The sequence below is a fragment of the Bombina bombina genome, chromosome 2, assembly GCF_027579735.1.
Source record: "Bombina bombina isolate aBomBom1 chromosome 2, aBomBom1.pri, whole genome shotgun sequence".
NCBI classification, from domain to species: domain Eukaryota; kingdom Metazoa; phylum Chordata; class Amphibia; order Anura; family Bombinatoridae; genus Bombina; species Bombina bombina.
The window spans coordinates 636,219,870-636,291,958 of NC_069500.1; positions in this window are offsets into that span (position 1 = coordinate 636,219,870).

Here is a 72,089-nt window from a genome sequence, read left to right on the forward strand (position 1 = left end):
TTTAACAAAAGTATTAATTTATTAAATTAGAACAAATAAAATAAACTATATTGCAATGCCAACAGTTCATATAGGGATCAATTACAATCCTTTATCAAAGTTTATCTGATACATTTTCTAAAAAATTCCCCATTAAAATCTATGGAGATTTTTGTACTTAAATGGACATGAAACCAGTTTTTTTTTTCATGATTCTTCCAGATCACACAATTTTAACGACCTTTTCAATTTACTTTTGTTAACTAATTTGCTTTATTGTCTTGTTAGTCTTTGATGAAGGAGCAGCAAAGCATTACTGGGAGTTAGCTGAAAGCCAATGAAAAGATGCATATATGTGCAACCGCCAATCATCAGCTTCTGAGCCTACCTAGTTATACTTTTCAACAAAGTATACAAATTGGAAATTTATTTAAAATTACATGTTCTATCTGAATCTTGAAATATTTACCTTTTTGGACCTCCTGACTTTGTGATTAGCAGTTAACCAGTTTTAGTCAAAGTGACTTGAAAATGGCAGAGTTTCCCCTAGTGTCCTACCTCACTTGCGGCTAGATTTAGAGTTTGGCGGTAGCTGTCAAAACCAGCGTTAGGGGGTCCTAACGCTGGTTTTTACCGCCCGCTGGTATTTGGAGTCAGTCATTAAAGGGACTAACGCTCACTTTGCAGCCGCGACTTTTCCATACCGCAGTTCCCCCTACGCCATTTGCGTATCCTATCTTTTCAATGGGATCTTTCTAACGCCGGTATTTAGAGTCGTGGCTGAAGTGAGCGTTAGAAATCTAACGACAAAACTCAAGCAGCAGAAAAAAAACCAGGAGTTAAGAGCTTTTAGGGCTAACGCCGGTTCATAGAGCTCTTAACTACTGTGCTCTAAAGTACACTAACACCCATAAACTACCTATATACCCCTAAACCGAGGCCCCCCCACATCGCCGCCACTCGATTAAATTTTTTTAACCCCTAATCTGACGACCGCACACCGCCGCCACCTACGTTATACTTATGTACCCCTAATCTGCTGCCCCTAACACCACTGACCCCTATATTATATTTATTAACCCCTAATCTGCCCCCTCAACGTCGCCGACACCTACCTACACTTATTAACCCCTAATCTGCCGACCGGACCACACCGCTACTATAATAAATGTATTAACCCCTAAAGCTAACTCTAACCCTAACACTAACACCCCCCTAAGTTAAATATAATTTAAATCTAACGAAATAAATTAACTCTTATTAAATAAATTATTCCTATTTAAAGCTAAATACTTACCTGTAAAATAAACCCTAATATAGCTACAATATAAATTATAATTATATTGTAGCTATTTTAGGATTAATATTTATTTTACAGGCAACTTTGTAATTATTTTAACCAGGTACAATAGCTATTAAATAGTTAATAACTATTTAATAGCTACCTATTTAAAATAATTACAAAATTACCTGGAAAATAAATCCTAACCTAAGTTACAATTAAACCTAACACTACACTATCAATAAATTACTTAAATAAAATACCTACAATTATCTACAATTAAACCTAACACTACACTATCAATAAATTAATTAAATACAATACCTACAAATAAATACAATTAAATAAACTAACTAAAGTACAAAAAATAAAAAAGAACTAAGTTACAAAAAATAAAAAAAATATTTACAAACATTAGCAAAATATTACAACAATTTTAAACTAATTACACCTACTCTAAGCCCCCTAATAAAATAACAAAGCCGCCCAAAATAAAAAAATGCCCTCCCCTATTCTAAAATTAAAATAGAAAAGCTCTTTTACCTTACCAGCCCTTAAAAGGGCCCTTTGCGGGGCATGCCCCAAAGAATTCAGCTCTTTTGCCTGGAAAAAAAACCATACAATACCCCCCCCCAACATTACAACCCACCACCCACATACCCCTAATCTAACCCAAACCCCCCTTAAATAAACCTAACACTAAGCCCCTGAAGATCTTCCTACCTTGTCTTCACCATGCCAGGTATCACCGATCGCTCCAGGCTCCGAATTCTTCATCCAAGCCCAAGCGGGGGCTGGAGATCCATCATCCGGCTTGAAGTCTTCTATCAAGCGGTGGCTGAAGAGGTCCAGAAGAGGCTCCAAAGTCTTCATCCTATCCGGGCAGAAGAGTAGATCCGGACCGGCAACCATCTTCTTCCAAGCGGTGACAAGCGGCTCCATCTTGAAGACCTCCAGCGCGGATCCATCCTCTTCTTGCGACGTCCTAAGTCCGAATGAAGGTTCCTTTAAATGACGTCATCCAAGATGGCATCCCTCGAATTCCGATTGGCTGATAGGATTCTATCAGCCAATCGGAATTAAGGTAGGAAAATTCTGATTGGCTGATGGAATCAGCCAATCAGAATCAAGTTCAATCCGATTGGCTGATCCGATCAGCCAATCAGATTGAGCTTGCATTCTATTGGCTGATCGGAAAAGCCAATCGGATTGAACTTGAATCTGATTGGCTGATTCCATCAGCCAATCAGAATTTTCCTTCCTTAATTCCGATTGGCTGATAGAATCCTATCAGCCAATCGGAATTCGAGGGACGCCATCTTGGATGACGTCCCTTAAAGGAACCGTCATTCGTCGGGAAGTCGTCGGTGAAGATGGATGTTCCGCGTCGGCGGGATGACCATGGATCCGGAAGAAAGAAGATTGAAGATGCCGCTTGATAGAAGACTTCAGCCCGATCATGGACCTCTTCAGCTCCCGCTTGGATGAAGACTTCAGTCGGATCATGGACATCTTCAGCCCCCTGCTTGGGCTTGGATCAAGACATCGGAGGCTCTTCTGGATCGATCGGTGAACCAGGCATGGTGAAGACAAGGTAGGGAGATCTTCAGGGGCTTAGTGTTAGGTTTATTTAAGGGGGGTTTGGGTTAGATTAGGGGTATGTGGGTGGTGGGTTGTAATGTTGGGGGGGGGTATTGTATGTTTTTTTTTTACAGGCAAAAGAGCTGAATTCTTTGGGGCATGCCCCGCAAAGGGTCCTTTTCAGGGCTGGTAAGGTAAAAGAGCTTTTCTATTTTAATTTTAGAATAGGGTAGGGCATTTTTTTATTTTGGGGGTCTTTGTTATTTTATTAGGGGGCTTAGAGTAGGTGTAATTAGTTTAAAATTGTTGTAATATTTTTCTAATGTTTGTAAATATTTTTTTATTTTTTGTAACAGTTCTTTTTTATTTTTTGTACTTTAGTTAGTTTATTTCATTGTATTTATTTGTAGGTATTGTATTTAATTAATTTATTGATAGTGTAGTGTTAGGTTTAATTGTAGGTAATTGTAGGTATTGTATTTAATTTATTTATTGATAGTGTAGTGTTAGGTTTAATTGTAACTTAGGTTAGGATTTATTTTACAGGTAATTTTGTAATTATTTTAACTAGGTAACTATTAAATAGTTATTAACTATTTAATAGCTATTGTACCTGGTTAAAATAATTACAAAGTTGCCTGTAAAATAAATATTAATCCTAAAATAGCTACAATATAATTATAATTTATATTGTAGCTATATAAGGGTTTATTTTACAGGTAAGTATTTAGCTTTAAATACTTAAATATAAAGGAATAATTTATTTAATAAGAGTTAATTTATTTCGTTAGATTTAAATTATATTTAACTTAGGGGGTGTTAGGGTTCGGGTTAGACTTAGCTTTAGGGGTTAATAACTTTATTATAGTAGCGGTGAGGTCCGGTCGTCAGATTAGGGGTTAATTATTGTAGGTAGGTGGAGGCGACGTAGGGGGCAGCATATTAGGGGTTAATAAATATAATATAGGGGTCGGCGGTGTTAGGGGCAGCAGATTAGGGGTACATAGGTATAATGTAGGTTGCGGCGGTGTACGGAGCGGCAGATTAGTGGTTAAAAAAAAATATGCAGGTGTCAGCGATAGCGGGGGCGGCAGATTAGGGGTTAATAAGTGTAAGGTTAGGGGTGTTTAGACTTGGGGTTCATGTTAGGGTGTTAGGTGCAGACTTAGGAAGTGTTTCCCCATAGGAAACAATGGGGCTGCGTTAGGAGCTGAACGCTGCTTTTTTGCAGGTGTTAGGTTTTTTTCAGCTCAAACTGCCCCATTGTTTCCTATGGGGATATCGTGCACGAGCACGTTTTTGAAGCTGGCCGCGTCCGTAAGCCTAACGCAGCCATTCTGTGAACTCTAAATACCAGCGGTATTTAAAAGGTGCGGGAGAAAAAAAGCATGCGTAGCTAACGCACCCCTTTGGCCGCAGAACTCTAAATCTAGACGTATGATAGGTTAAGGCTTTATTGGCCTAAACATCCATTAGTAATACTATGGCAAGTTTGGAAAGGGGACATGGACACGTGAATGGACAGAACCAATGTATATCATTAAAAATTAAGGAGCTGGCTAACTTGTATAGCTCCTATAATACTTTCTTCCCCCTTTCTAAACTTTTTTGTGCCAAACAGCTGGAACGAACAAACAAATTGATTTATACAAGCAATCAATCATTCTTCATCTGTTTTGTCCTATAATGTATTTGTTTGCTCATATAAGAGTTGCTGAATTGGAATAAAATGTGGATAACAATCGGACAGATTATGAGTTTTGCGTTATGAGCGGCTCGGTAATAACTTGCAAGTTATTTCCACCGCTCACCTTTAATAGCGCTGCTGTTACAGGTTTGCAAAACCCGGCGTTAGCGGGCAATATGGCAGTGTTGCACTCCATACCGCACACAAATGAGCTGCTTTGAGCTGGTTTTATGTGCTCGTGCACAATTTCCCCATAGACATCAATGGAGAAAGCTGGCTAAAAAAAAGCCTAACACCTGCAATAAAGGAGCGTAAAGCTCCATAACACAGCCCCATTGATTCCTATGGGGAAAGAAAATTTATGTTTAAACCTAACACCCTAACATAAACCCCGATTCTAAACACACCTAATCTGCCACCCCCGACATCGCCGACACCTACATTACACTTATTAACCCCTAATATGCCGCCCCGACATCGCCAACACCTACATTACAGTTATTAACCCCTAATCTGCCGCCTGACATCGCCGACACCTACATTACACTTATTAACCCCTAATCTGCCGCCTGACATCGCCGACACCTACATTACACTTATTAACCCCTAATCTGCCACCCCGACATCGCCGACACCTACATTACACTTATTAACCCCGAATCTGCCGCCCCGACATTGCTGACACCTACATTACACTTATTAACCCCTAATCTGCCACCCCGACATCGCCGACATCTACATTACACTTATTAACCCCATAATCTGCCCACATCACTAACACTAAATAAATATATTAACCCCTAAACCTAACCTTAAATCTAACCCTAACTTTAATATAATTAAAATATATCTAAATAAAACTTACTATCATTACCTAACTAATTCGTATTTAAAACTATATTGGATCAGCCAATAGGATTGAAGCTCAATCCTATTGGCTGATTGCATCAGTCAATAGGATTTTTTCACCTTTAATTCCGATTGGCTGATAGAATTCTATCAGCCAATCGGAAATTCAATGGACGCCATCTTGGATGACATCATTTAAAGGGACAGTTAAGTCCAAAAAAAACTTTCATGTTTCAAATAGGGCATGTAATTTTAAACAACTTTCCAATTTACTTTTATCACCAATTTTGTTTTGTTCTTTTGGTATTCTTAGTTGAAAGCTAGACCTAGGAAGGCTCATATGATAATTTCTAAGCCCTTGAAGGCTGCCTCTAGTCACATGCTTTTGTATTTGCTTTCACAGCAGGGGAGAGCTAGTTCAGGTAAACCCTATAGATAACATTGTGAGCATGCCCGTGGATTGTGGCAGACACTGCACTAATTGGCTAAAATGAAAGTCAATAGATAATGAATAAAATGTCATGTGATCAGGGGGCTGTCAGAAGATGCTTAGATACCAGTTAATCACAGAGGTAAAAAGTATATTTAATATAACAATGTTGGTTATGCAAAACTAGGAATGGGTAATAAAGGGATTATCTACATTTTAAAACAACAAAAATTCTGGTGTTGACTGTCCCTTTAAAGGAACCTTCAGTGTACGGCTGGGACCGTATGAAGAGGATGCTCCGCGCCCGATGCCTTGATGATGGAGCCGCTCCGTGTCGGAAGGATGAAAATAGAAGATGCCGTCTGGATGAAGACTTCTCCCAGCTTCGTTGAGGACTTCTGCCCACTTGGATGAAGACTTCTCCAGGCTTGATGAGGATGGATGTCTGGACTTCAAAAACTGTAAGTGGATCTTCGGGGGTTAGAGTTAGGGTTTTTTAAGGGTTTATTGGGTGGGTTTTAGTTTTAGATTAGGGTTTGGGCAATAGAAAAAGAGCTAAATGCCCTTTTAAGGGCAATGCCCATCCAAATGCCCTTTTCAGGGCAATAGGGATCTTAGGTTTTTTTAGTTAGGATTTTATTTGGGGATTTGGTTGTGTGGGTGGTGGGTTTTACTGTTGAGGGGGGTGTTTGTATTTTTTTTACAGGTAAAATAGCTGATTTATTTGGGGCAATGCCCTGCAAAAGGCCCTTTTAAGGGCTATTGGTAGTTTATTGTAGGCTAGGTTTTTTTTATTTTGGGGGGGGGCTTTTTTATTTTGATATGGCTATTAGATTAGGTGTAATTAGTTTAAATATCTGATAATTTCTTTTTTATTTTGTGTAATTTAGTGTTTGTTTTTTTGTAATTTAGGTAATTGTACAGTATTTAATTTAGGTAATGTATTTAATTGTAGTGTAAAGTTAGGTGTTAGTGTAACTCAGGTTAGGTTTTATTTTACAGGTAAATTTGTATTTATTTTAGCTAGGTAGTTAGTAAATAGTTAATAACTATTTAGTAACTATTCTACCTAGTTAAAATAAATACAAACTTGCCTGTAAAATAAAAATAAACCCTAAGCTAGCTACAATATAACTATTAGTTATATTGTAGCTAGTTTAGGGTTTATTTTACAGGTAAGTATTTCGTTTTAAACAGGAATTATTTAGGTAATGATAGGAATTTTTATTAAGATTTATTTTAATTATATTTAAGCTAGGGGATGTTAGGGTTAGGGTTAGACTTAGGTTTAGGGGATAATAACATTAGTATAGTGGCGGCGACGTTGGGGGCTGCAGATTAGGGGTTAATAAATGTAGGTAGGTGGAGGCGATGTTAGGGGCGGCAGATAAGGGGTTAATAATATTTAACTAGTGTTTGTGATGCGGGAGTGCAGCGGTTTAGTGGTTAATATGTTTATTATAGTGGTGACAATGTCCGGAGCGGCAGATTAGGGGTTAATAAGTGTAAGATTAGGGGTTAATATGTTTATTATAGTGGTGGCGATGTCCGGAGCGGCAGATTAGGGGTTAATAATTTAATTTTAGTGTTTGCAATGCGGGAGGACCTCGGTTTAGGGGTTAATAGGTAGTTTATGGGTGTAAGTGTACTTTTTAACACTTTAGATATGAGTTTTATGCTACAGCTTTGTAGCGTAAAACTCATAACTACTAACTTTAGAGTGCATTACGAATCTTGCGGGATAGGCTGTACCGCTCACTTTTTGGCCTCCCAGAAAAAGCTTGTAATACCGGCGCTATTTAAGTCCCATTGAAAAAAGACTTTTGATTGCGTAAGTTAATTTGCGGTACGGCCAAAAAAGTGTGCGGTGCCCCTAAACCTGCAAGGCTCTTAATGCCAGCGGGAGTGAAAAAGCAGCGTTATTAGCCTTAACGCTGCATTTTTACTCATACCGCAAAACTCGTAATCTAGCCGATCATTAGGAGAAAAAATTATGGCCGCGATCCGATATACGGCGCAGGTTTCGGTGCAAGCGTGGAAACCTGCACCGCCCGTAGTTTCAGCTCACAACTCGAGCTATCACATATACGGCGCCGTCAGATGCTAATGTGCCATAAGTCTAACAAACCAGCTATGTCCAGAAATCTGCGTAAGTACAAATTTCTGGAGTCGCCAGTGATTTACGGCACTTTAGAAACTGCCGCCGCATAAAAAACCTGACTAAGTTATTAAATCACCCGTACTGTCTAACACACCTCCCAAACATAGCCCGACACGTATACCCCTCTATCCTCAATCCCCCCTCTCACTCCTAACAATAAATGTATTAACCCCTAAACCGCTGCTCCCGGATCCCGCCGCCAGCTACATTATCTATATTACCCCCTAATCTGAGCCACCTACACCGCCGCTAGCTACATTAAATGTTTTACCCCCTAATGTGAGCCCCCTACCCCGCCGCCACCTACATTAACTATGTTACCCCCTAATATGATCCCCCTACACCGCCGCCACCTATTTAAACTATATTACCCCCTAATATGATCCCCCTACACCGCCGCCACCTATTTAAACTATATTAACCCTTAATATGATCCCCCTACACCGCCGCCACCTATTTAAACTATATTAACCCCTAATGTGAGCCCCCTACACCGCCGCCACCTATATTAAAATTATTAACCCCTAATCTAATCCCCCTATACCGCCGCCACCTATATTAAATTAATTAACCCCTAATCTAATCCCCCTATACCGCCGCCATCTAAATTAAATTAATTAACCCCTAAAATACTAAAATTTCCCTACCACTAAACCTAAGTCTAACCCTACAAATAACCCTGAAAAGGACTTTTTGCGTGGCATTGCCCCAAAGTAATCAGCTCTTTTACCAGCCCTTAAAAGGGCTTTTTGCGGGGCATTGCCCCAAAGTAATCAGCTCTATTACCAGCCCTTAAAAGGGCCTTTTGCGGGGCATTGCCCCAAAGTAATCAGCTCTTTTACCAGCCCTTAAAAGGGCTTTTTGGGGGTTATTGTTAAAAAGTAATCAGCTCTTTTGCCTGTAATCTAAATCCCCCTACAACGCCGCCACCTATAATAAATGTATTACCCCCTAATCTAATCCCCCTACACCGCCGCCACCTATATTAAAATTATTACCCCCTAATCTAATCCCCTACACCGCCGCCACCTATATTAAAATTATTAACCCCTAATCTAATCCCCCTATACCGCCGCCACCTATATTAACTATATTAACCCTAATTATATTAGGGTTAATATAGTTAATATAGTTATTATATTATATATATTAACTATATTAACCCTATCTAACTCTAACACCCCTAACTTAATTATTATTTCAATAAATCTAAATAATATTAATAATATTAACTAAATTATTCCTATTTAAATCTAAATACTTACCTATAAAATAAACCCTAAGATAGCTACAATATAATTAATAATTACATTGTAGCTATTTTAGGGTTTATATTTATTTTACAGGTAACTTGGTATTTATTTTAACTAGGTACAATAGCTATTAAATAGTTAATAACTATTTAATAGCTACCTAGTTGAAATAATTACCAATTTACCTGTAAAATAAATACTAGCCTAAGTTACAAATACACCTACACTATCAATAAATTAAATAAACTACAAATATCTAAACTAAAATACAATTAAATACACTAAACTAAATTACAAAAAAACAAACACTAAATTACAAAAAAATAAAAAAGATTACAAGAATTTAAAGCTAAATACACCTATTCTAAGCCCCCTAATAAAATAACAAAGCCCCCCAAAATAAAAAAATTTCCCTACCCTAATCTAAATTACAAAAGTAAACAGCTCTATTACCAGCCCTTAAAAGGGCCTTTTGTGGGGCATTGCCCCAAAGTAATCAGCTCTTTTACCTGTAAAAAAAACAACAACCCCCCCCATTACAACCCACCACCCACATACCCCTATTCTAACCCACCCAATCCCCCCTTAAAAAAACCTAAGTCTAACCCCCAAGTGCTCCTTACCTGTCCTGAAGACCGGCGGAGAAGGTCCTGTTCCAGGTGGAGAAGTCTTCTTCCAGGCAGCGACCTCTTCTTCTTCCAGGATCCAGCCGGCGTGGAGCGGAGGAGTTGAAGACCGATGACCGCGGAGCTGAAGACCGTCCATGTGGAACTGAAGACCAGCGATGCTGGAACTGAAGATTGGCAACGCTGGAACTGAAGACCGCTGGAACTGAAGACCGGAGCCAGAGCGTGGAGGATCCTCTTCATATGATCGCCGCCGTACACTGAATAGGAATTCAAGGTACGCGATTAAAAATGGCGTCCCTTGAATTCCTATTGGCTGATTTGAGCATTCAAATTCAAATTAGCCAATCGGATGTGAGATACTTTAATTCTATTGGCTGATTTGAATAGCGAATAGAATAAGAGCTACTGTAATTCTATTGGCTATTCTAATCAGCCAATAGAAATACAGTAGCTCTTATTCTATTGGCTATTCAAATCAGCCAATAGAATTAAAGTAGCTCGCATCTGATTGGCTGATTTGAATTTGAAGGCTCAAATCAGCCAATAGGAATTCAAGGGACGCCATTTTTAATCGCGTACCTTAAATTCCTATTCAGTGTACGGCGGCGATTGTATGAAGAGGATCCTCCATGCTCCGGCTCCGGTCTTCAGTTCCAGCGGTCTTCAGTTCCAGCATCGCCAATCTTCAGTTCCAGCATCGCCGGTCTTTAGTTCCACATGGACGGTCTTCAGCTCCGCGGTCATTGGTCTTCAACTCCTCTGCTCCACTCCGGCTGGATCCTGGAAGAAGAAGAGGTCGCCGACTGGAAGAAGACTTCTCCGCCTGGAACAGGACCTTCTCCGCCGGTCTTCAGGACAGGTAAGGAGCACTTGGAGGTTAGACTTAGGTTTTTTTAAGGGGGGATTGGGTGGGTTAGAATAGGGGTATGTGGGTGGTGGGTTGTAATGGGGGGGTTATTGTTTTTTTTTACAGGTAAAAGAGCTGATTACTTTGGGGCAATGCCCCACAAAAGGCCCTTTTAAGGGCTGGTAATAGAGCTGTTTACTTTTGTAATTTAGATTAGGGTAGGGAATTTTTTTTATTTTGGGGGGCTTTGTTATTTTATTAGGGGGCTTAGAATAGGTGTAATTAGCTTAAAATTCTTGTAATCTTTTTTATTTTTTGTAATTTAGTGTTTGTTTGTTTTTTGCAATTTAGTTTAGTGTATTTAATTGTATTTTAGTTTAGATATTTGTCGTTTATTTAATTTATTGATAGTGTAGGTGTATTTATAACTTAGGTTAGGATTGATTTTACAGGAAAATTGGTAATTATTTTAAATAGGTAGCTATTAAATAGTTATTAACTATTTAATAGCTATTGTACCTAGTTAAAATAAATACCAAGTTACCTGTAAAATAAATATAAACCCTAAAATAGCTACAATGTAATTATTAATTATATTGTAGCTATCTTAGGGTTTATTTTATAGGTAAGTATTTAGTTTTAAATAGGAATAATTTAGTTAATATTATTAATATTATTTAGATTTATTGAAATAATAATTAAATTAGGGGTGTTAGAGTTAGATAGGGTTAATATAGTTAATATATATAATATAATAACTATATTAACCCTAATATAATTAGGGTTAATATAGTTAATATAGGTGGCGGCGGTATAGGGGGATTAGATTAGGGGTTAATAATTTTAATATAGGTGGCGGCGGTGTAGGGGGATTAGATTAGGGGGTAATAATTTTAATATAGGTGGCGGCGGTGTAACGGGATTTAGATTACAGACAAAAGAGCTGATTACTTTGTGGCAATGCCCCGCAAAAAGCCCTTTTAAGGGCTGGTAAAAGAGCCGATTACTTTGGGGCAATGCCCCGCAAAAGGCCCTTTCAAGGGCTGGCAATAGAGCTGGTTACTTTGAGGCAATGCCACTCAAAAAGCCCTTTTCAGGGCTATTTGTAGGGTTAGACTTAGGTTTAGAGGTAGGGAAATTTTAGTATTTTAGGGGTTAATTAATTTAATATAGGTGGTGGCGGTATAGGGGGATTAGATTAGGGGTTAATTAATTTAATATAGGTGGTGGCGGTATAGGGGATTAGATTAGGGGTTAATTAATTTAATATAGGTGGCGGCGGTATAGGGGGATTAGATTAGGGGTTAATAATTTTAATATAGGTGGCGGCGGTGTAGGGGGCTCACATTAGGGGTTAATATAGTTTAAATAGGTGGCGGCGGTGTAGGGGGATCAGATTAAGGGGTAATATAGTTAAAATAGGTGGCGGCGGTGTAGGGGGCTCACATTAGGGGGTAATAATTTTAATATAGATGGTGGCGGTGTAGGGGGATTACATTAGGGGTTAATAATTTTAATGTAGGTGGCAACGGTGTAGGGGGCTCACATTAGGGGGTTAGACATTTAATGTAGGTGGCGGCGGGGTCCGAGAGTGGCGGTTTAGGGGTTAAACACTTTATTAGGGATTGCGGCAGGGGATCGCGGTTGACAGGTAGATAGACATTGCGCATGCGTTAAGTGTTAGGTTTTATTTTGCAGCTAGTTTAGGGAGTTAAGGGGCTCCAATACACAGCGTAAGGCTTACTACGCCTGCAATTTGTGGCGAGGTGAAAATGCAGTAAGATTTCTCCATTTTCGCCACGTTAAGTCCTTACGCTGTATATTGGATACCAAACTGCGCTGGTTTGGTATACCTGTCTATGGGCTAAAAAACTACGGCCGAAAGCAGAAATATACGAGCTTAACTTCTATGTTACGCCGTATATGTGATACCAAACCAGCGCAAAATTTGGCGTCGCCGGCTTTTGCGGGCGACGCTGCATATCGGATCGCGGCCCATGTGTATAAGAACCAGCCAAGCTGTACACACACATACGTTTAAAATGACTTAAACTCGGGGTTTAGTAAAAAAAATAGCTACAAATGATGCTAATATATATCAATTTAGCTATATCAGTTAAATGTCCAAAGTTAGATTAGCAATATCAATTATAAGAAAAATAAGCCCACTTATAAGGTACTGTCTCTTAAAATAATATATATATTGATAGATGCAGGAATATGTGAAAATAAATTACTAATGCTAATCTAAGAATAAGTTCCTTCTATAGCAGAAGCTACAATTACCTTTACTCTGACTGATACAATGTATTGGTATTAGAAAAAAAGAGATATTTGTTTCATAGAGAACACCTAAGTAAGCAACATTAAAAAGAGGTACGATGTCAGATCAGCCAATAGGATGTAATCAGCTCTCATCCTATTGCCTGAATTGAGATTTCAATAGGAATGCAAGGATACCCCTATCTAAAAGGGGTACCTTGCATTCAAGCTTCAGCATGCAGCACACGATCGCACGAAGAGGACCACAGTGTAAGATGGATAACCGCTCCGTACCGCCTCCCCTCTGCCAGGATGAAGATTGAAGATGGTTCCGCGCTGGATGAAGATTGAGCGCCATTCTTCAGGAATGATGATCTGATTTTGAGGTTAGTAAAAGGATTTTTTTTTTTAATTCTGGGGTGGCTTTTTTTTAAAGATTAGGGTCTTTTATTTTAATGGGCTGTAAAAGAGCTGATTACCCTTTTATGGGCAATGCCCATACAAATGCACTTTTCGGGCAATGGGTAGATTAGTTTTTTTTTAGTTTGGATTTTTTTGTTTTGGGGTGTTCGGGGGTGGGGGGTTGTAATGTTAGGGGGACTTAGTAGTTTGTTGGGTTAAAGAGCTGATATCTTTAGGGCAATGCCCTACAAAGGGGCCTTTTAAGAGCTATTGGTAGTTTATTTATAGATTAGGGGGGTTTGTTATTTTGGGGTGTCTTTTTTTTTTAAACGGATTAGATTAGGAATATCTTTTTTTGTTTTGGATAATTTTGTTTGTTATTTTCTGTAATGTTAGATTTTGTTATTTTATGTAATTTCAGTGTGAGGATTTTTAAATTTTGTAATTCAGTTATTTTATTTTATTTTTTATTCTAACAAAAGACGCGTTATTTCACTCTCCATATCGCTGCTATTACGAGTTTCTGAAAATACTCCTTGTGCATGTGATATGGTGGCTTTAAGCTCCATACCACACAAAAGCCAAGGGCTGCTTTGACGTGCTCGTGCACGCTTTCCCCCCATAGACATCAACGGGGAGAGAGTGTTAGAAAACTAACCTGAAGTGTGGAATGGCGATCGCCGTAATGCAACCCCATTGATGTCTATGGGGAAAAGAAAGTTTCATTTAAACCTAACACCCTAACATAAACCCCAAGTCTAAACACCCCTAATCTGCTGCCCCCGACATTGCCGCCAACGAAATAAAGTTATTAACCCCTTATCTGCTGCCCCTAACATCACCAACATTACTAAATGTTATTAACTCCCTAATCCGCCGCTCCCCATCATCGCCGACGCTATAATAAAGTTATTAACCCCTAATCTGCCACCCCGACATCACTGACACTAATAAAAGCTATTAATCTCTATTTTGCCGCTCCCGACATCGCCGCCACTATAATAAAGTTATTAACCCCTATTCCGCCACACCCCAACATCACTGCCATTATAATAAAGTCATTAACCCTTAATCTGCCGCACCCGACATCGCCACCACTAATAAAAGCTATTAACCCCTATTCAGCTGCTCCCCTACATTGCCGCCACTAAATAAAGTTATTAACCCCTAAACCTCCAGCCTCCCAAATCTCCTCTACTAAATAAACCTATTAACCCCTAAACCGCCGGCCCCCACATCGCAAAACACTAAATTAAACTATTTACCCCTAAACCTAACACCCCCTAACTTTAAATTAAAATTACAATATAACTATCTTTAAATAAACAAAAACTTACCTGTGAAATAAATATAAACCTAACATTAAACTATAAATTAACCTAACATAACTAATCTAATAAAATAAAAATACTACCAATTAAAATATCTAAATTACAAATTAAAAAAAACCTAACACTTTGAAAAAATAAAAAAATCTAAATTACAACTAAAAAAAAAAAACAAATCCTATAAAAAATTTAAATAATCTAAGTTTACCAAAAATAATTAACACTAAAATCATGAAAAATAAAAAACATTGAAATCCTTTTGGTTGTTTAAATCAGCCAATAGGATTTCAGTAGCTCTCAGTAGCAATGGGTAGGGGCAATGGGTAGCTTAGTTTTTTTTATAGAGTTATTTTTTTATTCTTTTGGGGGGTTGGTTGGGTGGTGGGTTTTACTGTTGGGGGACTTTGTATTTTTTTACAGGTAAAAGAGCTGATTAATTTAGGGCAATGCCCTACAAAAGGCCCTTTTAATGGCTATTGGTAGCTTATTGTAGGCTAGGGGGTGTTTTTATTTTGGGGGGGCTTTTTTATTTTATAGGGCTATTAGATTAGGTGTAATTGTTTTTATTTTTGATAATTTCATTTATTTTTTTATAATCTTAGTGGTTTTTATTTGTAAATTGTGGTTTTTATTTTTCGTGATTTTAGTGTTAATTATTTTTGTTAAACTTAGATTATTTAAATTTTTCATAGGATTTGTTTTTTTAGTTGTAATTTAGATTTTTTAATTTTTTCAAAGTGTTAGGTTTTTTTTAATTTGTAATTTAGATATTTTAATTGGTAGTATTTTTTATTTTATTAGATTAGTTATGTTAGGTTAATTTACAGTTTAATGTTAAGTTTATATTTATTTCACATGTAAGTTTTTATTTATTTAAATACAGTTATACTTTAATTTTAATTTAAAGTTAGGGGGTTGTTAGGTTTAGGGGTTAATAGTTTAATTTAGTGTTTTGCAATGCGGGGGGCGGCGGTTTAGGGTTTAATAAGTTTATTTAGCGTTGGAGATGTGGGAGGCCAGAGGTTTAGGGCTTAATAGCTTTATTTAGTGTCGGCAATGTCGGGGAGCGGCGGAATAGGGGTTAATAACTTTATTATAGTGGCGGAGATGTTGGGTGCAGGGGAATAGGGGTTTATATATTTAAATAGTGTTGGCGATGTGGGTGGTTAATAACTTTATTGAATAGTCACGATGTAGGTGAGTGGCAGATTAGGGGTTGATAGGTTTCATTTAGTGTTTGCGATGCGGGAGGTTTGCAGTTTAGAGGTTAATAGGTAGTTTATCAGTGTTAGTGTACTTTGTAACACTTTAGTTATGAGTTTTATGAAACATTTTTGTTACACAAAATCAATAACTACTGCTCTCAGATGGCGGTATGGATCGTGTCGGTATAGGCTGTAGCGCAAGCATTTTAGCCTCACCGCACAACCTGTAATACCGCCTCTGTGGAAATAATTTTTTTGAGTGCAGGATCGATGTTGCGTTACAGGCTAAAATGCTTGCGGTATAGCTCTACCAACAAGACTCCCAAAAGTGCGTTCCTGCTTTTATGCTGAAATTGCCATTTTTTCAGCGTTAAAAGCCGCAACACAAAACTCGTAATCGAGGTGAATGTTAGGTTTGGTTATAGTTTCAGTTTTTTATTTCACAGGTAAGTTTTTATTTTTTTAAGGTAGTTATATTGTAACTTAAATTTAAAGTTAGGGGGTATTAGGTTTAAGGGTTAATAGTTTAATTTAGTTTGTCGCAATGTGGGGGGATGGAAGTTTAGGGGTTATTAGGTTTATTTAGTGAGTCCCAATGTGGGGGGATGGCGGTTTAGGGGTTAATAGCTTTATTTAGTGAGTTGCAATGTAGGGGGATGGCGGTTTGGAGGTTAATAGCTTTATTTAGTGTTGGTGATGTGGAGGACGGCGGTTTAGTGGTTATTAGACTAGGGGCTTATGTTAGGGTGTTAGGTTTTTACAAAACTTTCTTTCTCCATAGACTTCAATAGGGAATGCGCTAATGTGATCGGCATTTTGCAATCTCCATTGATCTCTAAGGGGGAATACATGCATGAGCACGCCAAGTCAGAACTTTGTTTTTGTGTGGTATGTGGCTTACCGTAAAATACTGCACAACAAAAGAAAGTTTTATGGTGACTTGTAATAACGGCGGTATGGAAATAGCGGTACGGCCCCATTTTGCGCGGTGTGTTTGCTACGCCCATACTGCACAACTTGTAATCTCGGTTATTGTAACATGGCCATGATAGTTGAATTACAGGAAGTTTTATTAGCATTTATATTAAATAAGACAAACCATGATGAGTGATGGAAAAGGATTTATGTTGTGCCTTGATTGAATAAAAGGAACATTCTTTAGATATGAATTAGGTGAGAGCAAAAATATTTAGAGAGTAAATGAAAATTAGGAATGATGAACTCAACTTGTTTTCGCTCCAAAATTGATTAAATTTATTGACATATAACCGAACATTTGTGATATGTAGACTGTCATGTGCTTATCCAAAAGGACCACTTATCACCCTTTATATGTAGTATATTGCAATACAATGTAATTACATCATATATTGTACTGAACTAAGCAGAATCAGCAATAAAATGTTTGGTTGATGTCCAATTTAAGATTTCAATAGCTTTGCATGAACAAGAATACACTTTTCATGTTAACCAAATATTAAGTCATTTGTAATACCAGCAATTCATCTTTCTGTGAGTAAATTTATATCTAAAAACCATAAAGTAAATTTGCAATCAATATTTTAATGACATGGGATAAAGTTATACATATGTTTAACTGTTAATTTGAAGGCATGTTAGTTCAATTATTATATTTTAATTTGTGTTTACTGATTTTGTATTCCACAAATAGCTACCTTTTATCTTCTCCAGGAAGTAATAAATCAATTATTGCTGTCTCCTCTCCAAATATATTTTATTAGTCCCCTTTTATAAAAAAGTTATGGGGGGCAAGAAAGGCAATTTACCAACTGCAACAAAAGTATACAATCATTATCCTGTTCGTGAAACAAACAAAACCACATACCCTGGACACCGTTCAATCTGTATAAACATGTAACTCAATCACACTGAGAAAAGACATCTATTGTTGTAATTCTGTATTTCACCATCCTTTTCATTTCCCTAAAATTAGTTTTTACCCCTTTTTTATTATTTAACTTTTTATTCAGTTCAGTGATCTATTATTCAGCTTTCTATAAAGGCTCACTTGTAATATCATTGTAATATTGTAATTTAGTCAACCCCACATTGGTAACAAATATTTTCCTACATCATTCACATTGAGTTCTTTACTTTAGCCAAAACTCAAACCATGGCCAGGAATACAATCTATCAGGATTCCTACATGAAAACATTTTATTACCCTTTGATGACAGGGTTAATTTATCTACATTGGATTGAAATCCTGCGATCGTCCACGCGATCGGGAGATTTAAAAGATTTGATTGGGTAAGGGGGCGTTCCTATGACGCCAGACACGCCCTCCAGACTGCGATCACATCCTAGAAGCGCCGTTGGCTTCAGGACAGCCAAACGACTAGAAAGTTTCTGTTCCATCTTAACGGCGCTAAAGCCCGGCGTGGTTAAGATGGAATAGAACGCCATAACGGCATTAAATGGTTAATTCAAAAATATGAGGCCAAAGCAGAAAGTAAAACATGCTGATTATTAAATGTAATATTGATGATGATTGCCTGAATATCTCAATGTAGATAAACCACTTAACATTCAATAGGAATAAGCAAAATGTGTGTAAATAAAAATATCATGTTATTGTTCTTAATTGTATAGGCACATGTTTAAACTTGTTTAATACTTAATTGTAATCATAAATTAACATGTTGATCATCATATTGTGTTTAAGATTCATAATTTAACAATGTTATTTGAGTTATATGCAGTCGTAATCAAAATTATTCAACCCCCACTGCAAATTTATTGTCAAAATGGATAGACTTTCAGCTGTTTGCAATGAACAAATCAAACAAAAACAATTGAAATAGTTCAACACAATGAATGCTTCAAGTGGTTTGCCCAAATTCAACTGAACATGCAACTTTTAATATTCTGCAATCTCAAAATGATTCAAACCCTTCATGGCAAGCATCTTTAGTACTTAGCAGAGCGCCCTTTTGCTGTTTTGACCTGCTGCAAATGAGATGCATAGCCAGACACCAGCTTCTGGCAGTGTTCCTAAAGAATCTTAGTACATTTCTCATGAGCACAGACCTCCAGTTCAGTAATATTCTTTGGTTTGCGTCCTGTAACTGCCTTCTTCAAATCCCGCTAGAGATTTTCTATGGAGTTCAAGTCAGGTGACTGTGATGGTCACTGTAGAATCCTCCAGGACTTCTTCTGCAACTGAGCCTTGGTTGAATTTGTTGTGTTGAGCTATTTCAATTGCTTTTGTTTGATTTGTCCATTGCAAACAGCTGAAAGTCTGTAAATTTTGACAATAAACCTGATTTGTAATGGTGGTTGAATAATTTTGATTACAACTGTATTTATTTTTTTATTACATAGGTGATAACATATATTAATATGTAAACCGAGCATGTGCACGAGCTTTAAAGGAACAGTAAAGTCTAAATTATACGTTTGTGGTTCACATAGAGCATGAACATTTAAACAACTTTCCAAATTAACGTCTATTTTATATTAATGTTCTTAGTTTTCTTGGTATCCTTTGATGAAGAATGAATGTAGGTAGAGTCATAGGAGCTCAAGAGTGTGCATGTGTCTCTAGTATGCAGTGGCATCAGTGTTTGCAACAATGTTTATAGCAATGTTATATATTGTTGTGAAAAGTGCTAGGCATGTCTGTGCAGTAAAAGTTCATCTCAATAGTAAAATGCCTAACCTGAAAGAACAGAATAGAGTTTCAGATATTATAAAGCAGTAGTAATAAATGTCATAAGTGGTCCAGTGATGTTTTCAAAACTAGTCTGGGCGCATCCAGACCTAAGGTTGCTTGAACCAACATTAAATAAACTGCCTAGCGAAGCACTGTCCAGACTCTAGACAGCTGTTCTTGAAATGTAGTAAAGGAAGCCTAAGGCAGAATGGGTGAAAAATCTAGATTTGTGAAACTCTGTTTAGATCTGGAAACTGATCTTCTACAGCAGTGCTTTCCAAACTGTGTGTCGTGACACTATAGTGTGTCGCAGCAGTGTGTAGGTGTGTCCCTACTTCAGCACAATTTTTTTTTAATTATTTTTATTATTTTTTTATTTTTTTTTGTTTCCGACTTTCCACCTGCCTGCTGCGCATATCACGTGGTTGTCACAGATCATCTTAACCTATTGGCGCAGCTCAGTGGGAACTGAAACTATTCCCATTGGTGGCTTTGGCAGCACATTGGCTCCTGACTGCACGTGTAGTCTCCTCAATCGGCTCGTGAGTGGGACGGCAGTGTGTTTGCAGCCCGGAAGTAGTCAGTCAGACTAGGGCGGAAGCTTAAACTCTGAGCTGAAGTCAGTGTTGTTTATTTTTTGCAGCTAGCTCTTAGTAGTGCATTGCTGCTCCTGCTCTTGAAATATGGATAGGAAGTGGAAGCCTAAAAATGCTTGATGATGAAATGCGAGTGTCTTTATCTAATATTCCACTAAATATTCAGAAACTGTGTTCATACCATCAACCTTATACATCCCATTAAAACAGTAAGTAGCTATTGGTGTTATTAAACTTGTGTTTAATTCTTGCACACACATACTGTTACTTGTAAATACATTTCATTATTATATAATTTATGTATGTGTCCGTATCTTTTAAAACAAGTTAGTTTAACCTCCTGTTTGCTAGTACACCTGAATTACTGTGTCGCGGAATGATGTAGGTCTAAAAAGTGTGTCCCCAACATGAAAAGTTTGGAAAACTCTGTTCTACAGAAATATATCGTCCAAACAGATCAGCTATTCTGCTACATTAGGAATATATTGCATATAAAATAATTTTTTTTTTTTTTTGTAGTGTGACAATATTGTGATTCCCCAAAAAGCATGTAGATAATTATATTAGCTTCTCTGAGGTTACAGAAAAAAGAATACAGTTAAAACAGTCTAATCAAAATTAAACTTTCATGATTCAGATAGGGCATGCAATTTAAAACAACTTTTCTTTTTCCTTTTATCATCAAATTTGCTTTGTTCTCTTGGTATTCTCTGTTGAAAGCTAAACTTAGCAAAAATAGCAGTTGGCGCTGTTCCAGTTGATGGTTTTGAACTTAGGTAGGCTCATACGCTAATTTCTAAGACCTTAAAGTCTGCCTCTATCTCAGTGCATTTGACAGTTTTTCACAGCTAGATAGCGCTAGTTCATGTGGGCCATATAGATAACATTGTGCTCACTCCCATAGAGTTACTTATGAGAGAGTATATTAATGTAACAGTATTCTTTATGCAAAACTGAGGAATGGGCCATAAAGGGATTATCTATTATTTTAAACTAAAAAAAGACTGTCCCTTTTATAGACCTCTAAGCTCAGAAAACTAATAGAAGATGGTACCAATAAAATCTAACTTTTATTAAATTCTAATTGTACAACATATTTTGTAGTAGTTATTAACTAGAGAAAATACTGATGCAAGCATCTGAATCACTAGAAATACTTATTTGCATATGTTTACTTATTTATTCACTATTATTTGAATGGGACAAATGCCCTGAGATATATTAAAATAGAATTCTCAATATACGTAAAAGTTGCTTACAGAGAATTCCACCCAACTTAGAAAATATATGTATGAAAACAAAAATACATTTTTTAGATACTCTGTGGTTTACCAAGCAGTGGAGACTTCTTTGGACCCCATAAGTTAAGCATTAGCGGTCAAATGTCTACTGCTTCTTAAACTCATTTATTTTGGGTGACTGACAGGCCTTGCTCCTGCATGATAGGTCAGAAGAGTGCAGGGGGTTGTGCAATTCCAAATGCAGGCAACAAACGAACAGCATCCATTCATGCAGACTTGCTGCAAAGATGGAAGACAGGTTCCCACCTGTCAAATTATAAATGGCATTCTATATATCTCGGTATGCGGTTGCAATATATGTGAGAATCTAATTCAAGTGATAATGAAATGTCCTGGAAATTTGAAAGTAGAATATTCTACATATAGGTACATAAAGTTGTTTAATGAGAAAAATACACACTCTGGTTCATGAATTAAACTAGCACATAAACAGGGAATTTCAAACACTTTAAAAACTATTGTTTTATGGTAAGTCCATCATGTAATGGATATATTAAATCTCGTTATTCAGCTGTATTATTGCACCATTATAAGTTATCAATATGTTAATTCATAACATAGTGTAATGTGTTTATATATAAAACCAATTTTCTTTTTATACATGTATTTTTCTCAAATGCAGTTAATGTATGGGTATGTTTGATTGCTTAAAATGATGTTTTATACATGTATTTATTATTTAATTGTATATCATGAAGTATTTAATAGAGTGCAAACTTGCAGTGCCTGTTCTTTTTACATGACTGCACTTTCCTTCTATGCATTGTTGTGAATTGATTTTACATGTGGAAATAAAATGTTGATATGTCTGTATAGGAAGGTGCTTTTTGGGAATCAAATTTTGTTTATTATATCTATGTTTGCGTGGACTCACTAACATTCTCTAGCTTCAGGATCAAGTACAAAGTTTGGCATAGCTCTGTGAGAAGAATGCTGAGGTTGGGTGGAGTTGGTCAGCGAGTGTTCTGGGATCTTGTGAGTAATTAAGTGTTTGTGTATATGTGGGAAAATGTCATAATAAAAAGTGAAAAAATAAAAAATAAAATAAAAGATTTGCATTTATGAAAACACCATTGTAATAAAAACAAAGGTAAATTGTCCATTTGGTTTAATATTTGAACTAAGCTTGTGTGAAACATGTTGTTTGCAATAAGATAAATCGTGTTTTCTAAAGGTCAAGGTAGTTGAAATAGAAAAGAAAAGATCCTTCAAAATCTTTTTGAAAATATTTCCAAATAGATTGAAATACTGCTGTAGAACTGTCCACATGAGGAGCACTGAAAGATTTAACAAGGTATAAAACTTCTTGAAAAACCCATGTAATAGCTTCTTTTTTAAATGAAGTGAAATGACTTTTCACATGGCTTTTCGAATAGATTGGATGAAATGGCACATACAATGTTAGAATAAGTATGTCCAAAGCTTTATTAATTATCTTTAAAACATATGATTATTTATGTGGAAAAATGCATTCATTGTTTTCTGTTATATAGTCTCATACCTGCTAAAGCACATGAATCAAATCCAACCAACAACTATATCAATAGAAAGTTGAAATCCAGTTGTAACAAAATAATTTATATTGTTAAATAAATTCAAGCTAAAATATTACAAATATAATAGGCCCATTTGATGAAGAAAGGATCTGAACTTTGAAGTTCATGTTTGTGAGTGATTAGAATGATCATAACCTGTATGCTTCTGTATGCAAATGAGTTTACATTGGGTTTTCTAATTAGTGATCTTTCTAGTACATCTGAGAAGAGAACCAGGTTTCCTATGGTTTAGAACACTGGTTTTCAAGCCTCTCCTCAAGCCTCTCTAACAGGCCACATTTTAAGGATGTCTGACCTGGAGAACAGGTGAAATAATCAGCTGATTAGTAAACATGGTTATTTTACCTGCTCTCACTCAAGGTAATTCTGAAAACCTGGCCTGCTTGGTAGGCTTGAGGACTGGTTTGAAAACCAGTGGTTTAGAACCAGGTTTTCTAATGGTTCCTGATGACTCTGACTTTTTTACTACATTTTACTTTTAACTTGTAATACGCATGGTATCCGACATGCACAAAAATCCAATGTCAAGTGGGAGCAATAAATAGCACTCCGCTTGTAATCTGGCCCTTTGCCTTTTGGAATTTATAAGGAGTGTGGGACATATCACATTTTCTACAAAAATCAAGAGGTGTTTAATGTCCTTTAAATCTTATAATTTAATAAATATGAGTATTCCCTTAATTTTGTTAGGATAAAATCACTTTTTAACTGAAACATCCACAAATAAATATAATCATCTAATTGTTCAAGATTGCAATTTACTATTTGGATATTGTTAAAATAATATAATTATTTAATCACACAAAATGCTGTAGACATGTTAATCCCACAAATAACCAGGACTGGACTGGGAACAAAAATAGGCTTGGGTATTTAAAGGCGGGGCAGCCCAGTTAGACTTCTGTCAGCTAGGTAGCCATAATAGGCCAGAACTCTTTATTCTGCTGCACCTCTGCTTAACAGCAAGACAGAAAATTTACTTTCTTTCATGTAATTGGCAAGAGTCCATGAGCTAGTGAGATATGGGATATACAATCCTACCAGGAGGAGCAAAGTTTCCCAAACCTCAAAATGCCTATAAATACACCCCTCACCACACCCACAATTCAGTTTTAAAAACTTTGCCTCCTATGGAGGTGGTGAAGTAAGTTTGTGCTAAGATTTCTACGTTGATATGCGCTTCTCAGCATTGTTGAAGCCCGATTCCTCTCAGAGTACAGCGAATGTCAGAGGGACGTGAAGGGAGTATCACCTATTGAATACGATGATTTCTCTAACGGGGGTCATTTTCATGGGTTCTCTGTTATCGGTCGTAGAGATTCATCTCCTACCTCCCTTTTCAGATCGACGATATACTCTCAAATTTACCATTACCTCTACTAAAAACTGTTTTAGTACTGGTTTGGCTATCTGCTATATGTGGATGGGTGTCTTTTGGTAAGTATGTTTTCATTTACTTAAGACACTCTCAGCTATGGTTTGGCACTTTATGCAAATTATATAAAGTTCTAAATATATGTGTTGTACTTATATTTGCCATGAGTCAGGTTCATGTATTTCCTTCTGCAGACTGTCAGTTTCATATTTGGGAATATAAACACTTTAAGAAATGTATTTCTTACCTGGGGTTTAGTCTTTTTCAATTTGACTACTTTTTGCATTTGCGGGTATTAGGCCCGCGGGTGCGTCAAATGTTAGACTTTATTACGTCATTTTTGGCGCAAACTTTTTTGGCGCGGGAAATTACGTTTTTGACGCAACTTCGTCATTTCTGGCGTCATACGTGACGTCGAGACCTTTCACACGGCAGAGTCATTAGTGACGCAAGTGTGTCATTTCCGGTCATTTTTGGCACCAAAAAAGTTTACGTTACGTTGTGCGTCATACTTGGCTCCAATTTTTTCTTCATTATTTCAATACCCCATTGTTGTTTGCCTCCTGCTTTCCTTTCTATCAAGAGGCCTATGCTTTTGCATTTTTTCCCATTCCTGAAACTGTCATTTAAGGAAATAGATAATTTTGCTTTATATGTTGTTTTTCTCTTACATTGAGCAAGATGTCCCAATCTGATCCTGCCTCTGAAGTTTCTGCTGGAACATTGCTGCCTGACATGGGTTCTACAAAAGCTAAGTGCATTTGTTGTAAAATTGTAGAAATTATTCCATCAAATGTCATTTGTAATAGTTGTCATGATAAACTTTTACATGCAGATAGTGTTTCTATCAGTAATAGTACATTGCCAGTTGCAGTTCCTTCAACTTCTAATGTGCATGATATACCTGTAAATTTTAAAGAATTTGTTTCTGAATCTATTATGAAGGCTTTGTCTGCATTTCCACCTTCTAATAAACGTAAAAGGTCTTTTAAAACTTCTCATTTAGCTGATGAAATTTCAAATGACCAACAACATAATAATTCATCCTCTTCTGATGAGGATCTATCTGAAACAGAAGATCCTTCCTCAGATATTGACACTGACAAATCTACTTATTTATTTAAAATAGAGTACATGCGTTCTTTATTAAAAGAAGTGTTAATTACTTTGGATATTGAGGTAACCAGTCCTATTGACGTTCAGTCTAATAAATGTTTAAATGCTGTTTTTAAACCTCCTGTGGTTTCCCCAGGTGTTTTTCCCATTCCTGAAGCTATTTCTGATATGATTTCTAGGGAATGGAATAAGCCAGGTACTTCCTTTATTCTTTCTTCAAGGTTTAAGAGATTGTATCCTTTACCAGCAAAATATATAGAGTTTTGGGAAAAGATCCCCAAAGTTGATGGGGCTATTTCTACTCTTGCTAAACGTACCACTATTCCTATGGAAGATAGCACTTCCTTTAAGGATCCTTTAGATAGGAAGCTTGAATCTTATCTAAGGAAAGCTTATTTATATTCAGGTCATCTTCTCAGACCTGCTATTTCTTTGGGTGATGTTGCGGCTGCATCAACTTTCTGGTTGGAAAATTTAGCGCAACATGAATTGGATTCTGACATTTCTAGCATTGTTCGCTTACTGCAACATGCTAATCATTTTATTTGTGATGCCATTTTTGATATTATCAAAATTGATGTTAGATCCATGTCTTTAGCTGTTTTAGCTAGAAGAGCTTTGTGGCTTAAATCTTGGAATTCTGATATGACATCTAAGGGCTCCATGTACTAAGAGGCGGGCGGACAGCTTCTTAACTCGCGAAGCTGTCCACCCGCCTCCGCTACACACGGGCAGCGGATCTATTGATCCGCTTGCCCGTATGTATCATTACACACTCAGCGGAGTGTGTAATGCCCGCCCCTTCAGTCGCGCGACCAATCACGCAACTGAAGGGGCTGTCAATCACCGAGAGCGAGCGAGCTCTCGTTGATTTTGCTTCGCCACCTAAGAGGTGGTGTAGGGTGTAGGAAGCAGCGGTCTAATGACCGCAGCTTCTTACATTGCGGGAAGCAGGCTCGCATATGCGAACCTGCCCTGCAAAGGCTCCGGAGCAGCTTTCGCTGCTTCGTACATGGAGCCCTAAATCTAGATTACTATCTCTTTCTTTCCAAGGTAATAATTTATTTGGTTCTCAGTTGGATTCTATTATTTCAACTATCACTTGAGGAAAAGGAGTTTTTTTGCCCTAGGATAAAAAACCTAAGGGTAAATCTAAGGCTTCTAACCGTTTCCGTTCTTTTCATCAGAATAAGGAACAAAAACTCAATCCTCCTCCCAAGGAATCTTCCAGTTGGAAGCCTTCCTCAAAATGGAATAAATCCAAGCCATTTAGGAAACCAAAGTCTGCCCCTAAGTCCGCATGAAGATGCGGCCCTCATTCCAGCTCTGCTGGTAGGGGGCAGATTAAGGTTTTTCAAGGATTTTTGGATAAAATCTGTCCAAAATCATTGGATTCAGAGCATTGTCTCTCAAGGGTATCGAATAGGATTCAAAGTAAGACCTCCTGTGAGAAGATTTTTTTCTCTCACGCATCCCTGTAAATCCAGTAAAAGCTCAGGCTTTTCTGAAGTGTGTTTCAGACCTGGAGTCTTCAGGGGTAATCATGCCAGTTCCTCCTCAGGAACAAGGTTTGGGGTTTTATTCAAACATATTCATTGTACCAAAGAAAGAAAATTTGTTCAGACCAGTTCTGGATCTGAAAATTTTGAATCGTTATGTAAGAGTACCAACTTTCAAGATGGTGACTATAAGGACTATTCTGCCTTTTGTTCAGCAAGGACATTATATGTCCACAATAGACTTGCAGGATGCATACCTTCATATTCCGATTCATCCAGAACACTTTCAGTTTCTGAGATTCTCTTTTCTAGACAAGCATTACCAATTTGTTGCTCTTCCATTTGGCCTAGCAACAGCTCCAAGAATCTTTTCAAAGGTTCTGGGTGCCCTACTATCTGTAATAAGAGAACAGGGTATTGTGGTGTTTCCTTATTTGGACGATATCTTGGTACTAGCTCAGTCTTAACATACTGCAGAATCTCACACGAATCAACTAGTGTTGTTTCTTCGGAAACATGGTTGGAGGATCAATTTACCAAAAAGTTTCTTGATTCCTCAGACAAGGGTTACCTTATTAGGCTTCCAGATAGATTCAGTGTCCATGACTCTGTCTCTAACAGACAAGAGACGTTTAAAACTGGTTGCAGCATGTCAGCTCCTTCAGTCTCAGTCATTCCCTTCAGTGGCTATGTGCATGGAAGTTTTAGGTCTCATGACTGCAGCATCGGACGTGATCCCCTTTGCTTGTTTTCACATGAGACCTCTACAGCTTTGTATGCTGAATCAATGGTGCAGGGATTATACAAAGATATCACAATTAATATCCTTGAATCCCAATGTACGACACTCTCTGACATGGTGGATAGATCACCATCGTTTGGTTCAATGGGCTTCTTTTGTTCGCCCAACCTGGACTGTGATCACAACAGATGCGAGCCTTTCAGGTTGGGGAGCTGTTTGGGGGTCTCTGACAGCACAAGGGGTTGGAAATCTCAAGAGGCGAGATTACCAATAAATATTTTAGAACTCCGTGCAATTCTCAGGGCTCTTCAGTTCTGGCCTCTACTAAAGAGAGAACCATTCATTTGTTTTCAGACAGACAATATCACAACTGTGGCTTATGTCAATCATCAGGGTGGGACTCACAGTCCCCAAGCTATGAAAGAAGTATCTCGGATACTTGCTTGGGTGGAATCCAGCTCCTGTCTAATCTCTGCGGTGCATATCCCAGGTGTAGACAATTGGGAGGCGAATTATCTCAGCCGCCAGACTTTACATCCAGGGGAGTGGTCTCTCCATTCAGATGTGTTTTCTCAGATTGTTCAGATGTGGGGGCTTCCAGAGATAGATCTCATGGCCTTTCATCTAAGCAAGAAACTTCCCAGATACCTGTCCAGGTCCAGGGATGTTCAGGCAGAAGCAGTCGATGCACTGACACCTCCTTGGTGTTATCAACCTGCTTACATCTTCCCGCCTCTAGTTCTCCTTCCAAGAGTGATTTCCAAAATCATCATGGAACAGTCTTTTGTGTTGCTGGTGGCTCCAGCATGGCCACACAGGTTTTGGTATGCGGATCTGGTTCGGATGTCCAGTTGCCCGCCTTGGCCACTTCCGTTACGGCCGGACCTACTATCTCAAGGTCCGTTTTTCCATCAGGATCTCAAATCATTAAATTTGAAGGTATGGAAATTGAACGCTTAGTTCTAAGTCATAGAGGTTTCTCTGATTCAGTGATTAATACTATGTTACAAGCTCGTAAATCTGTCTCTAGAAAGATTTATTATAGAGTTTGGAAGACTTACATTTCATGGTGTTCTTCTCATAAATTCTCCTGGCATTCTTTTAGAATTCCAAGAATTTTGCAGTTTCTTCAGGATGGTTTGGATAAGGGTTTGTCTGCAAGTTCCTTGAAAGGACAAATCTCCGCTCTTTCTGTTTTATTTCACAGAAAGATTGCTATACTTCCTGATATAAACTGTTTTGTACAGGCTTTAGTTCGTATTAAGCCTGTCATTAAGTCAATTTCTCCTCCTTGGAGTCTTAATTTGGTTCTGAGGGCTTTACAGGCTCCTCCATTTGAACCTATGCATTCTTTGGACATTAAACTACTTTCTTGGAAAGTGTTGTTCCTTTTGGCTATCTCTTCTGCTAGAAGAGTTTCTGAGCTATCTGCTCTTTCTTGTGAATCTCCTTTTCTGATTTTTCATCAGGATAAGGCAGTTTTGCGGACTTCTTTTCAATTTTTTCCTAAGGTTATGAATTCTAACAACATTAGTAGAGAAATTGTTGTCCCTTCTTTATGTCCTAATCCTAAGAATTCTTTGGAGAGATCCTTACATTCTTTGGATGTGGTAAGAGCTTTGAAATATTATGTGGAAGCTACTAAAAATTTCAGGAAGACTTCTAGTCTATTTGTTTTATTTTCTGGTCCTAGGAAAGGTCAGAAAGCTTCTGCTATTTCCTTGGCTTCTTGGTTGAAACTTTTGATTCATCAAGCTTATTTGGAGTCGGGTCAAACCCCGCCTCAGAGAATTACAGCTCATTCTACTAGATCAGTCTCCACTTCGTGGGCTTTTAAGAATGAAGCTTCAGTTGATCAGATTTGCAAAGCAGCCACTTGGTCCTCTTTGCATACATTTACTAAATTCTACCATTTTGATGTATTTGCTTCTTCCGAAGCAGTTTTTGGTAGAAAAGTTCTTCAGGCAGCTGTTTCAGTTTGATTCTTCTGCTTTTTGATTTAAGTTTTTTTCTTTCAAAAGTGAAAATAAACTTATTTTTGGGTTGTGGATTATTTTCTCAGCGGAATATGGCTCTTTTTGTTTTATTCCCTCCCTCTCTAGTGACTCTTGAGTGGAAGACTCCACATCTTGGGTATTGATATCCCATATGTCACTAGCTCATGGACTCTTGCCAATTACATGAAAGAAAACATAATTTATGTAAGAATTTACCTGATAAATTCATTTCTTTCATATTGGCAAGAGTCCATGAGGCCCACCCTTTTTATGGTGGTTATAATTTTTTTGTATAAAGCACAATTATTTCCAAATGTCCTTTGTTGATGCTTTCTACTCCTTTCTTTATCACCCCACTGCTTGGCTATTCGTTAAACTGAATTGTGGGTATGGTGAGGGGTGTATTTATAGGCATTTTGAGGTTTGGGAAACTTTGCCCCTCCTGGTAGGATTGTATATCCCATATGTCACTAGCTCATGGACTCTTGCCAATATGAAAGAAATGAATTTATCACGTAAATTCTTACATAAATTATGTTTTCTCAATTACAAAATAGGCAGACTGTAACAGCTTTCCTATTTTTTACCCATATTAAGAGAGGTTTTTTATATAGCAGCAAGGCCCACATAAGAGCCCGGCCCACTACGCATTTGCCCTGTATTCCCTATAGCTAGTACGGCCTGGAAATAACATTATTATTAGCAGAAAAACATGTATTGAGACAAACAACACTAATACTGAATTAATTCATTTCAATATTTTAACTTCCAATTTACTGCAAGTTCTGAAAAAACAAAACATTAACAAACACCTACAAAAACATGTTTTTAAAATATATATATTTTTTGTATGATGTATATGTATATGTTCTGTATATGTATATGTTCTGTATTATGACATATGAAACGCATTGAAATATCAGCACTTCTAAATACTGAGAATGGCATGGAAACGAAAGCAAAAAATGTTTACCTGATTTTGAAATTTCTATGGCTATACATAATGGAATGGAGTGCAAAAGTAAACTTAATCAAGGTAAAATTAAAAAAAGTTAAACCAAGGAATAAACCTCTCACATTTTGTCATTGCTATTTGTTAGTTTTGCTATAGACCCCAAAAAAGTGTATTGAATTAAAGTGTTGCAAAACACACATAAAGCCTCATAAAGCCAATCTAATTATAAAAAATCATTACATCATACTACTTAGGCGTACTTAATAAGCATCATTCTCCATAACATCTTGTGCACATGAATAAAACTGCAGCATGCAAAAAGCGGATATATTACCTCAGATTTTTATCAGCACACAATTGTAAGTGCTCTGTGAACAGTTATTCTTCAGCTACTGACAGCTGCATTTGGGGGTGGGGGAAGCAGCTAATCAGCTTCATCAGTGCTGATGTCTCACTTTGCCTTACTTAGGTAACACAAGAATCATGACCACATTTGAAACATCCCTTCCTAATCAGCCAACATCTATAGTATAATTGCGTTTGTAATGTCTGTCGCCGTCCACAGTTGCGCACACATCCTCAAAGGAATGTTACCATCAAAGCTGCATTCAGGTGGATTCCGAAAAAGGCAGGGTGGTGAAAGAATCCACAGATGGCAAGGTGGTGCCACCCTGCCATTTTCAGAATCAACCGGGATGCAGTGAAGGCAAACGTAGCATTACGGAAAAAAAAAACACCGCCCGCAGGAAGTATAAAAAAAACAAAAAAACTAACCTCCCACACGAAGTATTAGCACCTAAACCGCAAACCTATACATCGCAAAATAATAATGTAATTAACCCCTAATCCGCAAATAACCTAACATATTAATCCCTTAACCGTCAACCACCCACATGGCAATAAACCTAATTACCCTATTAACCCAAAAAAAACCACATCGCAATAAACTTAATTAACCTATTAACCCCTAAACCCCCACATTGCAATAAACCTAATTACCTTATTAACCCCTAAACTGCAAAAACCCCAAATCGCAATAAACCTAATTACCCTATTAATCCCTTGAACCGCCAAAACCCACAATGCAAATAACTAATTAAATAACTAAGCCTCCTAACCTAACACCCCCTAAATTAAACCCAATTACCTAAATTAAAAATACAAAATTACAATTGAAATAAAAAAACCTAACATTACTTTAAAAGTAAAAAAACTAAGTTTAAATTAAACTAAAATTTAAAAAAAATTAAAAAGTCTAACATTACAGAAAATAATAAATAAATTAACAAAAATAAAAAAATAAACCGAATCCCTATGAAAATAAAAAGCCGCCCCAAAATAAACCCCCCCCCTAATCTAATGCTAAACTACCAATAGCCCTTAAAAGGTTTTTTTTGCAGGTCATTACCCTAAGTTAAACAGCTCTTTTACAGTTAAAAAAATTCTAAGTCCCCCCTAACAGTAAAACCAAACCCCACCCACCAAACCCCTTAAAATAAATAAACCTAACACTAAAAAACCTACCCATTGCCCTAAAAAGGGGCATTTAGCTCTTTTAAGAATTGCCCATCCTTAATATAAATAAAACAAACCCCCCAAAATTTAAAATAAAAACCTAAGTCTAACCCCCAGTTTGGTACTCATGGTTCCTGAAGTCCGGCGGAGAAGGTCCTGTTCCAGGCGGTGAAGTCTTCCAACCGGCGACCTCTTCTTTCTTCTTCCAGGAACAAGCCAGAGCAGAGGGCGGAGCTGAAGACCAATCACCGCGGACCCTGGAACTGAAGATCGGCGATTGTGGAGCCATGGAGTGTGGGGGATCCTCTTTGTATGATTTTGGCTGTACTCTGAATAGTGAATTCAAGGTACGCAATTAAAGATGACGTCCCTTGAATTCCTATTGGCTTATTTGATTCTTCAAATTCAAATCAGCCAATAGGATGAGAGCTACTGAAATTCTATTGGCTAATTTGAACAGTCAATAGGATTTCAGTAGCTCTCATCCTATTGGCTGATTTGAATTTGAAGAATCAAATCAGCCAATAGGAATTCAAGGGACGCCATCTTTAATTGCGTACCTTGAATTCACTATTCAGTGTACGGTGGCGATTGGAAGAAGAGGATCCTCCACACTCCATGGCACCGCAGTAGCCGGTCTTCAGTTCCGCGGTCACCAGTCTTCAGTTCCACGGTCGCCGGTCTTCAGTTCAGCTGTCATGGATGAAGGAAGGAGAGGTCCCCGCTTGGAAGAAGATGTCGGCCGCTTGGAAGAAGACTTCAACGCCTAGAAGAGGACCTTCTACGCCGGACTTCAGCAACCGTGAGTACCAACCTGGGGGTTAGACTACAAATGTCCTTTTCAGTGCAATGGATAGTTTAGGTTTTTTAGTGTTAGGTTCTTTTTTTTGGGGGGGGGGGTTGGTGGGAGGTGGGTTTTACTGTTAGGAGGAACTTTGTTTATTTTTATAGTAAAATAGCTTATTTCTTTAGGGCAATGCAGTACAAAAATCACTTTTAAGGGCTATTGGTAGTTTATTCTTAGATTAGGGGGTGTTTTTATTTTGGGGGGCATTTTTATTTTCTTAGGGATTAGGTTTAATTTTTTAAAGTTTGATCATTTTCAGATAGATTACGAGTTTTGAGTGTTACAGGGAAATTAATGACTGCCACAAAAGCGACGTTATTTCACCTCCCAATAGCGCTGCTATTACAAGTTTACAAAAAGCAGGCATGTGCGGCGATATGGTTGCGTTGAGCTCCATACCTAAATAATTCCTATTTAAAACTAAATACATACTTACCAGTAAAATAAAACCTAAGCTAGCTACAATATAACTAATAGTTATATTGTAGCTATCTTATGTTTTATTTTTATTTCACAGGTAAGTTTGTATTTATTTTAACTAGGTAGACTAGTTAGTAAATAGTTATTAACTTTTTAATAACTTCATAGTTAAAATAAATACAAAGTTACCTGTAAAATAAAACCTAACATCCCTTACACTAAAAGTTAACATTACAATAAAATAAAATAAAATAAATTATTAAAATACAATTTTCTAAATTACAAAAAAAATAAACACTAAATTACAAAAAATAAAAAACAAAATTATCAAAAATAAAAACAAAATACTCCTAATCTAATAGCCCTATCAAAATAAAATAGCCCCCCAAAATAAAAAAAAAACCCAAGCCTACACTAAACTGCCAATGGCCCTTAAAAGTGCCTTTTGTAGGGCATTGCCCATAGAAATCTTTCAGCCAATAGGAATGTAAGGGACGCCATCTTGGATGACGTCACTAAAAGGGAACCTTCAGTTGACACCGACGATCGTAAGAAAAGGATAGTTTAGGTTTTTAGTGTTAGGTTTTTTATTTTGGGGGGTTTGGTGGGTGGTGGGTTTTACTGTTAGGAGGAACTTTGTAAAACTTTGTAACTTTGTAAAAAAAATATAGTAAAATAGCTGATTTATTTAGGGCAATACCCTACAAAAAGCCCTTTTAAGGGCTATTGGTAGTTTATTCTTAGATTAGGGGTGTTTTTATTTCTTATATTTAACCATATTTGAACAAACAATATACACTCATAGAAAAGGAAATGTGTATAAAAGGAATGTTTGTTAATTACGCTAAGACCCTCCCATATTTATAATAGATTTAAACAAGTCAATGGCTAATATGAATCTATATGATTGTCTCCACACTATATACTTATAATAGATTCTTTTGCATTTGGTTTTAATTTACAGAATAGGATGTTTATTGTAAATGAAATAACAAAAATAGTAACTTCCGGTTTTCAACTTCTGGTTTATTTAACAAGCTGCCTAAGAAAAGGGTATATATAGCTGCCAGTTACTCACATAACCAGTCTTGATAAAGGCCAATATTTGGCCGAGACGCCTTGACAAGCAGCTGGTAAGCATAATTCTAATTTATCTAATTGTGGTTTAGACGCTCTGCACTATTTGTTTGTAATTTTACAGGTCATCATATTATCCCCTAAGATGGATACTTAGGATTCACTCAAGTTTAAAGGGGACCAATGAATTCTCATCACCAGGAAAGAACCTCCCACACTTCACTCTTCTAGGATCACCATCACTAGGTTCTTCACCATCAGGAAACAAGTTGGTTTCTAACATTTCATTATCCTTGGTTAAACAACATTGGGATATATTTCTATTTGGATTGTGACATTGACTGTTATACAAACCTTCATTTAATACTTTATTCAAGAGTCTGATATTCATACTTTTTCATTTTGCATTTGTGACACTCACAAGACATCACATTTGTTTTTTAATTTTTTTATTTTTTAATTTTTTTATTTTTTAATTTTTCAATTTGTCATCTATATATTTTTTCATTTTTCACATCTTTCACAGTTCTCACATTTTTTTTATTTTTTTTTTATTTTATTATTTTTTTTTTTTAATTTATTTTTTTATTGAGGTAAAAATAGCAGGTATACAGCAGTCTCTTCAACAGGTTACACTCCACAATACGCATTGAACTGACATGACATGACAATTTAAGCACCTCAGTTTTGAAATTTTGTAGGTTCGCAGTGTCCTCAGACAAACCGGTCCAATCAAGGGACCAAAAAACAGTTAACTAAGCAATTGAGGGCATATTAATGGAGATAATAGTAGGCAAATGCAGTTTCAGCATTCACAGAGTTAATACAAATTCTGGAGTGAACACACAAAATCAAAATAGAGGGATAAAAACCTAGTTAGCTATCAACACTGAACAGTTATGTAAGAGTATACATAAATAATACTATTATCGTGGATACATTACAGGGGAACAGGAAAACATAAACAAGTTTAAATTTCCTGTAGTGAAACCCCGAGAGCCATTTTACATAAATACATAGGGAAGACTGAGTCATGGCTCTGCGGGTTGGACAGAGACTACTACACTCTGTCAAAAAAGTATGCGGAGGAGAGAGGACTCAACCCTAACCGCACAAGATTGGTGGGGGGGGAGGGGGGGGGCGGACAGAGGGCATTCCAGCAATGTCATATTTGTCTGTTGTTAGTTAGTATGTCTAACACGTTAAATAACCCTAGATTCACCCAGGAGGAAAAATAGAGTAGTATCATGGAGAATTAACATCAATTCACACAGAAGAATTAACTAGTTTAACACACTTCCAGTCAAAGTTACTTAGCCTGGTTTTAAGATGTATAGGCAATACCATATGTCCGCAGGAAACCCGCACTGCAAACTGCACAGAGCGAAACTCCTGCGTTTATAATACAATTAAATAGCCATGAGGTCACGTTAGCAGTAAAACAACTGTAAAAGAGATATCCTACATATGCAAAAATAGGTGGTTACCTAAAAAAATCTATCCAACACTAGTTCATAAAAACAACAAAGTGACAATACAATCTTATCTCTTGAAATAAGGCACTGCAGTATGGGTAATGATCAATCCGAAATGATAATACAAATACAGACATTGGTACACAGAAATTTCTAACAGGCTTATAGTTAGGATATTCAGCTAAATGGCAAAGCTTATTTAGGAATGTAATAAGTGTGGGGTCTGCATAGTTTCAGGACAGACTTTATTATGGATGCAGGATCACCACCTCTACCGGATCCAACAGTATATCTAATAGAACAAACATTTTGCTAGCTCATTTATATGTGGGGCCTTACTAAGCATTATTCAGGCTATATAGATGTTGGGGAAACATGTTGCATATAATGGGTATTTTTAAACCTTAAACACGTAATAAACAGCCAACAAGAACCTAAACTTTAGAAAAACAGTTGAATATTTTGATAAGTAGCCAGTCCTCATCTGAGTATCAGACACCAGGTCTTCATGGATACGGTGGTATATTTACCCACAGTAAAGAAGAGGGATAAAAAAAAGGCATTTCAATAGAATTCCTAATCGTCTCAGTAGGACAAATCAGGCGTTAGAAAGTTCAGGTTGTGAAGTCTGTCCATCCTGTTTAACCAATACCTGCTCTTAATGTCCGCATCAATGTAAGTGTGGATCGCTTTCCAGACCAAAGATTCCTGGGGGAGCAGTAACTCGCAGCCCAGTATGGCTGCACGAGCCGATGAGGTTCCCAGCAGGGTTGCAGTAACAGGCGTGCTGAGTTGGTGACTGGGATGAGCAAGCCTGGAGATGCCTGAGTACCGGTACGCTCTGTGTTACCTGAGGTGCCTGCCATCATGTGCGAGCGGCCATAGTGCGCTCCCCTCCATGTGTGCAAGTCACACGGATCAGTAGAGAGAGAGTGGCGCTTCATCAAGAGGCTTGTTTCCGATGGAGACACTGGAGAGGAGCGCGCCTGGGGAGCTGCAGGGACTAAGTCGCTCTGTGACTCCTGTACTTCGTTGCGGTCCGCTGCAGCGCTGTCTCTCCGTAAGCTGGTCTCTTGAAATGTATCGATAAGGGTGTCCAGCCTCTCACATATCCTTCTGCCATATTCCTCCAGCACGTCTTTTAACCTAGTGTGCAATGCTTGGGTCTCCATGCTGGGTAGTCGTGTGCACTGTTAGACATGCGAGTCCACCAAAATGGCGCCCCAGCGTGTAGCAAGCAGCTCTGAGATCGGTTTTCAGTACAGCAGCACCCATACATCTACCGATAGTTTATCAGATTGGCTTAGGCTGCTCCCTGTGATATTACCTCCCGGTTGCAGGGCTCGTTTTTAGGCTGCCCACTGTCAAAAGGGCTTTTCTTAGAAGCTGTACACACAGAGCTCCCAACTCATGCGTCCATGTTAGTTGCTAGTTCTCACATTTTTTATGCACGTGCATTTATTTTTTGTTTTCTGTTGTTAATTTTTGGTGTACTTATAATATCACTATAACTATCACCTGAGTATATTGCATTACCATTGGGGTATATTCCACCATGTTTTACCCTATAATGTATTCACAGAATACTGTTTCAACAGAATAAGGATCTAACATAGCATTGTTCAGTGGCCACTGATACGTTTTATTGTTTTTATTGTCTGTATCTATAATTGTGCATTTTTTATTTATATTTATTGGTGTGGACACACACTAGAGTGTGTCAGGAATAAAGCTCTTGACCTTTAACATACACATACATAGATCACCTTGCCTTTCTTGGTGCTTTGAACACACCACATTCCATACTAAAGTTATTAACCCCTAAACCTCTGGCCTCCAACATCACTAACACTAAATAAATATATTAACCCCTAAACCTAAGCCTAACGTAACCCTAACCCTAAGCATAACCCTAACGTAACCCTAAGCCTTGGGTCCATTGGCAGTTTAGTGTAGGCTAAGGGTTTTTTATTTTGGGGGGCTTTTTTATTTTGATAGGGCTATTAGATTAGGAGTAATTCTTTTTATTTTTGATAATTTTGTTTTTTATTTTTTGTAATTTAGTGTTTATTTTTTTTGGTAATTTAGAAAATTGTATTTTAATAATTTAATTTTAATAATTTAATTTATTTTATTTTATTGTAATGTTATTTTTAGTGTAAGGCAGGTTAGGTTTTATTTTACAGGTAACTTTCTATTTATTTTAACTATGTAGTTATTATAACTAGTCTACCTAGTTAAAATAAATACAAACTTACCTGTGAAATAAAAATAAAACCTAAGATAGCTACAATATAACTATTAGTTACTTTGTAGCTAGCTTAGGTTTTTTTTTACAGGTAAGTATGTATTTAGTTTTAAATAGGAATTATTTAGTTAATAATTGTAAGGTTTATTTAGATTTATTTTAATTATATTTAAGTTAGGGGGTGTTAGGATTAGGGTTAGATTTAGGCTTAGGGTTACGTTAGGGTTAGGTTTAGGGGTTAATATATTTATGTAGAGTTAGTGATGTGGGAGATGTTTAGGGGTTAATAATTTTATTTTAGTGTTTGTGATGCGGGAGGGCCTCGGTTTAGAGGTTAATAGGAAGTTTATGGGTGTTAGTGTACTTTTTTAACAGTTTAGTTATGAGTTTTATGGTGCAGCTTTTTAACGTAAAACTCATAACTACTGACTTTAGATGGCGGTACGGATCTTGTGGTTATAGGGTGTACCGCTTACAGGAAAACTCGAAATACCGGCAGCATTGAAAAGGACTTTTTTTAAAGTGCGGTTCTGACGTTGCGTGACAGCCAAAAAGGTGTGCGGTACACCTATACCTACAAGATTTGTAATAGCGGCGTTATGGAAAAAGCAGCGTTATGAAGCATAACAAAGCTTTTTCACTCATAAAACAAAACTCGTAATCTAGCTGTTTGTTTTTTATTTTCTGTAATATTAGATTTTTTTGTTTCCTGTAATTTAGCTTAATTTAAACTTAGGTTCATTTTTAATTTTTTTGGGGTTAGACTTAAAAATTTTGGGGGGTTTGTTTGTTTTTAGATTAAGGTTATGGGCACTTCTTAAAAGAGCTGAATGCCCTTTTAAGGGCAGAAAAAGAGCTGAATGCTCTTTAAAGGGCAATGCCCATACAAATGCCCCTTTCAGGGCAATGGGTAGTTTAGGTTTTTTTAGTGTTAGGTTTATTTATTTTGGGGGGTTTGGTGGGTGGTGGGTTTTACTGTTTTACTGGGTTTTACTGGGGACTTATAATGATTTATAACTGCAAAAGAGCTGTTTAACTTCGGACAATGCCCTACAAAAAGCCCTTTTAAGGGCTATTGGAAGTTGAGCATTAGATTAAGGGGCGTTTTTATTTTCGGGGGGCTTTTTTATTTTCATAGGGATTAGGTTGAATTTTTTTATTTTGGATAATGTGTTTATTTTTTTTCTGTAGTTCTATTTTTTATTTGTTGTATTTACAACACATAGACTGCCCTCTGGGCAGACTTACCAACTAGTTATTTTTATAACTTTTATTTGTTTGTATACACATATATATATATATATATATATATATATATATATATATATATATATATATATATATATATATATATATCCTTTTGACAATATATCTGCCAAAGTGTGAAAATTTTTTACGAAATTCAGAATAGTTTTTTTGTGTATTAGATTTTGCTGTCTTCTTTATATTTATTCTTATATATTTATAGAAGATTAACAACATTTGTTTATTGTAGCCCCTTCAGTTTATCTCATTACTAAATAAATGAAGTGTCATATGATTCCAGTGTAGAACAATGTCCTCTTATTCATATGATTTGACCTTTTGGTATTCCATCTTTTGTCATTAAGAGGTTACAGTGATGGTAAATCCTAGCATTTTTGAAATACAAGTATTTGCCAGTTCTATAAATAACGGGGAAATTTCTGTCATGAAGTATAAAAAACTTCATGCTGAAAGTTCTTTTATTTGCAGTAAGTTTAGGTCGAGCTGAGCACCTCCAGCCGCCCATGCCAAAAAACTATTCTTTCATTTCTACCTTTTCCGCCAAGGACAAGCGCGGCTATTGGCTAAGAGGTGGAAACGCCACCTCATGGAAAAAAGAGTGTTTTGCCATGGGCGACTGTAGATGCTCAGCTCGACAAAAACTCGGTGCAATGAAAGGAGCTTTCAGCATGAAGTTTTTTGAATGAAAGTCCCTTTTATTTAAAGCATTGGTTAATCCTTGCATTTAAAAAAGGTTAGGATTTACCATTACTTTAAAGGGACAGTCTAGGGCAAAATAAACTTTCATGATTCAAATAGAGCATGTAATTTTAAACAATTTTCCAATTTACTTTTATCACCAATTTTGCTTTGTTCTCTTGGTATTCTTAGTTGAAAGCTTAACCTAGGAGGTTCATATGCTAATTTCTTAGACCTTGAAGGCCACCTCTTTTCAGAATGCATTTTAACAGTTTTTCACCACTAGAGGGTGTTAGTTCATGTATTTCATATAGATAACACTGTGCTCGTGCACGTAAAGTTAACTGGGAGCACGCACTGATTGGCTAAACTGCAAGTCTGTCAAAAGAACTGAAATAAAGGGGCATTTTGCAGAAGCTTAGATACAAGATAATCACAGAGGTAAAAGTATATTAATATAACTGTGTTGGTTATGCAAAACTGGGGAATGTGTAATAAAGGGATTATCTATCTTTTAAAACAATAAAAATTCTGGTGTAGACTGTCCCTTTAAATGTGGTAGATGACATGAATCATAAAGTAGAATTATTTTACCTTTAATATCTTTCCTATACAATTCCACTTCTATGGATTTTGTTTCTTCATAAAAAGACATCGAAAAATTAGGCCGCATTCTTGTCACAGTAATTTGAGATTACAGTCATTGATGTTTAAATATTTTACAAAATTATCATCCTCATCCAGATTGCCATCCTATATAATCAATGAAATTGTCTTTATACATAGTATACAACATAATATGCTCTCCAAATTAATTTCTTTGTCCAAAAATGTGGAAAAAAATAAAAAAATAAAAGCTTTATATCAACCTAAAAATAGATTGGTGTGGGAAGGGTCTAACTTTGCTCCCATGGCATTTCTGGAGAACGAATAAGAAGCAATCAATCAACTCATCCGATAAAGTGGTATAGAGGTCCAAAAAATATTAAAACATTTTAAAACTCAGATCATGGGGGATACATGAATATAGTGAACTCACATCTATAGTTAGACAACTCAATGTGGCTTCCCATCTAATATTCTGTACTTAATTAAACAAATGTTTAATGTGTTTAGATACCCAGGTAGCTGGACCACTGTTGGCTGCAATAAACTGTCTAAACTCTCTAAATCACCCATATGCTTCATTAGGGACATCAATCCAGAAATTATGAGTCTACCTGGTGGAGCATCTGGGTTTTTTGTATCTTGGGCACAAGTCTAAAGTTGGAATTTAATTTCTCATCCAGGATCTCCAAATATCTTTTGTTAGACAAGTGGCCTGGTGTGCAGCTGGTACGAGTGAGGTTAGGGAGGGTCTTTTACTTCTTAGAAGGGCAAGTGATAATTTATTTCAACCAGGGGAAGACTTTCTTTTAAATGACAAATCAATTGCCCCCTAAATTGCTGTGATCATCAATGAAATTAATGATTTTCTACGTCATTGGTCACCAAGGAAATAGTAAATAGTATGGAAGAGTATAAAAGAATTTCTGTTTTCCAGACTCTTATTTACTTTGAAGGAATAATGTTATCCTGAATGTTCATTTAACTTTTTTGAAGCCTAAATGCACTTAACAATATTAATGTCTAGATTAACAGTGGAGCGCAAAAATACTAGTGCTATTTTGCGATAACATCACTCAAGTTAAATCAATAGCGTTTTTATTTTTGTGCTCATATTATAAATTGAAAGTCATATTTTTTCACTCAATTGAAAGTCGAGGGCATGCTAAAATTTAGATGTTGGATAGTGTGGGTGTGCACATAACACATAACAGACTTCCATTGGGCATTGAAAAACTCTTGTCTGATATATCTTGAGAGCTAAGCCAATGGTGCTCTAAACCTCCTCTCAGGTAGAGGAGTTCTGTATTTACTTTTGTACTGTGTTTTGTATTTAAATATAAGCTAAAAATACCGCACACACACAGAGAGACACATAGATACATACATACGTATACACGCACATGCACACACACACATACATATTGTATATATGTCCAAAAATTGCGCACTCACATTCTCTCAATATAACTACCAGGGTGCAGGCAATAAAATCTACGTAGTTACAAGTAAGATGACCACACTGGATTTTTAGAAAGCAATGGTTTATTTATAAGCTCTGTAAATAAACCATTGCTTTCTAAAAATCCAGTTAGTGTGGACATCTTGCTTGTAACTATATATAGTGAACAAGGGCAGACGTTAGGCCCGAAACATGTTTGGCTGTTGTTTCTACTTGGTTACAAGCTTGTAACTGAATTTTAACATTTTTTCCAAAATAACGTTTTTGATACATTTTTAACCTTTTTCTTCTCTCTTTTATGGTCCGGAGATGCAGATATGCAGAGTGTGTTTATATATATATATAAAACACAGGAATGGACTGCACTCACAGACTGGACTGGGTACACATCCTAAGCCACTGTTAACTCCACAGCCCTGAACACTAACAGACAGCTGTACAGTTTCCAGCAACACAGGCAGTTAACCCTTGAACAGCTTGGGTAACAGGCCCGCAGGGAAGGATTACAAACATTATAAACACAACACACAGAAATCCTGGCACTCACCAGCAGATACTCAGTAAAGTTTAAAAGCAAAACTGGGGGAAGTTAGTTACATTTGGCACCAAAGGATCAAGCCCAGGACCACTTCAAGGTCTCCCCCTTCCTGGGACCCTAATCCAGCACCCACAAAATGCATACTTTCAAAACAAACCAACTGGGAAAACTCCCAGGGTGACACAGGCTTTTGTAATCTACCCTATGTAATTACTTAGTATCTGCTGGTGAGTGCCAGGTTTTCTGTGTGTTGGGTTTATAATGTTTATAATGCTTCCCTGCAGACTGCAATAAAGTTACTTATTTAAAAGTATCCCAACTGGGTCTCATTTATTGGAGAAAAACACAAATGCAACATTTCGGGCTACACACATCCCTTACTCATGCTAAGAATGTATTTACACAATACACCTTAAAAGGGACATTAAAACCAAATATTTTCTTTCATGATTCAGATAAAGCATACATATGTAAACAACTTTTCAATGCACTTATATTATCAATTTTGCTTCATTCTCTTAGATTACTTTCTTGAAGAAGTAGCAATGCATTACTGGGTACTAGCTGGACACATTGGTAAGCCAATCACAAGATGCATATCCACTAATTAGTAGCTAGCTCCCAGCTTCTGAGCCTATCTAGATATGTTTTTCAACAAAGGATAAAAATAGAACACAAATTAGATAAAAGAAGTACAATGGAAAGGTGTTTAAATTTGTGTGCTCTGTCTAAATCATAAAAGAAAATTTTTGGGTTGCATGTCTCTTTAAATAGACTGACAAAGAAGCTAACTCATAATTACATACAGCTAGCCACATATATCTTTAATGCCCCCTAGTGGACAGTATTGAAATTATCCTCAAATACATTTTAGTAAATTTTCTCACTATCCCCATCTAGTGGAAAAATAGAGGCACACTAGCTTATACACATATCCAAAATCTATTGTTAAACTTTACCCACAATAAAACCAATACAAATTTATTGAAATAACATAATAATTAAAAACATACATTATTAACCTACATGCAGTGTATTATAAAAACAACAGTGAAATGTTTGGATACAAGTTGAGACAAATCCTTGCTTCAAATGGCAGATGTATGTTAATTTATTTTTTCACATACAGTACATGTTGTTTCACCAATGTACCCCAAAACACATGAGCATTTTAGCAAATATATCACAAAACACATTGCAGGTGCCATTTATCAAATTTTTCTTTATGCCACAAGTTTGGGCTAGATATTTACCCTTTATCAAAGAGTTACTATTAGAACAATTTAAGCAAGTATATGAATCTCTATTTTCCGATAATTAATCCTTTTTTTCTCCCTACTACCCACATCTACTTGAACAAGTTTATCTCATACATTTTAACCCTGTGGTAAGAAGTTATAGGGAACATATGAAATTCCTCTACCAGTGGATTCATCTTACCCAAAAGATACTAATGTTTTATGTTTCCACTGCTCCAGAATCCAGTGGTGGGATTTGGCATTGCATATGTTGATGTGAGGCTTGCGTACAGCTGCTCAGTCATGGAAACCCATTTTATGAAGCTCTATGCACAGTTCTTGTGCTGATGTTGCTTCCAGTGGCAGTTTGCAAATCTGTAGTGAGTGAAGCAACAGTTGTAGGTGAGTTTTATGCGCTACTCAATTCAGCACCCGGAGGCCTTACTCTGTTGTTGACACTAGACACTTCCACTACACAATGATAGCACTTGTCCGGGGCAGTAGTAGTAGGACAGAAATTTTACAAACTGATTTTGGGCAAGAATGGCATCCTATGACAGTACCATGTTTAATGTCACTGGGGTCTTTAGTATGACCCATTGTTCTGTAAATGTTTATCTATGGACATTTCATGATTATGTGCTTGATGTTATGCTACTGATATGCATATTGTTGGCCATATGGTGTGTGTTTAATATTTTGTGTAGTTCTGAATTAAACACTGCATTGAAAAAGAATACATATTTTAAAAAGCATAGAAAAACATAATTTATGTAAGAACTTACCTGATAAATTCATATCTTTCATATTGGCAAGAGTCCATAAGCTAGTGACGTATGGGATATACAATCCTACCAGGAGGGGCAAAGTTTCCCAAACCTCAAAATGCCTATAAATACACCCCCTCACCACACCCACAATTCAGTTTAACAAATAGCCAAGTAGTGGGGTGATAAAGAAAGGAGTAAAAAGCATCAACAAAGGAATTTGCAATTAATTGTGCTTTATACAAAAAATCATAACCACCATAAAAAGGGTGGGTCTCATGGACTCTTGCCAATATGAAAGAAATGAATTTATCAGGTAAGTTCTTACATAAATTATGTTTTCTTTTATGTAATTGGCAAGAGTCCATGAGCTAGTGACGTATGAGATAGCAATACCCAAGATGTGGAACTCCACAGAAGAGTCACTAGAGAGGGATAAAATAATAACAGCAATTTTTTGCTAAAAAAAATAAATCCACAACCCAAAATATAGGTTTATTCTCATAATGAAAAGATAAAAACTCAAACATAAGCAGAGGAATCAAACTGAAATGGCTGCCTGAAGAACTTTTCTACCAAAAACTGCTTCCGAGGAAGCAAATACGTAAAAACGGTAGAATTTAGTAAATGAATGCAAAGAAGACCAAGTTGCTGCTTTGCAAATCTGATCAACTGAAGCTTCATTCTTAAAAGTCCACAAGGTGGAGACTGATCTAGTAGAATGAGCTGTAATTCTTTGAGGCGGATTCTGACCGGACTCCAAATAAGCCTGAACCAGAAAAGATAACAAATAGAATAGAAGTCTTCCTGAAATCTTTAGTAGCTTCAACACAATACTTCAAAGCTCTTACCACATCCAAAGAATGATCTCCAAAGAATTTTTCGGATTAGGACACAAAGAAGGGACAATAATTTCTCTATTAATGTTGTTAGAATATGAAGATATGCATCCTGTAAGTCTATTGTGGACATATAAAGCCCTTGCTGAACAAAAGGCAGAATAGTCCTTATAGTCACCATTTTGAAAGTTGGCACTCTTACATAACGATTCAAAATTTTCAGATCCCGGACTGGCCTGAATGAATTTTCTTTCTTTGGGACAATGAATAGATTTGAATAAAACCCCAGACCCTGTTCCTGAAAAGGAACTGGTATGTTTACCCCTGAAACCTCCAGGTCTGAAACACACTTCAGAAAAGCCTGAGCCTTCACTGGATTTGCTGGGATGCGTGAGACAAAAAATCTTCTCACAGGAGGTCTTTCTCTGAATCCTATTCGGTACCCTTGAGAGACAATACTCTGAATCCATTGATTTTGGACACAATCTGCCCAAATGTCTTGGAAGAATCTTAATCTGCCCTCTACCAGCTGAGCTGGAATGAGGGCCGCACCTTCCTGCGGACTTGGGGACTGGCTTTGGTTTCTTAAACGGTTTGGATTTACTCCAACTTGAAGAAGGTTTCCAATTGGAACCAGATTTTGTCGAAAGGAACAAAAACGGTTAGAAGCTTTAGATTTACCCTTAGGTCTTTTATCCTGAGGCAAAAAAACTCCCTTCCCTCCAGTGACAGTTAAAATAATTGAATCCAACTGAGAACCAAATAACTTATTACCTTGGAAAGAAAGAGATAGCAATCTAGACTAAGATACCATGTCAGCATTCCAATATTTGAGCCACAAAGCTCTTCTAGCTAAAATAGCTACAGACATAGATTTAACATCTAAACTTTCCAACCAAAAAGTTGATGCAGCTGCAACATCAGCCATAGAAATGGCAGGCCTGAGAAGATGGCCAGAATATAAAGGAGCTTTCCTTAGATAAGATTCAAGTTTCCTACCTAAAGGATCTTTAAAAGAAGTACTATATTCCATAGGAATAGTAGTACGTTTAGCAAGAGTAGAAATAGCCCCATCAACTTTGGGGATCTTTTCCCATAACGCTAATCTAACTGCTGGCAAAGGATACAATTTTTTAAACCTTGAAGAAGGAATAAAAGATGTACCAGGCCTATTCCATTCCTTAGAAATCATATCAGAAATATCATAAGGAACTGGAAAAACCTCTGGAGTAACCACAGGAGGTTTATAAACAGAATTTAAACATTTACTAATTTTAATATCAAGAGGACTAGTTTCCTCAATATCCAATGTAATCAACACCTCTTTTAACAAGGAACGAATATACTCAATTTTAAATAAATAAGTAGATTTGTCAGTGTCAATATCTGAGGAAGGATCTTCTGAATCAGATAGATCCTCATCAGAGGAGGATATTTCAGTATGTTGTCGGTCATTTGAAATTTCATCAACTATATGAGAAGTTTTAAAATAACTTTTATATTTGTTAGAAGGTGGGATGGCAGACAAAGCCTTCTGAATTGCATCAGCAACAAAATCTTTTATATTCACAGGTATATCATGTACATTAGATGTTGAAGGAACAACAGGCATTGTACTATTACTGATGGACACATTCTCTGCATGTAAACGCTTATCATGACAACTATTACATACCACAGCTGGAGATATAATCTCCACAAATTTACAACAAATGCACTTAGTTTTGGTAGAACGGTTATCAAGCAGCAGGATTCCAACAGGGGTTTCTGAGACAGGATCAGATTGAGACATCTTGCAAATGTAAGAGAAAAAACAACATATAAAGCAAAATTATCAATTTCCTTAAATGGCAGTTTCAGGAATGGGAAAAAAATTACGCACAACGTAAACTGAATTTTTTTTGGCGCTAACAACATCCGGAAATGACATACTCGCGTCATTGAAAACGCAACCTGTGCAAGAAATTTGCCGTCAACTAAGATGCCGGAAATGACGAATTTGCGTCATCGGACGTACCTTTGCACCAAAAAAATCTCGCGCCAAGAATGATGCAATAAACTTTGGCATTTTGTGCCCTTGCAAACCTAATTTTGCCCGCAAATTTTAATGAAAAAACAGTCAAATGAAAAAAGACTATACCCCAGGTAAGAAAAATATTTTCCCAAATATGAAACTGATAGTCTGCAAAAGGAAATATACATAGACCTGACTCATGGCAAATATAAGTACAATACATATATTTAGAACTTTATATTAAAACATAAAGTGCCAAACCATAGCTGAGAGTGTCTTAAGTAATGAAAACATACTTACCGAAAGACACCCATCCACATATAGCAGATAGCCAAACCGGTACTGAAACAGTTATCAGTAGAGGTAATGGAATATGAGAGTATATCGTCGATCTGAAAAGGGAGGTAGGAGATGAATCTCTACGACCGATAACAGAGAACCTATGAAATAGACCCCCATGAGGAAAAACCATTGCAATCAATAGGTGATACTCCCTTCACATCCCTCTGACATTCACTGTACTCTGAGAGGAATCGGGCTTCAAAATGCTGAGAAGCGCATATCAACGTAGAAATCTAGCACAAACTTACTTCACCACCTCCATAGGAGGCAAAGTTTGTAAAATTGAATTGTGGGTGTGGTGAGGGGGTGTATTTATAGGCATTTCGAGGTTTGGGAAAATTTGCCCCTCCTGGTAGGATTGTATATCCCATACGTCACTAGCTCATGGACTCTTGCCAATTACATGAAAGAAACTGTAATTTCGCCATGATTATTATTAATGTTATTTTTATTATTTTTTAAATTCTTGAGTTTTTCACCAGACATAAAAAAAAGTTATTGTCTTGGCAAATGAGATACTGGTCACCTCTAAGAACTCCCACTCCATATACGTTGAAAAAACCTTTTGAGTATATTTAGCTTATTTCCCCTACTGAGGCCAATAAGGGACAGAAATAAATAAATAATAAAGTACTGATCAAGCATTGAATATAATGCTATAGGGTCAGGGTTCAACTTCAGAATTCCTACAAGCATAATTCCAACTTCTCTCTGGGGGCAGCGGAAAAAAAACACTTTTAATTACATAGAAAGTGGGAAAGTGGGCAAAGTAAATAATGAAAGTTTGCAGCATTTTTTTTTTACTATGCATAATTAAACATTTCATGATCAATTACATTTTGAATTGAATGTTCATTTAAACAAAAGGTACATATTCTAAAATGCATACTTTTGAGAATTTTAAAACATCTATGTTTGTTTTTATTTCATGTGTGTTGAAAAGCTTATGAAGTCACTATCAAAAGTTCTGTTTTTATTAGCTGGGAAAGCAAAATTTATATACACTGGGGCTCTTTCTGGGGAAAAGATTTTTTGTGGACTGCATCAAATTAAAATAGAATTACTGAGAACTGATTTCCATGGTAATAGGAAAAAAATGTCAACGCACTGCAAAAAAAAAAAAAAAAAAAAATAGCCTTCTCTCAATGGTTATAATGATGCAACCTAAAAAAAGAAAATATTATGGTAAGAGAAGTATAGGGGCAATTCAGGTTACTCAGGTCCAATGATCTCAAGCAGTAATAACTCTATAAAGAAAAAACTGGCAATGTATTATTATTTTAAGAATTTAATGATGTCTTTACATTATGTACCTTGACTGGTGGTCAAATTCTAATGCCAAGATGTAAACTTTAAACAAAATTTCTATGCTCTTCCCAGCTATAATTTTGAGTTGAATTGAAGCCTTTTCCAGGTTTCATATGTTTTAACTAATATAAAATCACAAATTAGCCAAATTAGACTGAGCTATTAGGTTTGCTTGGGTAATTAGGAATTTCAATATTAATACGCATTTCATCAAAAAGACTTCAAATGCCAGTTATTAAAACTAAACTTTTGAGGATTTTTTCATAACATGCATCAGTTCGGCATGTTTAAGTAAAAAAATAAGATAGTTTAAAATATGCTATAAAAATCAATACGGAATAAATTTTAACAAATAAGTCTGTACTAGTCAGGCAAAACACATCATTCTTGAAGAGGGAATACGTTTCTGGAAAATAAATAGCTTACATAATATTTTTTACAGAAACTCTCACTTCATTATGCTGTAAAATGCTAAAAATGCAAAATTACTTGCTGGGTTTTGAGCCTATTGATTTTCCATGCCAGTAAAAACACATAGGTTGAGTACAGCATGCAATGAACATACAATTATGGTAAGAATCTGAGCCAGTTTTGTATGTACTGTACATTTAAAATATATATTTTATCACATCACGTGTTTTTTTAACGACATGGTATGATATAATAGTTATAGAAGGCATTATTAATATACAGTATTATATTTTAAAGCTCAACAATTAAAATATCTCCCCTTTATTTTAAGCTTCAGATAATATTAAAATAGCAACCATAAAAATGTAAACTAAAAAGGATGCAATTTCATTCTGAGTAAATTATATCATTTTGAACATTTACATAACATTTTAAAATTGTCATTAGGTGTATCTAAAAGTTTTTTTTCCGCTTATATTGTTAATTTTAACAAATTTAAAACTGCCTGAACCATTTTATCATAAACTCATTTGTAAGTATCAAACAAATTCATTCATTCTGCAAACAGAATGTAACACTTTTGGACTGACAATTATCAACATGCCGACTGAATTTAGACAAAACTGAGAGTTTGAATTTGCTGCAATACTTTAGTCAAGGGCCATTCTATTCTACAAATAAAATTCATCAGTTTCGGGAGAAGCATCCGGGCAGCAACCAAAATGGCCGACTTACTTTAGCGCTCTGAAGCCCCACTGATGAATCTGCTGCACATCGGTGTGTAGAGACCTTATCCAAGCTTAATGTGTACAAGATCATATAAATAACATTTTACTGATCATTCAGAACAGTTTTGAATTTTCTATCTAAGACACTACAGTACCGGAACAGTGGGTCTACAGTAGCAGTGCCTGAGTTGTTTTAGACCTATACATAACGCCTACGGTTGATCCGGGTATAACAGCCAACATGAGCTATATATTAAGGGAAGTCCTAATACCCTTTTGACTACAAAAGACAAGCAGAACTAAAAAATTCTTTCACAGAACCTACTAACTGTTCAAACCCTGTTAACCTTCTTTGACACTGGTGTATGTCTGTAGAAGGCATTCATGTGGAAGCCATCACTCTCTGGTAGCTGTAAATGAAAAAGCTCCTCCAGAGGCATTTGGATGGGCTAAAGCAGGAGCTTACAATGACTGTAGAGTCTGAGTGGGAGAGAGCTATATCCGTTGAAGTCTACACAGATTACCCAGTCTGGGTGCTGAGTGCGGAGTCTTTGGAACATGTGATGACTGTGATTCCCACTTTTTTGTGGGAAACTGGAGCCACTTGGTTGTACCATTCCCGCTTGGAGGTTTCATGGTCCCCCCAGATGCCTGAAGTGCTCAGTACACTACAAGATGTTAAAGCTGAGGAGTGCAGTGCTGGAGCTGATTATCGGTTTTATGCTTTTGTGATCGATTAGGCACTGCAACAGTTTCTCTTACACTTCTAGGGACTGTTGAAAGGTGGACACTTGCTCCTCATGAGGTACTCCTGCCACATGTCATGGATTCTTTTTTAAGAGATATAGCTTGACTTAGCAATGGTGACCCATATTGGAGCTAAAGGTCAGAGGCCTTATTCCCTGAGAAGGTAAAGGTGTGTGATGACTGTATTATCTGAGACATCCATTTATGCAACCTATGGCAGTTAGTAGGAATGCGGTTATACGGAAGCTTTAATATGTTTTATGACTTAATTTCTGAATAGTTAACTTAGTTCTGGTATGATGACTGTTGCAGTCTGATAATTAGCACTGTTATACCCTGCATCATGTTTAAAATTCAGACTAACACAATTGTATATAAATATTTGCTTTATTATATAGCTATTGTCTCTCAATGTAATTAGCAGTAGATATTTATTTATTTGTACAGTTTTGTATAACTCCTAACTTGTTGCTTTATGCTAAAAATGTTGTTTCTATCTACACTGCCTGTATTTTGGATTACACTCCAAGTTGCCACATTATGTGAATCAGCAGTAGACACTGTACTAGATTTGTGACTTGCTCCCCATCTAATATGTGCAATTTGCCCTTCACTCTTTTAATTCATCATTCCTGAGCTTTCTGTGGCTGGGACATCTAAGATGGCTTAGTTTATATATCCTTGGGCTTTGTTTTATTATTCCTATATATCAGTTCCATAGTCTTAATTTGTACTTTTGTTTTAATAAAGTGGTGCCTCTCACTGACTTCACATAAACTTAATCCCCAACTACTGATATCTCAGTCCTTAGGACTAACTTAATTTATTTCCCATTCTGATTACCATATATAAAATATTAGGCCCTGTCTATATAGCTTTGTGAGCTGCTCCTGCTTAGTTACTTATTTATTTTAAATTGTAATTGCCCCATTTGATCTTTGGGGTAGATTTTCTCTCCTAGTTATGTAAATGATAGTTTTTACTTGTGATGTACCTCTATACCCAGTGTGACTACATGCTGAGTTACGCCTCCAGACACATATCTTATGTAGACCTGATACTACATATTGAGATTATGTTATAGTGATCATATTTGGGTTCTTACCTATCTTATACCTTATAGACTTTTGCAAAGGCTACCCTTTGTGATTATGGTTACTATTTCTTAGGTTCATTTTGATAACACTGGGTCTGAGTTTGGATTTCTTTTATATTATAATCTGAGGGCTCATATTGACTTACTGTTTAAATGGTTCGTAATAGGATGAAAAGACCTATCTTTGAGTGCTATTGTTCGGATGCATAAATTTTATAATTGTATATTTTCTACTAACTTTGGGCAAGTTTTGAGGTACGGCTATACCGTTGAAAAAATTGTCCTTTGCGCGCGGAATGGCAGGTCTCCCTTATTACAAGTCATGGCAGTACATCTTTACCGCAAGCGTTTTAGCCTGCACCGCAACTCTCCATTACGCACTCAAAAAATGACTTTTAAAGGGACAGTTAACACCAGAATTTTTGTTGTTTAAAAAGATAGATAATCCCTTTATTACCCATTCCCCAGTTTTGCAAAACCAACACTGTTATATTAATACACTTTTTACTTCTGTGACTAACTTGTATCTAAGCATCTTCTGACCGCCCCTAATCACATGACTTTTAGTTATTATCTATTGACTTGCATTTTAGCCAATTAGTGCAGTGTCTGCCACTAGCCACAAGCGTGATCACAATGCTATCTATATGGCCTACATGAGCTTGCTCTCCCCTGCTGTGAAAAGTAAATAAAATAGAGGCGGCCTTCAAGGGCTTAGAAATTATCATATGTGCCTTCCTAGGTTTGCTTTCAACTAGAATACCAAGAGAACAAAGCAAAATTGTTGATAAAAGTAAATTGGAAAGTTGTTTAAAATTGCATGCCCTATTTGAAAAATGAAAGTTTTTTTGGACTTGACTGTCCTTTTAAATGTGGAATTTTCATTGCGCCTGTATTACAGATTGTGCGGTTCGGCTATAATGCTAGCGTTATACCTTATACCGCCATGATCCATTCCGTGATCAGAGACCAGCAGTTATGTATTTTGCAAAAAAATGTTTCACAAAACTCATGACAAAAATGTTACAAAGTACACTAACACCCAAAAACTACACTATTAACCCCTAAACCGCAACCCCCTGAATCGCAAATACTATAATAACCCTTTTAAACCATAATCACACCAACACTAAAATAAAGTATTAACTCCTAAACTGCCAGCCCCCTACATCGCAATTACTAAAGTAAACGTATCAACCCCTAAACTGCCGTCCCTCCACATTGCGACACACTAAATTAAACTATTAACCCCTAAACTTAACACCCCCCTAACTTTAAATTAAAGTTACAATATAACTATCTTAAAATAAATAAAAACATACCTGTGAAATAAACAAATTCTAAGCTTAGACTATAAATAAACCTGTATCGTCACACCAAATATTGAGTAACAACTCATACTATTTAATTATATATATGTAAATATTACAACTGAGTATAAATCCACTAGTATTAAAACCAATGTATCCATTCATAAGGGAAGTAAAACCAATTGATCTCTATTTTTCTAATTGTTAACAGCTTGAGCTAATGAATGCACTGAACCCTGGGTATTTAAACCCAGAGTTCTGGTGCAAGATTATGTCTATGAGTAAGGCTACCACATAGCTGAAATGCATAAGACGGTATGTGCTCTAGCTGTTCTTATGCTTGACACTTTGTTTTAAGTGTTTTAATATGCTTTTTCCTCATGTTTCCAAATAAAGCTTGTTTTATGATATTTGGTACCTAGAGACTCACCTGTTTTTTTTGTATATATCGATTGGAGAGTTTACCAGGTTAGAGACTCAGCACGCAGGCTGTCACACCAGTGTATGGGGCTACGGGAACGTAAAAGGGGACACTATTGGCACATTGAACTACTTGCGTCATAGACCGGAAGTGGAACATCGGCTCATCTCCCAACAGACGCCTAGATCACGAACAATCATCGCAGCACAGTGAGGAGTGATGCCGGAGAAGAGGAAGAGGTAAGTGGGCATCCGGTGGAAGGACATAGGTACATCTTGGTTAGTTGTACACCAACCCGGTAATTGCCGTTACCAATATAACTCTCTGATAGTGCTTGTTGACGCTGACGCTTAATAACGGAGTATGTGCTTCCGGTGAATGAAGTATTTAACATAGTGATCCCTTCCCCATGCACGTTGAGTCTTATTGGGATATTTTTGCTGTTTATAAATAAAGCTAACAACTATTTAAAAAAGTAAACAAAAAATAAAAAAACTAAGTTACAAATTTAAAAAATCCTAACATTACGAAAAAATTGAAATAACCTAACAATACAAAAAAAACACTAAAATTACAACAACAAAAAATCAAATTACAAAAATAATAATTTAAATGATCTAAAATAATAAAAATTAAACCTAATCGAATACCCCTATAAAAACAAATAAAGCCACCCCAAAATAAAACCACCACCTAACCTAACAATTAACTACCAATAGCCCTTAAAAGGGTCTTTTGTAGGGCATTGCCCCAAGTTAAACAGTTCTTTTACCTAAAAAAATTACAAAGTACCTCCTAAAAGTAAAACCCTCACACCCAACCAACCCCCCCCCAAAAAACTAAGCTACTCATTGCCACTAAAGGGGCATTTGTATGGGCATTGCCCTTAAAAGGGCAATCAGCTCTTAGTGCCCATTAAATAATAAAAAAAAGCCCTAATCTAAAAAAAAAGCACCCCCCCAAAAAAAAAACAATAAAAACTAACACTAACCGCAAAAAATGTACTCACAGTTCCTGATGTCCGGACATCCATCTTCATCCAGGCAGCGACAAGTCTTCATCTAGGCAGTGACATCTTCATCCATCGCGGGGGGCATCTTCTTTCTTCATCCTAGTGGCGCAGAGCTGTGGCATGGAGCCTCCTCATCATGCGATCTCCGCCACACACTGAAGATTTAATGCAAGGTACCTGTTTTATATTTGGGGTATCTTGCATTCCTATTGGCTGAAATATTCAAATCAGCCAATAGGATGAGAGCTACTTAAATCCTATTGACTATTCAAATCAGCCAATAGGATATAAAAGGGGTACCTTGCATTCAATCTTTAGTGTGCGGCAGAGATTGCATGAAGTGGAGCCTCCATGCCACTGAGAACCGCCGCTGCTGAGGACTGCCACTCCAGATCCATACATCGGATAGATTCATTTGTACCTCCGGGAACAAGATAGATGATGGTCCTGCGTTGGATGAAGATGGAGCCTCCTGGAAGAACAACTTCACTGCTGGACTTCCGGAACGGTGAGTACCTATTTCGGGGATTAGACTTTTATCTTTTTGGGTGTTTTTTTTGTAGAATAGGGATTTTTTATTTTAATGGGCAGCAAAAGAGCTGATGCCCCTTTAGGGGCAATTGGTAGCTTATGTTTTTTTAGAGTTAGGCTTTTTTATTTTGGGGTATTGGTTGGGTTGGGGGGTTTACTGTTAGGGGGTACTTTTAGGTAATAGAGCTGATTGCTTCAGGGCAATGCCCTACAAAAGGCCCTTTTAAGGGCTATTGGTAGTTTGTTAGATTAGGGGGTGTTTTTATTTTGGGGTGGTTTCTTTGTTTTTATAGGGGTATTAGATTAGGTTTAATTTTTATTATTTTGGATAATTCTGTTTATTATTTTTTGTAATCTTAGATTTTTTTTATTTTTTTAGTGTGATTTTTTTGTAATTTTTTTTTTTATTTTTTGTAGTGTTAGGATTTTTAAATTTTGTAACTACGTTTTTTTATTTTTCCTTTATTTTTATTTTTTTTAAATAGTTATGTTAGATTTAGTTTTTTTTTATTTTACAGGTCAAATTTTATGGTCAAATATGGTTTCAAGTCTCACAGAGACATCTGCATTTGAACTTTTCTACTAATTATTTATGTTTGTACAATGATACATTTCTCTTTCATGTCCTTCTTTATATGTTTGCTCTAGGTCAATTTAAAACCTCAATAAAAAATGTATTTAATTTATAATTTCTTGTAGTATGTGTTTGATACCTGCAATTGGGCTAAAATATAGTCAAAGTTGTGGCTTGGTGTCACTACAGATGTGGATACAGCTGGTGAGCGAATGTGAAGTAGACGTAACGTGTATGCTCCAATCACTAACCTCCATATGGGCTAGATTACCAGTGGAGCGGTAGTTTGCGCTCGCATTAAAACTGCTGGAAGTCAATTTATGCGCTCGTAATATAAGTTGAAAGTAAAATGTTTGCGCTCTTGTGTTCGTAAAGTTGTGGTATCTATAGGTATAGATATATACAGATATATATAGGAATATATATTTGAAAATACATAGAACGTATTCTGCTATGTGCAGAACATTGGAATGTATAATAATTACAGTAAATACACAGTATAAAACCTTATTAAATATGAATATTGCATAAATATGCTTTTTCATGTTTTCATCTGTTTGACTGCAAATGCACATAAATATATATATACATCTGTTTACATATGTATGTATGTGTTTATATGTGTATTTATGTCTGTAAATGCATATATAGACATATAAATACATATGTATACAGTACATATTTATAAATATATATTTACATATAAAATTAAAACGTGTATATATGTATCTCTATGGGAAAGTCCTTTGCAGTCTATTTTTTTCTCCTCTTCATATCATTGAGCCCTTATAACTTTTCATGCATTTCTTTTTAAATAATTGTTATTAGATAGTGTTATGAGTGTAACTGCACTTTTAAATGTATTTTGAATGTGTTTTGTGTCACTTTTTTGTCTCACGTAACAGTTAATCAAAACTCTGAGGCCGCAGTAATCGTTCTAGCGTAAATTGCGGTTGCGCTCACACGTTGGCATTTACTTTCAACTGAATTTAACTTGCACGCAAACGGCTGTGAAAACCGGATATTGCTCGCAAGCAAACAATAGCTCCCCACTTGTAATCTAGCCCTATATCATCATCTAGAGCAGGGGTCGCCAACCTTTTCGGACCTCAGGGACCACTAAACTCACAATTTTTTATCCCGTGGACCACTAACATGAAAAAAAAAAATATATATATATATATATATACACACATATACTGTACATAACTAGTATAACCATAGCTAAGTTTACATAATGTATATATTTACACATTTTTAAGAATTATTTTTTAGAATTAACTAATTGAATGACAGAACTGAGAGAATACTTCCAAATGACAGATGAAGGGTGAGTGCCAACGTTTAAGCTAGAAACAGAGAGGCAGAAAGTGGGAAAAAAATAATTATGTTTAAAAGGACCACAAGACTTCCAAGTTACCTCCCCAGTTAGGAATTATTCAGAACTACTAATGATCATGTACAGACATTGGAGTCATAAATTAAGTTTATATCAGAAAGCTCTCAATATGGATGTGAGCAAACCACGACTGATGTTACTGGGAATTACTATAATACTGGGATATGGCTGATCTGCTGGATGGCAATTACTGGAATTTAGGTGAAATAAAATTATTAGAATTAAAAATAATTAATGTTTAATAAAAAAAGAAGATGGAGGGGAGGAAGACAAACAGTGATGTAAGTCCATCTGAAGGAATTAGAAAAACTACTACAAAGAAACAGGTAAAGGGAAGAAAAATGAATAAATATGATTGAATTTTTTTATAAGAATTTCTTTTTTTATATACTTTAATTCCACTATTTCAAGCCATGACTATACCAACCTCTGCTTGCTTTAGAATGGAAGCATCTTCCCCTGAGCAGCGTGCCGGGCGGGAGGAGTTAAAAATCGAATCTAGCTACGCAAGTTGCGCAGTACTCCGGGACACGTTTAGAGGCTAGGGAGATTGTAATTTAACTCCTCCTCCGTCGTTTTTGTAACTGATGTCCAGCCAAGCACTGTAGGGGTTGTGGCGCGACAGGGTGACACCATCAGATTAATTCCTGCTTGATGGTGTCAAGGACCACCAACATCTTCTTGTGGACCACCAGTGGTCCACGGACCACTGGTTGCCGACCGACCGCTGATCTAGAGCACAACTGGAATTAAGTTATACAAATTGGACTAGGAATTGAATACTTTTGAAGGAGTTAAAACACAATAAAGAAGACAGTCTGTTTAAAAATAAAATTAAATATAACAATTATTTTTACATACAAATTGAATAGCTGACTAAAAAAAAATTGTGTCTAATAAAATGCCTAAATTGAAAACCTTAGTAAATTTATTAGCATAATGAAATAACTAAGTTTTAAAGATAAAGCAGGCATTTTATTTCTTTCTTTAGGAAGAACACCAGCACTGGCAGTGGAATTTATTGTTATTGTGATATTGTATGTATTGAGATTGAGCCAAATAAAAAAAAAAAATTGTAGTACATTTAGGGCTAGATTACAAGTGGAGTGCTAATTTATTGCGAGTAAGCAAATGGGCAAAATGTGCCCGTTTGTGGGTTCACAATAAATAATCAGCCATTACAAGTGGCTGGTTATTGCTAGCACGAGGTAAAGTTGGCAGGTGTGGAGTGCCTTTATATTGTGCTATTACATTGTGTTTTATTGGAACTGTGTGTTCCCAGTAAATACATATGTATATGCTTATATACATATATATTTATGTGTTAATATGTGTATATACACACATTAACACATACATATATATGTATATAAGCATACACATATATTTACAATTTGCTGCCATTGCTATGTGACTTACCCCCTTCGCTCGGGTTCATTGCCGTGTATGACGGCATCAGAACGAGCCTCCCATTGGAGCCTATGGAAGTGTGCTCTCGTGAGTGCAATGCTTCCCAGTACTGTGAATGCAAGCTCACATTTACATTTCTGTCAACTTGTAATACCAGCGAACATTAGCGTGCACAGGTATTTTTCAGGAAAGCAATATTTAGCAATCCACTTGTAATCTGGCCCTTAAAGTGATTGTATAGTTTCTTAAAGTAATGAACAGTATATACAATTAGTCTGCAAAACAGGGACACTTTCATTGATTACATTTTTCTAAGACACTTTTTTGGTAAAATATTTACCATTTTGTGAAGGTAAACATTGTGCCGTTCCTCCACCCGCATCTCATCCTTCATCTAGCTGATCAATGACGAATCTGGCTTCATCCAATTGTTGCATGTCCTATGTGCTGGACACCATGGGGCCGAATTATCATTGTTCGAGCGAACATGATCCGATATTGCAGATCATGTCCGCTGCACATCGATAAATGACGACAGCATATGCTCTCGGCATTTATCATTGCACCAGCAGTTCTTGTGAACTGCTAGTGCAATGCCGCCCCCTGCAGATTCGCGGCCAATCAGCCGCTAGCAGGGGGTGTCAATCAACCCGATCGTATTCGATCAGGTTGATTTCTGGTCTGTCCGCCGCCTCAGAGCAGGCGGACAGGTTATGGAGCAGTGGTCTTTAGACCGCTGCTTCATAACTTGTGTTTCAGGCGAGTCTGAGGGCTCGCAAGAAACACAGGGCATCAAGTTCCATACGGAGCTTGATAAATATGCCCCCATGTGGTACACACAATGATTGGATGAAGCCGGATTCATCATCGCTCAGCTAAATGAAGGATGAGATGCAGGCGGAGGACCGGCGCAATGTTTACCTTCACAAAATGGTAAATATTTTACTAATAAATGTAAACAATGACAGTGCCCCTGTTTTGCAGACTAATTGTATATACTGTGCAGTACTTTAAGTAACTTTACAATCACTTTAATAAGTGAGTGGTTTTCCATGATGCAAGGGTTGGCAAATTACTCTCTCTTTAGATGTATTAATTATGCTTTAATAAATGAATCCAATATCTTGGGAAGCATAAACATACTATTTGCTAAACTAATGTGCTTTTCATTGACTTCAAACTTTAATTTTTTAAAATAAAAAAATGAGTAATCCCTTCTTTCCACAAAGTAGATTTATAGGTGTCATGTTTGCTGGTTTTGTTTTTTAAGATCTTTGATTGCTCAAATGTAGTATATCAATTCAACCCAACCAATAAGACTCTTGTAAACCCTTGCTGATATAATTTAAATGATCAGTATATGACTATCCATTGACTTTTACAATATGCTATATAGTAATCACATACCATACAAAGGGCCAGATTACAAGTGGAGCACTAATTAACGCTACCGCTTGAGTATTAACTGCGCTTTTGCATCTGTCTGGTTCCACTTGTATTATGAGTTTAAAATAAACAGTTTTCGTTCCCGTGCTACCCCGACAAGCACAAAAAGACAAACTTACAATATCTCATGTGCAATAACCTGTACCCCATGGAAGTCAATGGAGCAAAAGAAGTTAGAAAAATACACGCTACTCGTGAGCAAATCCAAACGCTTATTCTCATGTGTACTAACCCGACATGAAAATATGAATATTTCACATTCCAATGTTCTTCACATTTAAGAAAATGCATAAATGTTCTATTTATTCTAAACATCTACATATATCTGATGGTATTTTGGTACAATATATATCTATACCTATATACTGTATATAGATGATTATATATAGGTATAGATATATACAGATATAAATAGGAATATCCATTTTAAAATACAAAGAACATATTCTGCTATGTGCAGAACATTGGAATGTGAAATATTTACAGTAAATATTAAATATGAATATTACATAAATATGCTTTTACATGTTAACTGCAAAGGGCTCCAATGCACTTATATATATATGTGTACATATGTATTTATTTGTTAATATGTATCTATATGTCTGTAAATACATATAAATACATAAATACATATGTACACATATAAAGACATACATATATAGACATATAGATATATATATATATACAGTATATATACATACATACATATACAGCTTTAGAAAAGTATATGTATGTATGTCTATGTTAAAGCCCTTTGCCTGCCTTTTTTTTTCTAACACCTAAAACCTCATATCTTTGAGCACCTAAAACTTTTTTGTGCAATATTTTTTTGAATAATTTTTATTAGATGATGTTATTATGAGGGTAATGTATTTTTATGTGTTTTGTGCAACTTTTATGCTTTGTAAAAGAGTTAACCAGACCTCTGAGAAAGCGAGTGATAAACCTTATGCATGCAAACACCCACAATAAGCAACTTATCGCTCGTAATCTGGTCCAAAATTAGCTATTAGGTTTCAATTTTAAGATGATTGATTCATATATTAGTGAAACCAATGAAGTATGATCTATTGTGGTTACAGTTGTTTGATAAACAGTTAAATAATTGGAATGTAAGTTTTATATAATTAATTTCTCTACTTAATTTGGTTCATTTTATGTAGCAGAAATTCTAACCTGGACTATTAAGAACATGAAACACAAATCTGTTAGTGCCTAATGTCAAATTTGAAATGCCCTTTAGTACACTTTTTGGCCTTTATATAAACATTCAACCTTTATTTCTCTTTAAGTACCCTGTCATAAGCATTTTCTTAAATGTATATTTTTAAAGTCTGATACACTATGAAAAAAATATACGAAAATGAGAACTTGCATATGTTTTTCTTGAAATGTTTACTGAGCATGTGTGAGTATGGAAACAAAAAAAGGTCATGAGAAAGGCCTTTCTCTATCCAAAAATAGTAAAAATAGATTTTCAGTAGAGGTACAATTGTTGGATTTCTTGTGAAAAAATTATACAATTTTTTTTTCAGAATTGGAACGATTTTAATTCTAAGTATTTGACAACTGAATGCAGCTCAGTATCATCCAGATAAATGGGCAAAAAAGAAAACTTTTTTAAAGTATGAACTGAGAAGTCTCCAATTTTTAAAATGACTGATGATGCAATATTTAGATGCCCGTCTTAAAACATCCAGTAACCTTGGAAAATAGGACAGTATGGGGCAGCAATAAAAAAACAACAACAACAATGTAGATAACAAGCTAATTTAATAAAATTTTCACTATAATACATTTTCTTTATAACAAAAACCCAGCATTTTCACAGAATATTTATTCTACAAGGTGCTACCTAGCAGAATTTCTCAGTGCATCCTAGCACTGTCTGGACAAAGCTATTTTGCCTTAGCTAATTTGTTATCCCTGGATTTCACTAACTCATTATATGAGGATTGAGACCAATCACCAATGGGAAGCTAACCTATGACACCCTGTTAAACCAATATAACAATTATAAGTACTTTACCATTTGAAGACTATCACACCTTTAGACACAATTAAAATAACATTATAAACATTATTCACATTAAATTAACTTTATTATTAAAATAAATTGACCTAGACAATATGAGCATTTGAATAATGTATACATTGTTAGATATTTATACAAGATTTACTAGAGTAATAAGACATACACAAATAATAGTGCACAAAATATAAAATGGTGCCATCTGATTTCTATGAGTTTGCAATTTTCAAAAACAAATGTAATTTTGCCTGAAATCTACCTGAACATATACTTTTTTTGTATAGAAAAATGTGCCTATTATATTATATAATGGTCTTAAATAACATATAGTAAGTTTTTACATAGATCCAGAGTGAAAAGTTGTAGAATGGCAAATTGTAACCGTAAAAATAATTTCTATGTATTTTGGTTTATATTGTCTGCAGGGGAATAACTTTTTGGGACAGGTCTGTCTTTAAAGAAGGTTTTTGATTGATATATTATAGGAAATTTCTTCTTTGTATTTGGCAAACTTGAGTTAAAAGTAACGTCGCCCTGAGGTTAAACTCAGATGAGCTACTGTGACATTCTGCCTTAGTATGTTAATGGTCCTTAGGTTTTAATTCCCCAAGGTTACATATTAATACTGAACTTTTTGGATAAGGCCCAATAAAGCTCAAATATACATTTGAAATTCTCTATTTTTCTAACTGAAAATATCTTTAACTCTATTTCATTGCATGAAGAAAATGAGAGTTGAGAGTATGCTCTTGATAAATTTGTAAATGTGGCACTGAAATAGGCAGAAAACTTGGGACTCTAGGTTAAATGATCAGTTCCTTTAAAACACTGCAAAACTTAAGCAAATATTTATTTTTATTTTTTTATTTGTTATGTGAAAAATAACAAAACAATATATCCTGTATATACCCAGTATTTTGCTAGTAAAATATGATTTTTCAAAGCTTTGCTAGGGGAATTTGCTGATGCATTATAGAGGTTCTAGATGAGGTGGTATAGCCTTTGTAGGCCATTATTTTGCTGTAGTGTCTTTCAGCGCTATAAACAAATGCAACATTTTTAGAAAACTGTTTTGAACTGACTGATCGAGAGAAGCATTGTTTTATGTAATGTAGATGCTGCACCAAGAAAAAACTGTTAGTTATGTACTACAGTATATACAGCAGATGTATTCATGGTTGGTGTCTGTTTAAGATTCTGTATGCATATATAGGGACTAAGATTCCCACAAATCTCTGCTGCCAAATTGCTACTGAACATATTATTTATGATACATTTTTTCAACTGTTTTTACACGTTTATTTCTCGAAAAAACAACTGCTTGTTTTTTAACCAGATTTCAAAAAGGCAAAAATGCTGACAGATTTCATAAAAATTGGAGCTGTAAATTTCCTATAGGTTAGACTAATCATAACAATGAATAAATATGTAAACAATTTACTTCAGATTTTAAACATTTGTAGTCACTGTCAAGGTTCATAATTTGCTCATGCATTTCCCCAGTCAATAGATCGTCTCTGGATGTTAGTGAACAGAGGTGCTTTCAATATCAAAGGTCCAAACTTTATTTGCAAGCAAGGTCCAAGCTGACAGTATAAGACTTTCTATGATTCATGAATGGAGAAGCACAAAGCCACCACCTGTCCAAACTCACAAGTCAATAGAGCAGTGGTTTAATTTATACAGTTGCCAGGATTATAATGCCAAGATATAGCCACCATTCGATTGCCACGCCAAACTTGCCCTCCCTATTTCACATGTGACAGGGGCAATACAGCATTAGTTGTGCAGAAGTTCACACTGGTAGATGTTAACTGCTCATACCAGTGGCCCTGAACCCCAGTGAAGAAAGTGAGGCAAACTTTATAGGCTTTGAAGGGAAGGCTCAAAGGCTGAAATGGCCATTGCACAGTCATCAAAACTGGGGTTGCAAGGCTGTATAAATTAATATTTTTTGCTTTTTAGAGTCACTTGAAGGCTTCTTTAATCCACTGCACTACCTGAATTCTCTCCAGGTTATCACTTGGGCTCCATACATTTTCTATGTCTGCATGAGATTTTGAAGTTTCCTTATACATTTTCATCAGATGGCATAATAGCTGCTTTATCATAAGGCAGTTTGTCTCAGTGTGCTAGCATAGAATAGTATACAAAGGATGCTGCAGAAATTCCGATTATCCTAATATTATGAAGGTATAATCTAGATTTTATTAAAGACACAGAGAGGAGTATTTTGCATTCTCTTTCTTTACTACTCCAATGCAGCATTTAAAAGTATAAGAATAACATCAACATAAGTTATTAAAACAGCATAGAAATTAAAGAACCACAATAAGTAGCTAGCGAGAGAGCTAACTTATAACTCCAGGAAAAAAGTGACCAATCAGAGAAGTAATAGTGTCCATAAACAGTCCAATAAGCAGCCAAACCTCCTCTTTCTTGATTGATGCTCACAAAGGGAAAATTTTTAAGAACTATGAAGAATCCAAAAAGTCCCAAACAACAGATCAAAAAATATACAAAAAAACTGAAATTTTGATTGGAGAAAAACTTGGTCGAGAAGAAATTAATTGCAAAAAATGAACTTGGTCTAAGAATATTTGAGAGATGAGAATCCTCTTGCACAGATGGTAGAAATCCGGACGTAAGGAAAGGGTTCCGTTCAGAAGGAAACTGTCAAAACAAAAAATATATTAATAATATATAGTCCTCTAAAAAGGGAGGGTACCATACAAATCTGAGGTGGGAAAATACTCGTCTCTGTGTCTTTAAAGGGACAGTCTACACCAGAATTTTTATTGTTTTAAAAGATAGCTAATCCCTTTATTACCCATTTCCCAGTTTTGCATAACCAACACAGTTATAATAATATACTTTTAACCTCTGTGATTATCTTGTATCTAAGCCTCTGCAAACTGCCCCTTTTTCAGTTCTTTTGACAGACTTGCAGTCTAGCCAATCAGTGGCTGCTCCCAGATTACTTCATGTGCACGAGCACAGTGTTATCTATATGAAATATGTGAACTAACACCCTCTAGTGGTGAAAAACTGACCAATCTGCTGCATTCAAAATTTGTTGAAGAGAGGCAGATTTTAGAAAGGCTTTTGAAGCAGCAGAACCTCTAACTGAATGGGCTAAAAAGGAATGGGTCTGAAATAAAATTGTTTAAACGTAGAGTCTGAAGACCAATCTGCCGCATTCAAAATTTGTTGAAGAGGAGCAGATTTTAAAAAGGCTTTTGAAGCAGCAGAACCTCTAACTGAATGGGCTGAAAAGGAAATATCAATCCCAGCTTCTTTCATGACCCATTTAACCCATCTCGCTATGGAAGTAGAAGAGACAGGAGAATGAGGAGGAATAAAAGAAATCAGAAGTTGATTGTTAGAGGAGTTCCTAAAAAGTGAAGTTTTAGACTCATAAGATTTTAAACATTCAACCACACAAAGGGAAGACTCAGAAGGAAAATAAGGATAGAATATAGATGTGGAAAGAGTCTTAGTTCTAAGGGAAATAAAAAAGGTAACACCTTCAGGAGAAAAATGTTTAGAATTCCAATCTAAAGCTTTAACATCAGAAACTCTTCTGGAAGAAATTAGGCAAAGAAGAGTAGTGAGTTTAGCTGAAATTTGTTTTAAAGGTAATGAGTTATTATCTGTCCAAGATTTGAAAAGAGAAAAATCAAATCCACGTCCCAGAAAAACTCATGTTTGGGGACTGGAGGATGTTTCAATCTAATAGCCTTAAGAACCCTACATATTAAAGGGTGCTTACCTACCGAAATGTTATTAATTAAATTGCAGAGCGATGAACATTAATAGTTTTATAGTTCTATAAGCTAAACCTGAATCAAAGCGATGAGATAAATAATTTATAATATCAGTTAAATCTGAAGAAAAGGGATCCACGTTCCTCTGCAAGCACCAGCTAGTCCATTTAGACCAGGCGGCAAAGTAGCATCTACGAGTACCTGGGGCCCAAGACTCTTGAATGAGAGATCTTGATCCGACCGAAAGGCCTCGGAGAGACCAGGGTCCCGTGAGATTGTCCATGCTACTAGAGGAAGAGATCCTTGTAGGACTAGATCGTGGTAATTGCCTTCCAGATCTGTGAGAAGATGGGGAAGACAAGGAAGAAGAATTGGAAGATCGATTGTCATCTCCAAAAGGGAGGGATACCATGATTGTGTCGGCCAAAGAGGAGTCACACAAGTCCCTGGACTTGGTGCCTCCCAAACAATTGAGATACTGCACCGCAGAAATATTGTCCATATGCAGGAGAATAGAAACTGGAGAAGAAGACTTTGCAAAACTCTTGACTGCAAACAAGCCAGCCAATAATTCTAAACAATTTATATGAAAGCATTTTTCTTCCAGAGTCCATTTGCCACCTGTGATGGAAGGACCGCAACGAGCTCCCCAGCCTGAAAGACTGGCGTCGGATTCGATGATGAAATCTGGAGTTTTTCCAAAAATGGCTCTCCCATTCCAGGCTTCTAAATGAGAAAGCCATCAGAAAAGTTCTTCTTTGTCTTCTGAAGATATAGGAATCAAGTGAGATTAAGAGAAACCTTTTCTCAAATGAAGTATCTTCAATCTCTGGAGTTCGCGATAATGTAGAGGAGCAGGAAATATAGCCTGAATAGAGAATGATAGTAACCCTACTATTCTGGCTATAGTTCTGATAGGAACCATATCTTTGGATAAAGTTTTTGAAATTTCTTTCTTTATATTCTTCACTTTGTCTGGCGGAAGACTCAAAGTGGAAAGGATTGTGTCTATCTGGAAACCCAAGAAAATTAAGGATTTGGTAGGGGATAGAATTGATTTTTGTTTGTTCACAATGAAACCTAGAGATTCCAATATGGAGATTGTGTAATATAGATGAAGCAAGAGAAAATTCTGGTCCATAATAAGGATGTCGTAAATAAATTATTAGGCGAACACCCCGAAGTCTTAACCAAGCTACCACTGGTTTGAGTAATTTGGTGAAAATCCAAGGAGCAGAGGAAAGCCCGAAAGGGAGACAGGTGAAATTCCAAAATTGATCCTCCCAATGGAAAGTTAGAAATTTCCAATGCTCTTTGGCGATCGGCACAGTTAAGTAAGCATCTGTGAGATCTTAACAGACAAGCCAATCGTTTTCTCTTAAACATTCTCTTAGTAAATAAATGCCTTCCATCTTGAAATGATGCTAAGCAACAAAAGCATTTAGGGATCTTAAATTTATGACTGGTCTGAACTGATTGTTTTTCTTTTTGACCAGAAAAAGGTTGCTTAAATAAAAGTTGTGAGGATGAAGAACAGGAAGAATTGCTTCTTTTGAAAAAAGGAAAAAAAAAATTCGTTTTGAACTAGAATTGTGTCTTTTTGGGAAAAATGAATGGGGATAGGTTGGGAAATGAATTCTATGTAAATCCCTGATACTGCCTGAAGGACCCAAGGATCTGAAGTGATAGCAGTCCAATTTTGGGCAAACAAAGCAATTGTGCCACCAATTCTGTCTTGGGAAAAAACAATTTGAGAAGGAATTAATGATTGTACCTGGTGCTTGTCTTGCCCTTGTTCTACCTCTGAAGTTCCTTTGGTTCCAAGGGCGTCCTCTTGCTGGGAAGAAGGATGAAGTTGAAGACTCTTGGGGGTTCCTGTTGAGCTGATATTGATATTGGGAAGGAAAATGGGATTGATGGGACTGGTAATAATGAGGAAATGTATGGCTGACGGCCGGAAAAGTGGCCTCTGCCTCTCCCGGCCCTGTCGGAGAAATTTTGATTTGGGTAGAAAATTTTCTTAACTGAGGTCTTTACTTTATTAAGATTAGAGAAAGTATTTACATACTGATTTAATTCTTTTAAATAAGAATCACCAAAAAGAAGCCCATTATCATCTGGAGACATATTATTGGAGGCAAAATCGGAAATTTTTGGATCAATTTTCCGCAGGATGTTTCACCTTCTTTCTAGGGTCATGGCCAAATTGGTATTGCCTATGAAACATAAGAGTCTTTGAACCCATTCTCTTACAACGTAAGGATCAAGGGGGGAATTTTCTGCCACTCCTTGCTCTGAGAGTTCAAACAATTTAGTTAGGGGTCCTACGGAATCTAGTAATTTGTCCTGACAGATCTTCCAAGATCTGTCAATGCCTTTTTTGACTTTGTAGCCGGAGCCCCAATGAATTTAAGGATTTTGGGGTCCACCTCAGGAGTAATAGAGGCATTTTTGGGAAGCAAAGGGCGAGGGCACTCCGCTCTCATTGTATTGCGAGTCTGCTTTTTTAAAGGCTTTCTTAACTGATAATCAATGAATTCTATATCCTCCTCAATAAAATCTTTTAACTTTTTGCTCATTTTTTATGTTTTTTAATGGCAGGAGAATAATCTGACTCATCAGAATTAGCGTAAATAGAATCAGAGTTAACATCAGTATATTCATCATCATCTGAACTGTTAGAATTTGATGATGATTTGTCAACAAAATTAGTTTTTTCTTTAGATTTTTTACATAAATTAGACTCCCCCATTTGGACACCCTTGGGGTTCAGGGTTCTTTTAACAGCAGTTTTAGTTCCCTTGCTGTGAGGAATTGCAGTGTCAGACAAAAGCTGATGAGACCTGGAAATAAGTTTTCTACTAGCTTTTACAGCGCTAGAAGGATTTTTCCTTTTCAAACATTTTTTGGTCTCTTTAATGCCCATTAGTGAAGACATTTTTTTAAATAGATTGTTCATTGAAGAATCAATCATAGTTTGAACAGTCTGAGCTGTCAAAGGAGGTGTGCATTCAGGATTCTCAGACATTCTTAAAAATATATATTTTTAAATATTTTATATATAAATATTAAATCAATAACTTAATAAAGGTTTGACTAAAATAAATAAAATTAAATTTAAAATTCAAAAGAATAAGATATATAATAAATAAACCCTTATAAAATGTAAATATTTTCACCAAAAAATTGCAATATATAAATAATTTGTTTGGAAAAAACTTGTTAATAAATGAGGCCACAAGATGGATGCTGCATTGGAGTAGTAAAGAAAGAGAATGCAAAATAGGAGTCTCTGGTCTTGTAATAAAATCCCATTTATAAGCTTTCAAAACACTATGGTCTGCTGCATACAAGTCTTCCATGAAAATATATATATATATATATATATATATATATATATATATATATATATATATATATATATATATATATATATATATATATACAGGGAGTGCAGAATTATTAGGCAAATGAGTATTTTGACCACATCATCCTCTTTATGCATGTTGTCTTACTCCAAGCTGTATAGGCTCGAAAGCCTACTACCAATTAAGCATATTAGGTGATGTGCATCTCTGTAATGAGAAGGGGTGTGGTCTAATGACATCAACACCCTATATCAGGTGTGCATAATTATTAGGCAACTTCCTTTCCTTTGGCAAAATGGGTCAAAAGAAGGACTTGACAGGCTCATAAAAGTCAAAAATAGTGAGATATCTTGCAGAGGGATGCAGCACTCTTAAAATTGCAAAGCTTCTGAAGCGTGATCAGCGAACAATCAAGCGTTTCATTCAAAATAGTCAACAGGGTTGCAAGAAGCGTGTGGAAAAACCAAGGCGCAAAATAACTGCCCATGAACTGAGAAAAGTCAAGCGTGCAGCTGCCAAGATGCCACTTGCCACCAGTTTGGCCATATTTCAGAGCTGCAACATCACTGGAGTGCCCAAAAGCACAAGGTGTGCAATACTCAGAGACATGGCCAAGGTAAGAAAGGCTGAAAGACGACCACCACTGAACAAGACACACAAGCTGAAACGTCAAGACTGGGCCAAGAAATATCTCAAGACTGATTTTTCTAAGGTTTTATGGACTGATGAAATGAGAGTGAGTCTTGATGAGCCAGATGGATGGGCCCGTGGCTGGATTGGTAAAGGGCAGAGAGCTCCAGTCTGACTCAGACACCAGCAAGGTGGAGGTGGAGTACTGGTTTGGGCTAGTATCATCAAAGATGAGCTTGTGGGGCCTTTTCGGGTTGAGGATGGAGTCAAGCTCAACTCCCAGTCCTACTGCCAGTTTCTGGAAGACACCTTCTTCAAGCAGTGGTACAGGAAGAAGTCTGCATCCTTCAAGAAAAACATGATTTTCATGCAAAGCAATGCTCCATCACACGCGTCCAAGTACTCCACAGAGTGGCTGGCAAGAAAGGGTATAAAAGAAGAAAATCTAATGACATGGCCTCCTTGTTCACCTGATCTGAACCCCATTGAGAACCTGTGGTCCATCATCAAATGTGAGATTTACAAGGAGGGAAAACAGTACACCTCTCTGAACAGTGTCTGGGAGGCTGTGGTTGCTGCTGCACGCAATGTTGATGGTGAACAGATCAAAACACTGACAGAATCCATGGATGGCAGGCTTTTGAGTGTCCTTGCAAAGAAAGGTGGCTATATTGGTCACTGATTTGTTTTTGTTTTGTTTTTGAATGTCAGAAATGTATATTTGTGAATGTTGAGATGTTATATTGGTTTCACTGGTAAAAATAAATAATTGAAATGGGTATATATTTGTTTTTTGTTAAGTTGCCTAATAATTATGCACAGTAATAGTCACCTGCACACACAGATATCCCCCTAAAATAGCTAAAACTAAAAACAAACTAAAAACTACATCCAAAAATATTCAGCTTTGATATTAATGAGTTTTTTGGGTTCATTGAGAACATGGTTGTTGTTCAATAATAAAATTAATCCTCAAAAATACAACTTGCCCAATAATTCTGCACTCCCTGTATACACTTTAATTTATTAGTAGTACAGATGTATAATAGTAAATAGTTGTATATTTAAAGTACTATTAATATAATAATAAAATAATTCCAGGATAACCAGTTAGTGGCTAGTTGAAGACCTTGTCAACCTTAGGTCAACTGTGTGCCACAAAGTTGCAGAATATTGTGACAAGGAGTATTCTCTTAATGTACTGGTCTATTTATGAATTAAAGCTGTACAGTTCTGTAAATGTTAAGGAAGTGTGTATAATTTATTCATGCTATACATACAAGTAGGTCTTTTTGAAGATGAATTTTTGCAGATGTAGAATTTTTATATGAATACTCCTATATAAATTGTTTGCAGTTTTAAATGTATATGATGTATGTTATACCATCTATTGTTTTGATGTCTAAAGCATTTAAAGGTTTAGAGATTATCGGCTAGATTTAGAGTTTTGTCGGTAACGACCCGCGTAGCTAACGCTGTTTTTTTTTTCCCTGCACCTTTTAAATACCGCTGGTATTTAGAGTTCACAGAAGGGCTGCGTTAGGCTCCAAAAAGGGAGCGTATAGCATAATTTACCGCCACTGCAACTCTCAATACCAGCGGTGCTTACGGACGCGGCCAGCTTAAAAAATGTGCTCGTGCACGATTTCCCCATAGGAAACAATGGGGCCGTTTGAGTTCAGCTCCTAACGCAGCCCCATTGTTTCCTATGGGGAAACACTTTCTAAGTCTGCACCTAACACCCTAACATGAATCCCGAGTCTAAACACCCCTAACCTTACACTTATTAACCCCTAATCTGATGCCCCCGCTATCGCTGACCCCTGCATATTTTTTTTAACCCCTAATCTGCCGCT